The sequence below is a fragment of the Panthera tigris genome, chromosome A1 (assembly GCF_018350195.1).
Source record: "Panthera tigris isolate Pti1 chromosome A1, P.tigris_Pti1_mat1.1, whole genome shotgun sequence".
Taxonomy (NCBI): domain Eukaryota; kingdom Metazoa; phylum Chordata; class Mammalia; order Carnivora; family Felidae; genus Panthera; species Panthera tigris.
Genome location: NC_056660.1, coordinates 111,682,056 through 111,753,909, shown reverse-complemented (window position 1 = coordinate 111,753,909; position 71,854 = coordinate 111,682,056). Strand labels below are relative to the sequence as shown.

The window sequence follows — 71,854 nt, the reverse complement described above, 5'->3', positions numbered from 1 at the left end:
AGGTCATCTGGCTGCTAATTACAAAAAAAGGCACTTAGCTCCATCCCAGATATACCAAATAATTTTAACAAGATTCTCTGATGATCTGCTTACACATTAAAAAGTCTAAGAAGTATTTTCTTAAAGTACTTGGTTGTTGTTCTGCAAGAAATAGGGAACTTTGGTCATTTCTCCAAAGACAAATATTTGCTTCACTTACAGCAATTGTACATACTTCTGCTCTTTTTTGTTTGTTTCAATACCAAAGCATAATGTAATCTTAAAAAAAATTCTAAATATCAGTGAAACTTGACATATGTAGCACCAAAATGCACATAACTTCATAACTCATTGAAGTGAAAACATGAACAGCTAAGACCAAGTTCGTGCATGCAGAGATGATGACATTGTCATGACTGCTCCCTGGCTGACAATAACTGCACTGTGCCATTAATTTCAGAGATGTTAAAATATGAAAAACAAAGAGAATGTACACCTTAAAATTGATGAAATAGAGTAAGTGATGAAAAATACATTCATTCTTCATGCTGATTTAGGCTTTTCTGGAACTAGAAATCAAGGTTCCAGCAACAAACAAATATCCTTTGCAGTCCCTGTCATTGTGGCCTACCTGTTCAGCAGAGAGTTTGTGAATGGTTTCTCTGAACTTGACAAGAGGTTGATGCTGCTTTAACTAAGAACAGGGACTTGCGACTTCTAACCTACTCATGAACCACCATTTCTGTTGCTTATGAAAGGAACTTTCTTTGCTCTGCTGCATACCAGACTTTTCAGCACTCACATTTCTCTCCTGATGGAGAAACACGTGATGAAAAAACACTTTTGCCAGAAGAGACTCCTCCCGGATTAAATAAAATTGCTGTACTCCTTACCCTGATCTTTAGCATGAAAAAACTAATGAGTTAAGGACCATGAGTAAAGGAACTCCTCAACAATTTTGCACCCAATTGTCCCTAAATGGTTTCAGAGGCTAGAGCTCCTTCAAGTTGATAACGTCCTGCTCTTCTTTGTGTCCCTGTGTGCTTGGTAAGATTTCCTTTTCAAGCTGTGGCCGGAGAGGGGACTAGGGGAAGGAAGGGGGTCGGTGGAAAGAGACAGGGAGAGAATATGAATTCATCTGGAAGTCCTGGGAATCCTGCAGCATCCACTTCCATACATAGCTTTCTTTGCTGGTTCAACTCCAGCAGGAGGATATGGTTTTGTGTGTAGACAGAACTAAGCCAAACATTTGGGCTTGTATTGGTTATTTTGCCAGTTCATAACCAGCACGTGACGGAAAGTTTACTTGTTGGTTATTTGGGTTGACCACACTGATGATAAATTATAGATTCCAAAGGTCAGAGATGGGATCAGTTCAAGTCACCCTGTATCAACTCCAAATCCAAACAGTTATTAAACAAATGCCAGTCAACACAGATACCATGAGTAACTGTGTTTGTTAAAAGGTGCTGGCTTGTCATCTTTGCTATTTTTCACTTCTAGTCCTAATGGATGCTTGCTCTCTCTCTCGCGCGCGCGCTCTCTCTCTCCCTCCCTCCCTCCCTCCCTCCACTGAGTCAGTACAGAACTTGGAAAATTCTTCCTCAATCCCATGGGAAGCAGACCACACTTCAACAGAGATGTACAACACGGTCTGGTTTGGCCAGCTACATCCCACATGTTTCCTGGTATTGCTCAACCTCAGGGGTAATGGAAGTTGAATACTGGCACCACAGCCCAACATCTAAAGACTTTTGCTACTGTGTGTGCAGTTGCTGCAGAGGATGTTTCTAATACAAGAACTATGGGTTTGTTCATTCCACATGTTGAACTATTGATCGGCTTAACAATGGCTTTGTAAAATCTCCTGTCTGTCGCTGAAACATGGGCAGATTCCGGCAGACATGGGTGTGTGTCTGAAGCTGCCCAGGGCTCCCTGTGGGAAGTGCTCTCTGCCCTAAGAAGTCAGCCATGCTAATTGGTCCTTTTCCATAGCATGGACAGCAGAAACAGCAAACCACGAGTCAGAAGTGACCTTTTCACAAATGGAAAGCCCCAGAGCAAATTCCTGCCCCTCATCATAGGACAAAGCACTTGAAAGTACTGACTGACTTATTCTCTTCCCCACTGAACACTAAGCAGCCAAAGAGGGGACTATATTTCATTCATTACTTCCCTAGAGTGCCCAGCCCAGGCTTGGCACCAAGTAGATTCTTTATTGCGTTTGTTGAATGAAATCAATTAGAAACATAATGTGCTAGATATGAGGTAACCTACAAGAGGACGATCAGGAGGTCAGGGGAAGGTCATTATCCAAGACTAGTGAGTAATCACTCTTTTTACGAGAACCGCTCACCTCTAATCCTAAAATCCAGCTTGTTTCTTAAAGATGGGTACAAATAGGAACTAGAAATCAGAGTTGGGGAAAAAAGTACTGGTTAATATGAAAGAATGACAGATTCGAGTTTGACATAATTTTCTAACATTTCCTTAGGGATGGACTTGTTTCGGCCCCAAAAGAGGATGAAATCTGAGAGGCCCAAGACAGAAGGATGAACAGAACGGGCAACACCAAGAGGTAATGAGTTGCCTGTTGCTAGTGGTATTTCATTAAAGGCAATGGTATGCGGGATCTGGCTTGCACTTCCTTGCGAGACCTGCTTGTAAGGATCTTCCCAGCTCTGTGTTCAGAAACACAGAGCTGTGTTGTATTGATAGCTTGAACTCAGCCTGGAGTGGCTGTCATTGTTGTTGGCCCCACCACCAAGGTTCCCATGCCTGGCTACCCCACCCACGCATTTAAACTTGTATGGACTTAGCTAGAGGTCTGGCTCCCTCTAGCACCACCAGACCCCAGATCAATACATGCAGATTCAGCACCTGACAGACAGTCCTGCTCAGAGTCCTGAGTTGGCATACTGCTTGGGATAATTTCCTGCTCCATAGCATAAGAGCTTTCCCCAAGCTCCACTGTAGATATGGGGCACCCCTGGACTCCACATGCTCATGAACAGAGGCCAGAGGGCAGGGTCACGGCCACTAGCATTTTCCTGCTAGTCCTTCCTTCTGAGATCTGCCCCAGGATCCCATTCCCATGATGTAGAGAATCATGTGGAGGCACCAGGAGGGAAGGATGGATGCTAGTGTCCCAGGAGATGCAGACGGAGGTAATCAGCATTTGTCACAAAACCAAACTGCAACAATGGCAGCACTCAGTGCATGGGGACACTTGGCTTCCTCCATGAAAGGAATGCACCTGGCTCCAGCTCTCTTGGTCCTCAAAGCCCCAACAGACCTAGAGAAATCTCCCATGTGGCCATGGCTACTTGCTCTCTCCTTTCCATGACCCACAGCCGAGCCCTGACATGCAACTGGTACTTAAAAAATATTCTCTAAGTGAGAAAACAAACTAGCAACCATTCTCTGCCTTGGGCCTCTCCGACTTCATCCCTGTCTGAACACCAAAACCAGCCCATCTTCTCCAGAAGGCCTTCCCAGACTCATGCCATCAACCCAGGGCTGAACCCCAAATCACTCCTTTCCCTTCTCAAAAAATCCCCCAGGGGAAGTCAGCCTGTGAAGACCCTTACTTACTTAGATTTGTCTTGGCTTCCTGGTGTGTGGGCCTTATTTCCAATTTTTTTTTAATGTTTATTTTTGAGAGGAGTGGCACAGAGAGAAAGACACAGAATCTGAAACAGGCTCCAGGCTCTGAGCCGTCGGCAGAGAGCCTGACATGGGGCTCCAACTCACGAACTGCGAGATCATGACCTGAGATGAAGACAGATGTGTAACCGACTGAGCCACCCAGGCACCCGTTTTTAAAAATTTTTTTGAGGGTGGCTTATTTCTTCAAGGAGATCATGAGCATCTTGAGGGCAGGACCCAAGCTTCCTCTTGCTCTGGTGTCTTTCTATGGTGTCTAACTCAACGTCAGGGGTCTCATGGTCCCATGATGACTGGTCACTGGCTAAGATTTCCAATCACTGGATCACAGGTCAGCTCTAGAAGACATTTTGTCCCTCCTTCTTGAATTGTTTCTCTTGTTCTTTGCCTCTGTCAGCATAGTGGGTTGCAGAATGGACCCCATGCCAGCAATGTTGCCCCAGAGGGTAACAGAAATGGTAGCCACATCGCTAATGAGGAAGCAGCAGAGACCACAGGCCAAACACACGCAGCTCTCCCTCATCTCCCAGGTAACATGGAGTTCTTAATTTGTTCTCGGACAGAAAAATTGGACTGCATGAAAGACAGGCATGGGCAAAGTACCCCCACAGAACAGCAACAAGAGTAGCATGAGGCGCTTGGCCTTCCCCAGTTCTAACTTAGTCTCAGAAAAGAGCTCAAACTCGGGGAGAAATGGGTGTACTTTCCCTGAGAAATTTCAGAAGTCACATGGGGAATATGTCAGCTGCTTGCCAACTTCAGATTTAAATTAAATCTAAAATTTTTTTAGAGCTCATAATGTGTATGCAGATTCTAAAACTGAGGAACATATTGGCTACTTCACTGTACAAAAATCTAAGTCCAGGAGAATTAGTTGTTATTGCTGATTCCAAACTTAGTACCATGACTGCTGATTTATTTAATTCAAATAAATACTGGGACTGAGCCATTCGCACATCTTCATTCCGTCCTAGTCTCCTTGGGATGCTACAGCAACAGACCATACCCTGGGGGTCTTAACAGAAATGTATTTTCTCAGAGGTGTGGAGGTGAGAAGCCAGGGATCAGGCTGCCAGCACAGTCGGTGCTGGTGAGAGCCCCCTTCCTGACGTGCAGAGGCCACCTTCTTACTGTGTCCTCACGTGGCCTTTCTTCAGTCAGCGTGCATAGACATCTCTCTCTCTCTCTCCCTCTCTCTTCCTCTTCATTTAAGGTTGCCAATCCTATCAGATTAGGACCCCTCCCTTATGACCTGATTTAACCTTAATTGCCTCCCCAAATCCCTGTCTCCAAGTACAGTCACACGGGGGGATTATGAATTTGAGGGGGGCACAACTCAGTCCATAGCAATGATGAGTTTTGCCATGTTTCAAGTCCAAACTTCTTCCAGACGACTTATCTTTCTTATGGAAGACAGGTCTGTGATTAATACAACCCACTGCCTTACAAGAAACCTAAAACAACAACAACCACAATTTCATTCCGTCTGTCATGTTCCCATTACTCGGATCAGCTGCCCCATCTCCTTGCAATCACCATTAAACTGCAGAGATAATTACCCATCTGAGGGCTGCAGTCCTCCCACATAACCTGAAGCCATTGCCATTTGTCACAACAGATCATTTCCAGAGCTCTGACAACCAGCCCTGGAAGCAGGGAGAATGCTCATTTTCCTCACCCCGCCAGAGCTTCAGAAAGAACTCTGCCCAAAATAGATGCTATTGAAGCAGGAGACACATGAGGAGGCACACAGCCTATCAATACCTCAACGCGGGCCTCTCCTTGCCCTCCATTCTATTGACCGCCTGAGAACCACTGCTGGAAGCTTTGTAATCCAAAACCATCAAGTATTCATGGGGCTGGCAACCACAAATAGAAAATGAATTGAATCACTCTCTTTCAAATTAGGATAATGACATTGTCTGGGAAATGATGATTAAAAAAATAGTTCAAAATATTGGTTTGAATTTCCTTCCCACTATTCTTTCTGCTCGGGCTCTTGTCTCTGTGTTTCACAAGGTTTCCCACCCAGTGGCTTAGAGACCCCTGTGTTCAGTCACAGGCTCCCAAGAAAGAGAGGCCAAAGTCAACCTTGACTTTGTACATCATTCTGTTTCCAGGCAAGGAACTAGACTTGTCCTCCTTTGGTACCTTACTGTCCATTGTGCTGGACTTGAAGGTTTATCTTCTAGATATTCTTGAATGGGCCTCTCTTCTACACTCTTCTACACTCCCTCCACCCCCGCTTGAGTCCAAGCCACTATGTCTTCTCTCACCTGGGTACACACCTGCCTCCCATGAAGTCTCGGTGCCTCTGGGTTCTCTTCTGTCATCCATCCACCACATGGAAGCCTGAGCCATCCTTCTACAACACTAAGCTTCCATGCCACTTTCCTGAATGGAGCCTTTTAGTGGCTCCCCATGGCCCTCATGACAAAGCCTACACATCGCAGTATGGCATACAAGGTATACAAGGCCCTCCGTGATCTCGTCGCCTCAAGGGCTAGGCCGCCAGAGAATGCTGGAAAAGACTATGCAGCCACATGAGATGTCACACTCAGGTTAGTCTTTCATCTTTACCCTCGAGGGATGAGAACCACACAGGTAGAGGGGATTTTAAGAAACACAACATGTCGGCCCTTGATTCTAGGCAGACGGCATCTAAATCATAGCAGGGAGAAGTCTGGCATCATCTCAAAGACCTCTCCCTTCACTGGGTCTGACTTCAAAGGAATTCCTCTGCCAAACACTGTTTTAGATAAAGGGCAAAAATATCCTATGAGAAGAAGTAACGCCCATTTAAAATCAGACTAATGACTGGATCGAAAAGCTCTTTAAATCACATGGCTGTTTTTCATATGGGGATAAAGCGCAAAGCAACCTCACAGCACAACATTTCAAATGACTCATCCTCTAGATTCTCCTCCACAGAGTAGACCTGTTTCATTCATTTGTGATTACGGTTGTCACTTTGCACAACATGAGAACGACTTTGATGGCTGTGCTGATCCGGGGAGAGGTGAGGAGACAAGGTGAGGAGGACGGATTAGTTCTGGAAAATCAGGCATTTGCTGGGTCACCCTGGAGTTTTCGCCTTTGAATTTGGTCCCTGGAAGCATAAGTCAGCCTGAAATCTTTCTAAAATGAGAATCATCCAAGTGCCAGTTGCACAGAGCCATTCTTGAGCTGCCAAACAGATGGGAGCCGGGTAGAGATAAAAGGTTGCAAGCTTATCAAGGGCATAAGGCATGGCTCCGTGTCCAGATCTCGGACACAAAAGTCACAGGACAACCTGAGCCCACTTCCCGGGAAATTCATCAGCCCATGAAAGGAAACCCTACCACGAGGGAGCTGACACTCTTCAGTCTATTCTCCTCCCCCATTTTCTGTTCTCTGCTCTCTGCTCCAAACCATACCCCAAATTCTACCTGGAGAATCCGACACTCAGCATGGCAGGTCTCTGATCGTCCAGCCACAAAACTCTCCATTTCTCCAGATGAAAGATGTACAAGTTTCCAACAAGAGGCTTCACGTGGAACTCCAGGGTCAGTGAGGAAGGGAAGGGCACAGGCGCTCCCACATGCCTGTCTTCTGTCCCGGGCTTCTGGGAACAGACTGCAGAAGGGCAGAGATGGTGCTGCCCCCTTCAGGCCAGGCCCAGCTCCCAGCAATGCCACATGAGGATGGTGCTCAGCTCAATGGCTATCCTCCCTTTCCCTTCCACCCTCAGCCCCAGAAGGGAAAGACGTGTTTAATGTCTAAAACTCCATCAGTTGGCTCCATTCCTGAGGCCCTTGGCCCAGGATGCTCAAATCAAGTCTCTGCCCTATCTTCCCCGGAGCCTTGGTGTCATCGCCCCCATGATGAGGAACATGGCTGCAGCAATATTCTGCAGGCTTTCCTCATGGGGCCTGGTACACAGGATATTAACAGGAAATTAACCTAGCACCTTCCCAGGAGGCCTCCTAGGGCTACAGCAGAGATTGGAGGATGCCACAAGCCTGGGTGTCTGAGAGAGCTGGCTGAACACAAGATCACCACCCGGTCCAGACGGGCTCCTCATCGGTAAGGTCACCACAGAATGGTGACAGTGGCCTGCCTGCCTCAAATTCTCAGCAGTCTGCCATGTTCTACCTAGTCATTCATTCCTGGCATGAGCACGATCCTTTCCAAGTGCTGGGTGAGAATAAAATCCCCTGCTGGAGGGCATCATCCACTGGGTTCCCAGCAGGTTCATGTGGATGAAGTGATCAGATCACAAACCTCTAAGAGGTCTCGGTACCTGCCACAGTTACCGCTAGTGCCCTGCCCCCTCCTTGGTCATCAGCATGTCAACTACATGGCTTCCGACCACGAAGTCCTGAACGTTTTTGTCCTAGGGCTCTCTCTGGCCAGTGGAGCCTGCTCAGCACATGCCCAGAGCAAGCCCGAGTGCTGGGGAGTCAACACCCCTCACTGCCGGCAGCAGCCCTCAACCCCTGATGGGATGTGAGTTGTAGGACCAGCACCCCAGCCCTCTCACCCCTTGGCTGTGATAACTCTGAGCACATCCTGCACTCTCAGAGCTCCTGAGTCTGATGCACCTCCAGTCGCTCATAGGGTAACCCACTTGACCCTCTATTGGCTTCCTTCCCTTCTTGGTCTTACTTCCTCACTTCCCACCCTGCACTGTCCAATGTCCCTTGGGATTAGAAACCAGAGTGACTCCAAAGCCCCAGATCTTTCCACAACACCAAACTGACAATCACCCCCAGCCCCTCTGTACACAGCTGTCCCCCAGAGGCAGATAGTGGAGGGGGGCCCTGGAGAGTCCTTGTCTTCAGAGACCACACTGGCCTCTGAGTCAATAGCTTATCCACAGCTGTTGCATTCCTGGCATTCCATGCCTCTTTTCTGCACTTGGATTCCAACCCAGGTGTTTGGCTGTATATCCAAAGGCCAGGAGGGTTTTTTTCTTTAAGCTGTGCTCCCGTAAAGAGGCTATAACACTCGGGATTCTGGCACTGGATGCCCCTTCGGGTTCACTCCAAGTTGAATTTCTGTGCAACAGTCTACAAGGCAAAACAGGAAACATGACATCCCCGCCCCACTTAAAAAGTCACAGTTTAACGGTTGTTATAATTGTTGGAGACTTTATGAAAAGAGACCACAGCCTAATTTTGGAAATTAACCTAGCACCAGCTGCAGCTTCCTGGCCCCAGCCTATAGACATATATCCTTGTCTTCACACATATGCTCATCTGGCCATGGGTTGGCCTCGGGGGGCTGAGGCATGCAAGATGAAATCCCACAAATCTCCATTATTAAATCTATGATATATTTCAAACCCTACCCTCGATCTCAGTAATGACACCTCTGACATCCCTCCAAAGTAGCAGAGAGGGAGGGCAGGCGGGAGTGAAAGAGGGAAAGAGGTTCTATTTTTCTCTATCCACATGCACCAGCCTCTTCTCTGCTGTATCCCTGGGAACAGTGAGGGGATGTCCATCCTCTGAGACAGGTCTCCTGCAACACCCCCCAGCCCACACAAGGGACTGTCAACAACTGATTGATGTCAATCTGCTCAACCTCACCTCCCTTTGGTCCCACTATCTTCAGGTTGCCTTAAGCTAGTCCAGACCCATTGGGATGCTCTTCCCAGGCTACCCCCGAGGCCTAAACCTCGTCTTACTCCTCTTCCACTCTCCTTCCCTCCAACAACTTACCTTGGTCTCTCCCTCCAAGAAGGTATATGGAAAGCAAACTCAATACCAGGTAGGCTTCTCCATCAGAGGGTAACCCAGCCCTAAAGTGGCACCTTCAAAAATTCTACACTTGCCTAAAACATGGTAGGGATTGTCCTCAAGCTCCTCTGTGGCTGTGGTACCTCCACGGAAAGGGCTTAGGAGTCTTCACTAAGGCACAGATGTACAGTTGAGGGATTTGCAGTTCTTCAGAGGAATTAGAAGCCCTAGACTCAACCTCTAATCTCCGGATGTCTCCTTACCATCATCTCCGCACATCCCACCCATCCTTCAAAACTCAACCAAATGCCACCTTCTCGAGAAAGTTCTCCTTGACTCCCTGTGCCAAAGGAGGCCTATCATGCTCCACACCTCCCCAGACCTCCCTCCTTGGGTGGTGCTTCATGTGACCCTCACTTGTGTGTGTGCCCCACACACACACATTCTCTGTGGGCAAGGGCTCCTGGGAGACAGGCCTACCCCTTCATTTCAGGCCCCAGCCCCCAGCCCCAATATCAGCACAGAGCCTTCTTGCTGCACAAAGGTGCTCGATAAATGTTCAAGGAAGAAGACGGGCCAAGGCATAACGTTTCAGGTCTCTGTGACAAGAGAGACAAAAGGAGGACATAGGGCATATGATGTTCCTCTTCCCCATATGACATTACTTCTTTGGATGTTGACTCCTCAGCAGAATGGAGATGGAAGGAAGAGTAAGGAATGAAAAGGAGGGACAGAGAGTCCTTGATCATTCATGGCCCAGTTAAAAAACATGAAGTATTTTCACAGAAGGGTTTTAGTACAAGGAACAAATTACAAAGGTAGTAGGAAAGCAGAGGGCCAAGGATAGGGAACAATGAGGCAACCTAGACATCGTCCATAGCTGGAATCTGCTGGAAGGTCATAAGCCAGAGACAGCAGTACCAGAGCCCAGGAGCTAAGGCCACCAGTCAGAACTGGGACCACAGAGGGCCAAGCTGTCTGTGGCAAATGGAACTGTAGAAGGGATGCAGCCACTGCCCTAGGAGAACTTAGCCACTTCCCTAAACGGACAGGGAGACTTAGCCTGCCTTCCTCCTGCTTCTTGCTGTCCAGTTTCCCACTGGTGCCACCCTTGGCCAAACACAGCCAGAAGCCAGAAGGCACAAGGGAGCCTGAAAACCATATTCTGAGCACTTGGCCGCTGCTGTGATGCCAAGTGGATCTGAGAGCAACAGTCCAAGAGTATTAGTCTTTTGCTTCTTCCATAACAAGTATCTGCCCTCCTCTGCCATGGCCCTGAGTTCTCCTTTCTGCCTGTGTTCCTCCCACCCCTTCATGCCAAACCAGAGCATGAGTGGGACTACTTCTGGGAGTCTGTTCCAAGAGGATAACCAGGCAGGCCAGGGAAGACCTTGGATGATCAGTTCATGATCAAGGAGCCCTGGCAGGCAGGTCTGGCCTGGCCACCCAGGACTGGGGGCAGTTCAGGCAAAGGGAATCACCCAAGCTTGGCAATAGCCCCAGTGGAACTCAGAACTCCCAGCTCCCTCACCCCTCCCATCCCTCCCAGCCCAGGTCCCTCACCCCACTCCCAAGGAGTGACCCCCACCCCAATGGGCCCATGGTCAACTGTCTTGGGACCATATGGTCGACCTGGCCTCTCAAGGCTTCAGGATGCCTCTAACGCTTAGATGTGAGCACCACGCTCTAATTCATTCTGATGAGAGCCACCAGAGGTTTTGATCCACAAGAGGGAGGAATTAGGAAGCCTGCACACACACACACACACACACACACACACATGCATATGCACACACATATATTCATGCATGGGCTGGAACTCTCTGGACATTTTCCCAAAGTTCTCCTTAAAACTGAACCTTGTTTTCCCCCTTCATAAGTCAAAGCTTTGGCCTGAATGCCCAATGTTCCACCACCAAAAAGCCACTGTTCACCAGAAACACATGTCAAAATCTAGAAGCCAGTGACCAGTAATGCTGAGAACAACCAACACTGATATTTAAGCTGAGCTCATGTGCCCATGAATGTTTACAGGAAGACATGGAAGAAATCCCACTTTGCAGAGAAATGGCTGGGTATTTTGAAGTTTTGTTTATACTCAAGCATCTGCCTCAGGAATCTGACACGTCAAATCAACTCATTACCACCCACCTTGTCCAAACTTTCATCAGAGAAATGCAAAAGGAGCGATGAAGGCAGGTAGACCCTGGCTGCCCAAGTTCAGTCCCATAGTTCCGAGTAGTCTTGTCCCCACCCCATCCCAACTTTTCTGCATCAAGGTTCAGCCTTGGCTTTAGGGTCTGCCATCTACCTTTAGACACCCTGAGGCTGTGTCCACACCCATAAGAGACGGGGCAGTTAGAACTCACAGGCCAGGGGTGGCTGCTCAGCTCATAAAGTCATTGTTGGGGCCTGGGAAGATCCGCCCTCTCAGCGGCCGCAGGAGTGTTACTGAACCAGGCACACGTTCAGAATTTGCCAGCCTTTGCCCCTCACCAGGATGTAAAGTCTGACCCCACACAAGTCTGAGGATCCCCAGCCAGGCAGCTCTCCCAGGCAGTTATCACAGCCAGCATGGGCAAGATGGGGAGTCTGGGGAGGTTTTTCTCCCATATTCTTGCCTCTCCTTCAATGGCCTTCTTCCCCTATTCTACCTGCGGGCACCCAAAAGTCTTTAAGATGTCTATATGCAATCAGGCATCTTAGGATCAGATGCACACTGACAACTAAACCCTGAGCCCTAAATATGGAAGGGAAGCATGGAACATGTTAGGGCCCCTATTCTGTCTAGAGGGCCTCATCATGTCCCACTGAGTCTTAGGGTGAATAGCCACTTAAGCTGGCTAAGAAGGACCCTCACTAATCAGAATGCAGGTAATGACCTAGAAACAAGTTTACTTCTCAGTAGGGAATTGTGGTCTCTTCAGCCCACATAGTGAGAGGACCTCATAAGCCTCATTTCCTGCTGTCCCTACCACATTCCCCTCATCTGGCTCTCATGGCACCCTAATCTTCTTGACACACAGCTTGGGTCTTCTCAAGGCTGGCAGCCTCTGTGCCTTTTTCCATGATTTTCCTCCTCCCATTAGGCTCTTACCAACCTGGAAAACCTTTACTTTCAAGTATAGGTCAACAACCACTTTTGGTCTCACCCTCACCTATCCAGGCTCCTCCTTTGCCCAAAAAGGGGTGACCACTCCTTCCTCTAATGCCCCATGGCTACTTTAGCCCTTGTCTTAAATAAAAGACAGTAAGGATCTTTGAGAAGATGGGTCCTCACCCCCATTGGACAGAAAACTCAACAAGGACGGTGTTCAAGAATGTGTCACCAGTCCTTGGCCAGGCACACTTAGATTCCACAACTTAGTTCATAGAAAGAGAAGCTATGTCACTTAATCACATCAGCCACGCTTCCCTACCTGTTTGAGGTGGACAATTCTGTTCCATATATCTGACCTGCTGGCCACAGACATAAAATGAACAGAAATTTCCTCCATGATCTGATCCAGCCAAGAAAATTCTAATCCAACCATAGCAGCCAAAAATGCATTCTGTGTTTTCCATGTATCAACAGACTCAAACAAGCTTTAAATAAGCACTACATTGGTAACTTCTGATAAAGCCTCCTCTAGGTTTGGTTAAATTTAAAGGATCCACTGCCTTACCACTATTAAGGTAACCCATAAAAACACATAAACCAGAAGGGCCTACTCACCTGACAAAAGATAGTGAAAAATTCTAGGTCTCCCGTAAGAGCATTTCTCAAACGCTCATCCACACCATGGCCACAACTTCTGCCATCATCCATTTACCATCTATGTTATTAACTTTTTATTTTTCTTCATCTTAACATTAAAATGACTCTCTTTGATTTAAACTTGGCTTTTCTCATTCAATGCAGGCATTTTATTGTTTTCCTAATATCCAGTAAACCAAACACAAAACGACTAACATTTCCAAAAGTCTGCGCACAACATAAAACCTTTTTGTCTCCCACTCAGGTCAAGCATGGCCCACTCGGAGGTGGGCCCTGTTTGCTGCGCCTGCCTTTTGACGCTGCGGACAGAAATGTCAACACTTCTGCTGCCCTTGATCAGGGACGGGGGACAGTGGTTTCAGTGCCTGGCTTCCGGGCTCTCGGGTGACTCAGTGACCCTGCTCAGCAGCTCTCAAGGGCCCAGTTAAGGAGGTTACTATGAACAGAGTTTGCAAAACAGTGAAAGGGGGGAAGACAGAAGGCAAAGCCAGGCTTTGCGCTCATTTCAGGGAATAACCACACCCACTCAGGCTCCCACCCACTTGCTTTCCATCCCTGAGCAGCTCAAGCAGACAAGGGAGCCAGTGAGAAGCCTGTTGTCATAAAGACCTAAGAGCTGCGGGCCCCACTGAAGGTGGGGGTTAGAGAGCCTTGTCACCTCCTCACGCGGTGCCCAGACAGAGGCCGCAGCAAGAGCAGCATCAGTAATAATAATGACAACCTGCAGCCCCTGGAGTCTGGCTGCACATGTGCCAGGTGCATTTTATCAGCTGATAAAATGCACCTGGCACCACAGACCACCTGCCGCATAGGTGGGGGAAGAGAGAAAGGCCAAACTCATTGTAACTGTGATTTACAGAGCACCTCCCTCTGTGTCGGGTTGAGATAAATGCTTTGCATACATTGCTTACTTAAGCCTCACATGGCCCCTCAGGGCACTTATTACCAATGGAGAACTCATTCATAAAGGGGGGCCTGAGGTCTACCACTGAAGTGAAGGGATAAGCCCAAGGTCAGGCAGCTACTATTTTGAGTTCCCATGGCAAGAGTCCACACCCAGTGTAAAGGGCTTCGCTGTCGTGAGCCTTCTGCTGTTTGTCCAAACCTACCTGAGACCAACCTTCCCGGCCTCTGGTGTCCTCAGGTGACACTATCATCCATTTTGGGGTAGCCAACAGACACTGCACCTTCCCAGGCCTTGAGCACCATACCAATGAGGAAATGCTGGTCTTCAGAATCCCGGTCCGCGGTTTTGGGCCAGCAAGCAGCCAAGGTCCTGGGGCTAGGCTGGGTGCTAGAGTAAGAGGAGAGAAAGCTCAGCCAGAGAACTGTATTGGCAACCTGGGGGTTCTCCAAAAGCAAACTCTTTATACCAGAGATCCTCTCCTTTCAAAGGAACAGAGGCCAAAGGGGAATTGGCCTTTGCCAAAATGCCTTTGCCCAAGTGACATGTTTAGATGCACTGATGTGCTGCAGTGAGTCCTCGGGGGTGCAGGCCTCATTGGTGCCCGCTCAGGGTAGTCTGCAGGATGGGGGTTACTCAGAGGGTGTCCAGCCTCTCTGAGCAGCTGCGCCACCTGCAAGGCCCCACACACTCTGCCCCCAGCCTGCCTGTCCACCCTCACGCCGCACGGTCCCTCCCAAACCACCGGATTCTGATGGATCCATTCTGCTTCACTGATTCATTCCTGAACGCAGGACCAGAGTCTTTGTACCATTACCTTTTTAAAATACGACTCATGTTCAAAGTCTCTCAGCCAGTCTCATCTGTTTTATGATGTTTCAACTAATATTTTTCTCATTTACAAATACATGTGCATTGCACAAAACTTTGAAAATCTGAAAAGTATAAGGAACATAAAAATTGCTCAAATCCAACCACCCAGACACAAGGACCGTTAAAATGTTGGTATATTTTTTCCTTCTCTCCATCTTTTATCTATGTTTGTGATTATCTTTTAAAAAAATTTTTTTTAATGTTCATTTATTCCTGAGACAGAGAGAGACAGAGTGTGAGTGGAGGAGGGGCAGAGACAGAGAGACACACAGAATCTAAAGCAGACTCCAGGCTCTGAGCTGTCAGCACAGGGCCTGATGTGGGGCTCGAACTCGTCAACAGTGAGATCATGACCTGAGCTGAAGTCAGACGCTCAACCGACTGAGCCACTCAGGCGTCCCTGTTAGTGATTATTTTTAATAAAAAAAAAAAAAAAAAAAGAAGAAGAAATCATGCTACATATAGCTTATATCCTGGAGTTTTCATTTGCTACATAGTAAGCATTTTCTCAGGTAATTTAATGACAGGATTCTTCAAAAACATGATTCCTAATGACCACAGAGTATTCATCTTATGGATGGGCCATAATTTAGTTAACGATTACCATATTGTTGGACGTGTCAGCTGTTTCCAATCTTTTTCTATTAAAATAATGCCACGACAAATACCTGCATATCTAAGTCTGTATATGAATCTCTGATTCTTCCCCAAGGTGAATTCATAGCAGATGAATAGCTTGGCCCCCAGGGATAGATATTTTTCAGGCTTTCCATACAAGGTATTTCAGAAAGCTGGTTTAGTATTCCCACCCTCACCTGAATGTCAAAATACCCATTTCACTGTATCCTTACCATCACTGGATCTTGTCAGTTTTAAAGTACTTTCCCTCCTGAAATATGAGAAATGCTATGTTGTGTTAATGTGCATCTTTTGAGTGTTAGCGAAGTCTGGCATTTTTCCATAGGCTTATTTGGCCTTTTCTCTTCTTCTTTTGTGGTTTGGTTATTCACGGCGTTTGCCCTTTTTACTCTTACGTATTCATATTTTTCTTACCAAACTGTAAAAGATCTTACATTGAAAATACGGAGGATACTGTAAATATTTCCTCATTCTGTCTTCTGGCTGTAGATGACAACATTGACATTTATCCCAGTAATTCATCTGGAATGTATTTTGATGTGTGGGTTATGACAGCAGTTCCCACATTTTAATATGAAGTATAGCCTAAAGCTTAAATATCTGCATTTTAAGAGTGCTCCAAGGAATTCTGATGGCTGTGGCCACACTCTGAAGAACACTGGTACAGAGTGAGAGGCTAACTTTTTTTGGTAATGGGTGAATTGCCCCAGCTTAGTTATTGAATAACCCTTCCTTACCAATTGCTGTGAAATGCTGCATGATAAATTACATTCTTATATCCACTTGGGTCTGTATCTTTTAGATTTTTGATATTCCCACAAACTAAAAACTTAATTTAGGGGAATTAGTATAAAACTAATAGTTCATATTTATTTATTTTTTTAGAGATAGAGTTATGAGTGGGGGAGGGGGAGAGAGAGAGAGAGAGAGAGAGAGAGAGAGAGAGAGAGAGAGACAGACTGAATCCGAAACAGGCTCCAGACTCTGAGCTATAAGCACAAACCTGATGTGGGGCGCCAACTCGAGAACAGTGGGATCATGACCTGAGCTGAAGTTGGATGCTCAATTGACTAAGGCACCCAGACGCCCCTAGCTCATATTTAATGAGCCATTGCTATGTAGCAGGCAGTGCCCTACTCTTGCCACATAATAACTCACAACAATGTTATGAGGTAATTGTTATTATTGATGAGAAAACTTAGGCCCAGAAGTATTTAGTAATTTGGCCAGAATTACACATTCAGTAAGTAGTAAAGCTGACACTTGGATCAGAGTAATTTAACTGTAACACTGTTCCACCTCGTTTTCAAGAAGCATTGTCTCACATACCTCAAAAGTACCAAGTTCATGAACATGGTACACTTTTCCAGTGATTCATTTTTAATTACTCTAAATTCAACATATTTCTTACTCATCTCTAGGTATTTTACATGCTTAAATAACTAAAATAAGGTCTTTTGTATTACATACTTTTCCAGCTAGCTATTGTTAATACTTGGGAAAGTTATAGCATATAAAGTATTTATGTAGCCTGGCCACCTAATTGAACTCTTACTAATGTTAATAATACTTCTATCAGTGCTCTTAAATTTTCTTAGAAGGTGCTTTTACAATTTTAAAATAATGGTCACATTGTTTCTTCTTTTCAATAGCTATACCTCTTGTTTTCTAGTTCCATGACTTCTTGCATAGAGTGATATTAAATCTCAGGAGGGAGGGATCATTCTTACTATATTGCTGATTTTAATGGGAATGTCTTTTGTTTTCCTATTTTCTTTCTTTTTTAATGTTTTTTTTTTAATTTTTGAGACAGGGAGAGACAGATCATGAATGGGGAAGGGTCAGAGAGAGAGGGAGACACAGAATCTGTGACAGGCTCCAGGCTCTGAGCTGTCAGCTCAGATACAGGGCTCGAACTCACAGAGCACGAGATCATGACCTGAGCCAAAGACAGACACTTAACCAACTGAGTCACCCAGGCGCCCCTGTTTTCCTATTTTCTACAAAGGTGGATATTGGTTTAGACAAACATTCCTTATCCTGTTAAAGAAACATTCTTTGTACTGTAGCATTTTTTTTCATGTTTATTTATTTTTGAGAGAAAGAGACAGACAGAATGTGAGCTGGGGGCAGGGAGGGGAGATAGAGAGAGGGAGACACAAAATCCTAAGCAGGCTCCAGGCTCTGAGCGGTCAGCATAAAGCCTGACATGGGGCTTGAACTCACGGACCGTGAAATCATGACCTGAGCTGAAGTCGGACACTTAGCTGACTGAGCCGCCTAGGTGCCCTCACAGAATTTTTAAATGTTAATTATTTCTGGGGCACCTGGGTGGCTCAGTCAGTTAAGTGCCAACTCTTGGTATCAGCTCAGGTCATGATCTTGCAGCCGTGAGATTGAGCCCTGAATAGTGTTCCATGCTGGGTGTGGAGACTGCTTGGGATTCTCTCTCTCCCCACCCCTCTCTCTCTCTGCCCCTCCCCCACTCATGCTTTCTCTCTCTCTCTCAAAAATAAATACATATTTGAAAAATATTTTTGATGTGAATTATTTCTGATAAAATTTTTCTGTCTTCTTTAAACAAAAGATTCAGAACATAACCTTCCTTGAAGATTCAGAATCATTGCCTGCATATCCACTACTATAATGTTTGGGGGCACATAGAACTTTCTTGTCTCTGTATGAATACATCCCTGATACTAGATTTCTTGAAATCAGGGCTCTGCTTTTTATGTTTCTTTTCTGTGCCATTAAGTTGTCATTTCCTGCTGAGGTCAAGGCATGTGTCTCTAACTATTCCCCTTTACCCTAAGGTTTTGTAGATGTCTAAATTAGAAAACTCTACTTCTTAAAGTTATATACAAAATGAGAACAAGCTCTGAGAAAGCAGTGTCTTTATGAGTAAGGGTTAGTATTATCACAAAGAAACCTTGAGCCGTTTTGACAGTGATTAAACTTCTCCCTGTATTCAGTGGTTGTCAGCTCTGTTCTGGGGGAGAGAGGACTCCAGGTAGCTGAAGCATTTATTGCCCCCACAGGTAAGGAAGTAAATATAAGCATGCTTTAAGAACTTCAATTACAAAACAGGAGGAAAGCACACAGTAAAACAGAAAATTAAATTAATTTAAACACCTCATTCTAACAATCATTCAGGGGGCTTTCTATAAAGTTACTGGAAGATTTCATCCTCATCCATGATGAGAATTGTTATCAGTGGCCTTCCCACTTTAAAAATAGCATGAAGGAGGAATGATAAATAATCTACAGGGGCAAGTGAATCTTGTTATATTTATCTTCCATGCTTCCTGAAGTAATGACGCGGCATGAGGCTCTATGTATGCTAACAACTCTGGGGGTACATAATCCTGTAAGAGAACTGAATGTGCCCATGAATGATTACAGTAAGAACGCATGTGTGAGGGTTGGGGCTGCAATTTTCAGGCTCAAAGAAACACACTCAGGAGAGTCAGAGAGGGGAAACGGGCACCCCTGTCACCTGCAGTGAGAAAAAAGACCACGGAACTAGGTCTGAGCCTGTGGGAATGGACACCCGGGGTCAGTCACGCCCCTCTCCAGGGCTCTCCAGGCTAGAGCTGGCCCAGGCCCACCCTCGGTCCCAAACCCGGTTGTTTTCCTGGCACCTGGAAGACTCCACATATCCCTACTTGTATACCAGTCTTACTTTTGTTGCCAAATGGCCTACAAACATTTCCTTTAAGTAAGCACACGTATTTTTAAACAACTGGATTTCTGCATTGAAAAAGTAATACATGCATGTGGCTAAAAAAAAAAAAAAATTAAACAGTACAAGTAGATATGCAGTTACAAATGAGTCTCCCTTTTACCCTCAGTCCTCCAGATTCCCTTCTCAGGCACAACCACCAATTTTTAGTGTACCTTTCTAGAGATTTCTGCAAATGTATAAGCACACATGAGTAAGTACATATATAATCACATATGTGTAAGCACACATCCCTTTTAAACAGATGATACTCAGATACCTTGTTCTGCACCTTGCTTTTTCTAATAATCTATCTTGGAAATGGGGTTAAGCCTTAACCCAATGGGCTCAGACTCCCTCCCATGATCCTTATAAGGAAAGATCATCTGTAAACCATGTGCAGGAATGGACAGGGGACTCACCACGTGTCCCTCTGCCAGGAACACATTTCTGCGAATCTGCAGAGCAGATTCCTCATGCTCAGGTCTCAGCTTGAAGGTCACCCTCAGCCATGTGTCCTCTTAGGTCACCTTATCTATGAAATACCTGCTTCCCCCACCCAGGTATGTTCTTCTCTCAGAATCCTGTATGTTTTCTTCATACATTTTACAGGGTATCCAGCTACTTTCTCTGCCATTTACTGGTTCACTATGGGTCTCTTCCCATGAAACAGCACGTCCATGAGTGCCAAGGCCATGACTGTCTCGATCACTGTTATTTTCCTGTGCCCACCACACACTGCCCATGACAGGTGCTCTGTGCATACTGGATAAGAAAATAGGTGTCCTGACTCTACAAAGCCCCTTTATTTCCTGAGTGAGGGATAGATGAGGCAGTATGAGATCGTGGGGATAAGAATGAACCCCAATTTACTGATGGAAAAACAGGTTTGGGGAGAAAGCACAACTTGTCTGAAGCCACATAGTGAGTGGGTCAGTGGTGAATGGAGCCAAAATTACAACCCACACATTGTGGTTCAAGACCCATGCCTCTTCCACCTCTAGAAAATGCCAAGTTGTACTGATTGAATCTCAGCTTCCAAAATGCCAGTCCTCGTTTTCAAGTTGGACCCTAACTCTACAGATGTCCACAGATAAGGGCCCGAAACCCCTCACACTCCTTCCTCCAATTAGGATCTAAGGATGTGTCCCAGGCCACCCTAGGAAGCAGCTAGTCCCTCAAGGGACACAAACTGTCCTCTTCACATTTGACAGCTGTCAGAGATTTGGGGCACCAGAAAGAACCCAGTAATTTCTGCTCACACTTCCTGGCCAGCCTGGGGGAAGGAGGACAGGACACCGTCCACCTCCCACCCAGCCCACACATTTCCATCGCTCAGTTTTCTGCCTACCATGGAGCGACCCCCTCATGTACTGCACCTCTGGTCATCACAAGCCTGCATGTTTCGGCCCATGCCCTGTAGCTGCACAGCCAAGGCCAGAGCGGGGAGAAGGGGCATGTGGCCCCACGTGGAAATCTGCTCTTCCTCAAATGGGCTGGGCTCTCTGGGAACCACCTCACGAGCTGGCCCATTTGCAGACATTCCAGGCCAATTGCAGAATTCTCCTGCGTGGTGAGAAAAGGGCCCTAGACACCAGCCGGCTCCCCTGTGACTTGAATCAAGCATTTGATCTTCATGTTCGGTCCTGGTCAGGCTCTGACCACCACCATTAGATGAACAACAGAACTTCACTACTGAGGCAGACGTTAGTGTTCTGCTGACTTACATCTTCTATAAAGAGACCATAAGAGCTTCCAAACTAAAACAGTCCTAAAAATAAAAAGAGTACCCTTAATACTTATGCCAGGATTTCAGACAAGAACCAGGAATGTCCCAGGCAAACCTGGCGTATTTCACCCTAACTATGGCAACAAGTCTGCTATTCCTAACGGCCCTGAACACATCTCTGAGCTTGGCCCATCTTCCAAAAGACTCCCTCAGCTGCACATCCTCCACTGCCTGGCATTTATAAAACTATTCCCAAGCATTTTCACATCCATATAACACTCTTGTGAACTATAAAAACAAGTATAATCTCCCTATTAAAAACAAAGAGATTTTTAAAAAGGGAGGGCGTGCCTGGGTGGCTCAGTTTGTGGGCATCTGACTTTGGTTCAGGTCATGATCTCAAGGTCCATGGTTTCAAACCCCGCATTGGACTCTGTACTGACTGCTCAGAGCCTGGAGCCTGCATCAGATTCTGTGTCTCCCCTCTCTGTTTGCCCCTCCCCCACTCATGCTCTGTCTCTCTGTCTCTCAAAAATAAATAAATGTTAAAAAAATAAAAATTAATAAAGTTAAAAAAAATAAACACAAAGATAAAGGCATGGTAAGGTAAGGAAATGGCCCAGGTCCCACAGAAGTTAGTGGCAGAAATGGGATGAGAACTCGACTCCCCCGACTGCAATCCAGTGAATAAACCAATTCCATGTACCTTCTCCACTGTCAGCCCGCTCTGATTTACACAATGACTAATGTAGAAAAGGGCCCTTTTTGAAGTCAGAAGATGAGCTTCCTCTAGGAACTAACAAGTCACTACTCAGTAAGAAACCCTGAGTTAAAGAAACTACTAATACAATTACCTAATACAATTTCCAGTGGGTTTAACTTAATTCATATAGAAACAGGAAAACATATACCCTCAAAGATGCTTGTATACTCCTCTCCCAAAGGTAATAACCAACATAATGTGTAACCTACACTTGTGTGGTCATAACATGTTTCATTCTGTAGTGTGATGGGGGCGAGTCTTCCTCCTAAAGGTGAGAATCAGGCTATCTTCATCACTCTTCTGCTCTATCTCCTAACACACGGCTTGGCATGAGCAGGTGCTCCAAATCCATGAATGGGTGGATGATGGATGGAAGGACAGCTAGGTGCATGGATGAAGGAGGGCCTATACAGACAGGTACATGCATAGACACAAGTTGGTGCCCCTTTGATGGGGGATCAGCTATATTTATAGATCTATTTAGAACATGATTAAGTAGGCCACAATTAAGTTTAGACATCCATTTTTTCCCCAATGATAAGTCAAGCGCTATAGTACAAGAAAACAAGGGAAGGAAAGGCATTAGGGAATATCCTAACCCAAACCAGTGAATATGGCGAATGTTAAGAGCCTGAGCTTCTGAGAAGTAGCACCTGTGAAGGCAGCCAGAGGGCAGGAAAAGGAGAAGCAGACTAGCCGACTCGGTGGACACTTAGAGGTCCTGGGGTCTAGGCCAAGTGTGGAAGTGTCAAGGCAGGACACATGGGAGATCCCACTTCGGGGTGGGAAGCAGGAAACACTGGAGAACAGAAAAGAATTATGGGCTTCACCAGCAAGGAATTCTAATTCACTCTCTCACAAGCCACAGTGGTAATTTCATCCATTTTATTGTTCCTCTGAACTATAAAAGAAAAACCAAATACACATTAAAGGCAGCTTCTCCAGGCCTGGAAAATCTCTCCTTTATGGTTGGGGAAGTTTGTTCAGAGATCACAGAAACAAAGGCACTTCGGGGGTGATGCTATTTTTCCAAGGAACTCCCTTATCCATCTAGTGCTGAACATGCACTTCAGTTGAGTTTCACTCATCCTGGGAGAGAGCATGACCTGTGTACCAGGGAAGACAGGGGAACTCCGGGTGTTTGGGAGTCAAAAAGAGCTGGCTTCCAGCTCAGTGTCTGCCACTCATTAGATAGGGGACTCAGCCAAGCCACTTACCTTCTCTCTCCGAGCCTCAGCTTCTTACCTGTTAAACCACCCTGATACTCAAAGAACCTGCCATGGAGCACAGGTGGCCACTGGTGACCTTGCAGTGCTCTGCACATGGACAGTGGTGTCATCTGTCTATTTAGAGGATTAAAAATCATATATGGGGGTTGCCTGTGTGGCTCAGTCAGTTAAGCATCCAACTCTCAATTTCGGCTCAGGTCATGATCTCCTGGTTCATGAGTTCGAGCCCCACACTGGGCTCTGTGCTGACAGCATGGAGCCTGCTTGGGATTCTGTCTCCCTCTCTCTCTCTGCCCCTCCCCTGCTTGAACGCCCTCTGCCTGCCTCTCTCTCTCTCTCTCTCTCTCTCTCTCTCTCTCTCTGTCTCTGTCTCAAAATAAATAAAAATAAACTTTAAAAAAAATCACATATGGTTTGTCTACAGATAAATGCTTCTCGAATATTTTAAATGAAAAATTGAAAAACAAAGTCAGATCCTAGCAAATTATTATCATTTCTAAAAGTCTCACATTAACTTTGAATTTAACTCAAATTAACACATTCCCCTGTTTTGTCAAGACAGACCTAGAGCACAGACCACCACCCTTCTGAAAATGTGGACATTTTATGTGGAAGAAAAAGTAAGGCTGGTGGAGTGTGAACCAGTGTAAACAACCAGGTCTCTGTCCAGACACAGGCCTGGGCCTGACTTCATTGCATGTCAACACAATTCCAATCTAAAGGTTTTTGAGCCATTCTACCCTCACTCCAAGGCCAGATCTTTTTTCTCTACCCTGGGACTGAAATGTTCTCGCAGCTCCCTGCAGTGGCATTGCTTAAGAGAAAACCTAGTGCATTTTAGATACTCAATACATGTTTCTTGATAAATCTTCGATCTGAAAATCGTATGGTAATTCGTGAAATGCTGGCTTCAAACAGCCAACCTTTCTTTGACAACACCCTCCCAGACCAGGCGTCCATCTCCCAAAATTTGCATCTTCTGGGGCAACACAGATTTTTCTCTGCTCATTTCTGGCACTATGGAAAAATCAGCATTCCCAAGGAGCAGTCAAGACCATGCAGAATAAGAAAGAAAAAAAAAAGACCAGGCAGAATAGTCTCGCTCAGGCTGAGATTTCCCACTGGCACCAAACTTAGGACAATTTTCAAGTTCAAGTTCACTACCACTTTCAAAGATGTGTGTTTCAGGATGGTCAAAGCCCAAGCAAGGCAATCAGGCAATGGCAGTGAAGATGATGTTAAGTGCTCATATTTCCAGAAAGCAAGTACCCAAGGTAAACTCAACCAAGAGTATCCACTGTCTCCAGGGAAACCTGCAGCATTTCGACAGGAGATGGGCCATTCAGGAAGATGAAACACTGGAAATTCTAGGCAGGCCCTGCCTGGTGTTTCTGGCTGGACGTGCTAGGCATGAAGAAGGCCACCAACCAGGCAATTGTCAAACTCTCCTAACAAGATGCTCACACTCAGATCTGGATACAAAGCCTCTGAGTGTTTCCAATCAAGGACCTCCAACCTTTCACGGGCACACACTCCTCATCATTTAGAACCCATTTTGCAATGGGAGCAGGGGCTGTGAGGGCAGGATCCTGGCACGAGAGAGCAGTCTTTGTTTTATATTTTTTAATAGGATTTTTTTTAATTATAAAGTGATTCGTGCTCATTGCACAAGATAGAGGCAATACAGAGTAAGAAGTACATAAAAACCATCCAAATTTCCATAACATAAAGATAACATTCCTGTGAATGCATATATATAATTAAAAGCATAATGTACATAATTTGTGCATCCCACAGTTCTCACCTAAAATTACTTAAAAGCATTTTCCAATGGTGTTCACTGTTTATATTTCATGAACACCCGTGTAGCCTTTACTCTGAACCAGAAACTGTCCTAAGTGCTTTCACAAGCACTAATCCTCACAGCAGGCCTACGAAGTATTATTATTATCCCTATTCGCAGCCGGGGACACTGAGGGATCCCAGAGTACGCAGTAGCAAAGCCGGAGTTCACACCTGGCCATCTACCTGCATAGGCTGTGCCCTTGACCACCATGCTGGACAGCCTCGGCAGCCTTTGGAAATCTGACTTTTTAGGACTCCGTAATATTCCAATTTGGTCTCCTGTGATTAGAGCAGTGCCACATTTAAGACCTCAAAGTCCCTTCCAGCCAAAGTCCCTTGGCTGAGTTGTTTTTTTTTTCTTTTAATTTTTAAAAATATTTTTAATGTTTATGTTTGAGAGAGACAGATTGTGAGCTGAGGAGGGGCAGAGAGATGGATACAGAATCTGAAGCAGGCTCCAGACTCTGAGCTGTCAGCACGGAGCCCAACGCAGGGATCGAACTCATGAAGCGCGAGATCATGACCCGAGCCGAAGTCAAATGCTCAACTGACTGAGCCACCCAGGCACCCCCGAGTTTTTTGATTATTGGAAAAGGATCCTGAATATCAGTTGCCTTAACTGTTGACTACGAGGTACCCCCTGGGACAAGCTGTTTATAGCAAACTGGGGAAAACACTGCCAAAGAAACACTCATTGTAAGAGCTTTAGCTGTTTGACCCTGGCTCCCAAGCCCCAGTACCCCAGGGAATGGAGAGGTTGCTCCACTTCCTCAAGCTCCAGGAGGCTGCCTGATTTTTGCCTGGGCTTCACTTTATATCGCTAACATGGGGCACCTTCACCTGCCTGACAGGATCTTGATGAGACTTAAGGAGACAGCTAGATAAACCTGAAGTATCTGGCCCAACCTGGTCCAGGGCTGGGTGAAGTACAGGCTGTTTTTGTTTTTAGCTTCCCTGCTGATTCAGGTCGATATCCACTTGTGCCTTATCCACTGGGATGGGAAGGACAGACTCTGGAGTCAGACAAGCTAGGACTGACTCCCAGCCCTGCCATTTCCTAGCTGTGGGACTTTGGGCGAGTTTCATATCCTCTCTGAACCTTGTTTCCTCATCTGTGTAACAGACATAATAATGGAACCCACCCACACAGGTTACAGTGAAGATTAGGCGACACAGTGCGTGTCAAAGACCTTAGCATCTAGCAGGCACTCAATAGGTCATAGCTCTTCGTAGCACTTCTTTGCTCATTTTCCACACTCTCTGCTTTCCCCTGTACTCATTCCATTTGTTTCTCCATTGAGGTGGAGCCCAAGAAGGGGGCAGGGGACCCGCCAAACAGGCCTGAGTTTGTGACATAAAAACCCTCAAGCAACCAGTGTTGAGGGTAGGTTAGAAACCTGGTCACTCTCCACTTCCCTTTTCCACTGTACGGCTCAGGGGACCTGACTCCCGTGCCCAGTCATGGTCATCGGCCATCACTAGAGAGTACTACTGGGACTGTGAGAGCCTCTTCTAGCATCCCAGAACCATTCGCATGTTATTTCTAAAGAAATCACCTTCTTAAAAAGAAAGCAATGATGAGGAGCTTGGCCCTGCCCCTGGGGCTGGAATGCCTGTTTCTGAAGCCCAGGTTGTTGGTTCCTAAGTGAGGTATGCAGGAAACTGTCTGTCAACACCCAAGCCTGCCAGTTTCCAGAGATAAGGCTCCCTAGGACTCTGAGCTGGCGTGTTCCCCAAAGACAGCCCCCTAGCTCCAGGGAGGGGCAATCTGGAGGCAGGGCCAGGCGTGCTGGGAGGCAGGCCCGCTTCTTCAGTATTTCCACTGGGCCCTGGGGCCGAAAGGGAGGAATGCATGGGACACTCCTCAAAGCCAGCATGGTAATTGCAAAAGGCATTAAGTTAATTAGGCTAATCATCTGCCTGAAGTCATTCACCTTCAACCCCCAAAAAGCCTCTTCAGAAGAAAATCCCATAGCAGCTGTGGGGCTGGAGGGTGCAGGCGGAGGCTTAGGGCACTGGTATCTGGAATTCTTACGAAGACTCCAGCATGGTCTCAGTCAGGAGTCCTAGGGGATAGAACTAACCAATAAGTCTATACCCAAGAAGGGCAAAAAGGGGGACTTTTGGGCCTTAGTCCCAAGCGGGATCTGAGCCCAGACTAGATAGAGTCTGGGGGTCTTTTGCCATTTCGCTCTGAGCCTATTTGACTTGGTCAGTGGAAGTATGACCCAGGAAACCACCATGCCCATGCACATTCCCACAGGCCCTGCAGGTAGAGTATCTCTAGCTGAGTATCCCCACAGCAGTGGCCTCCTGTCTGCCAGGGTGTATTATGTGTAACCAACCGAGAGACGGAAAGACTTATCCATCTGAGTGGAATGGGTAAGTCAGAAAACTTCATGCGAGGCTCCAAAGCCCAGCTGAGAATGAGCAATCCTTTGCAACAACGAAAAAACAATCTACTTAGCAGCTAAAACTGAATCCTAAACCCCACACTCAAAAGTCTCGGGGCGTAGAGATGCCAGCGGCCAAACCCTTGTGCATAAATGCCTTCCTGGAACCGGGGCATGAGGAGAGAAATCTGGAAACTGGGTCCAACTTCAGGTCTGCAGAAGCCCACGCACCTGGTAAAAATCTCACCGAATCAAAACACACTCATCCAGAATTCAGGATCGCTGGGATACAGAGTACCTGGTTCCTTCCTGGGGCATGGTTTACGGAAGGCACACAGTGAACACAATTGTGGGGGAAATGCTTAGCCCCACCGAGTCTTCCTGATCCTCTTAGCTGCACATATCAGCACACAAGGAGCTAGACATAAATAATCCTGTTTTGCCCATCAGAGATGATTCTTGACATTAGAGGCTCACTTTGTTGGCAGTAGGCCCTAGCTTTGTATACACTCTCTATAAAAAGGAAGAGGCAGGCAGTTTATGGAGCGGTGCCTGCCATGTGCTGGAGAGGAGCACTAATCCTCTGCTGTCTGCCAAGTGGCAGGCACAGAGCAAGGTGATTGACACTGAAGTCACTCCTCACAGTAAACCCAGGGAGTAGACGCTGTTAACCCAGATTTACGAAAAGAAGAAACCAAGGCTCAAGAAACATTACATAACTGCCCAGGGTCACTGAGCAAGTGAGCACGCTGCTGGTTTCAAACTCAGGTCAAAGCCTGCGCACACAAGACGGCATTCCCAGGAATTCAATAGTAGAGCTTCCTTTGGCCCATCGGGGCATTCACTGTGGCAGCTGTGTGGGAGGTGGACAGATAGGAGAGTGCAGAAGCCAGGGCAAGTCCAGCTGGGCGGCCCAATGTCCCCCCGGTCCAGCAGGAGATGGCCAGGGCCCAAATGAGGCAGCAAAGGGGTGGGAGCCCACTGGAGGGAGCTGTGAGGAAGCAAAGAACTTGGGGGGAAAGACTGTATAACCCCTAGGTTCAGCTCAAGGAGGGAGAAGAACCACACTTTCTCCCAAGAGTGTTAAAGACAAACACTTTAAGCACACATGACCAGCTCAAGGATAAAAGAACATTTCCCTGGAAGGTTCCCAGGCATGCCTCGGAAGGTGGAAATTAAGGAAAAAGCTAGACTCCCCAGGCATGGCAGCAGGGGATCCCTGTGGCAGGAGGCAGCCCTCAGTGGTGACAGACTCTCAATGTGCACATAAAACACTATGCAGAGTTCTTATGTGGCCCCCACCAGACCCCCCACAAGGACAGTTAGCAGCCAGAGGTTGTGATGAGAGATGGAGACCTGAGCCTCCAAAGCTGTAAATGACTCATCCACTCCAGGATGGATGGCCCCGGCTGCGGCTCAGAACCTCCCCAGGTCACTCCCTCACCCTGTGTCAGCCCTCTGCTCTCCTATGTCTTCTTCGATGGTTGATTTTTGACTTCCCTCTTCTGTGACCAACTCTGTGAAGCCAGGGAAGGGGTAATTTGTTCATTCATCCAGTCAGCCAGCCAGTCAACAGAGACCTGAGTGCCCACCATGTGCCAGGCACTGTGTTTGGTGCCGGGATAGGACAGTAAACACAACAGTCCCTACCGGGGAAGACATTCCAGGCAAGGATAACAAGGAACACAGAAGTAAATGTTACAAAGGGGCAGGAGCGACTGGAAGGTTTAATCGGGGAGATAGCATATGGGCACGACTTTGTGCAAGTACCAGTCTGGGAAGAAGAGAAGAGGTGTTCCCTCCTGGCCCAGCCACTCCATCTGGGGAGGGGGTACAGCTGGGTGCCAGGTATACCTCCTCAGAGGACCCCAGCACCACTGTCCCTGAACTGAAGATCCCCAAATCCACAAACAGACAGACACCCTCAGGGCTTTGATCCCGGGCAGCAGAGAAGGCAAGAATGGTGTCCTAGGCCACATGAAGAAAGAGGCCACGTTAGTCATCTACTCCCCAAGCTGTTCCACTTGGAATGTCCTGGCCATCACCAACTAGGCACCAGAGCATAAAGGCCCTGGAAGTGCCTCATTTACCTTATTATTTTGACCTACTTTTAATCAATCAAAGACCGCACCCCAAGACACAGTTCCTAGCATGAGAAGCTCTCATGAGGCCAGCAGACGTATCCCTGACAATTGTAATACACCAGAAGTGCTGAGTGATATATTGAGCCCCGAGGGGGTTGGCCAAGGGAGGAGGGCGTAGGCAGAAATACAAACGGATTCTTTCTTAGATATGTTATGGCACGGACAGACAGGAATAGACGCCTCTTCCCAAGGTCACTGCCATGTACTGACTTCCCCAAAGTTTCCCAGAGAGGCAGCCCCGTCCAGGGCAAGCCGCTGAGTGCTGGTGGCCAGGAAGGAGGGTGTGCCTGCTGACTTCTAACTCCTTGCATAGAGTTAGCCCAAAAACCGCATCAAGGAACATCTTCCGGATAAAATTAACAAGGGAGTGAATGCCAGACGGAAGGAAAAACAAACACCTTTTCGGGCTGGTCTGTGGTCCCTACAGCTAGAGTGGGAAGGGTACCATTGCTACCAGCAATATTGGCTGTGTCCTCCCAGCCTCAGTCTCCCCAGCAGCCCATCCTGCCTCCAGCTGTTCTGGACCTTCATGGGTTGTAAATGGCAAGGGTACCTGCAGATCTGGGCACAGCACCATAGCAGCATGCCTTTGCCTGGTGAAGAAGAAAGGGGAGCCGTAAGCAGCTTGATTGCAGCAAACCTCCAAAGGGTCCCCACCAGATTCTGGTGGGAAGGGGGCACCCCCTAAGAGCCAGCAGTTCTAAGAATCCAACTCAGTCACACCGTCCAGGAGGGATGAGAGCAGCCATATAACCAGATAGTGCTCCCCAAAATGAGAAGTAAGCATGATCGTCCAGGTGGGAGCCCTCCTAGCCATCCCTATGCAGGAAGGATCCTTCCCAAGTTCACAGTCCCTTTGGAATCAGGGTTCTAGGAGCTAGATTAATAGTAATGGTTATAACAACCCTCCCACGCCTTCTCCCTCTCTCTGCCCTAGGCCTCATCTACAGCCAGCTTTCCCTTGAGGGTTCTGCTCCCCACAGCCCACTTGCATGGAGGCTACTCCTTCCTTATGCATTGGCAGGTGGCCCCAAGTCATCTTCACTGCCCAGAGCTGCTTCCAGCACACACTCTGCAGCCCACACCTGAAGCTCCTGTCCCTCTGAGGTTTCTGTGGTCTGGTCCCCCTCTCCTCGCAGTGGTCATCTACCACCCGCTTCCTTCACACCCCCTCACTCACCGCGGAGCTGTGAGCGGGCCCACTGCGCTCCCCCCAGGCCACCCCGGGATGACCTCGGCCTGTGGGGAGGCCATCAGTCCTTGACCTCCTTGTCACTGGCGGCCCTCGCCCACACTCCGGTCCAGCAACCCCCACGCAGAGCCATACCCTGCACCCTGTCATCCCGCAGACTCTCTCCATCTTCCAGATGACCAGCTTCATACCCCACCTACTGACCATAGGCCTCCAGCCCCCTAACCCTCAGGGTCCTACACCTTCCTGAAGAGCACTGACCTTGGAGCCACCCCTGCCTTGGCCTCTGCCGCAGAGCCCCATGACGAGGCCCCGTGGTCTCACGTGAGGTGCCTCTGGTCCTCCCACGGTCCTCTGTGTCAATGCTCCACACAGCAGCTTTTGTCGCTCTCCTCTCAGACCCCCTCATGCCACCACCGCCCCCTTCCTGCCAGCTGCAGACCTACCTCGGCTTCGTGGAAAAAGTATCCTACTTTTCATTTAGCAGTTACTGATTCACCATCCCAAATATGTGTGACTTACCATCCTAGGCACTGAGGATACAGACAAAAATCCCTACCCTCTTGCAGCTTACAGCCAACTGGAGGGAGCCAAACAATTAAAAAGATAAAATAAGTAGTACATGCTAAGTGCTAAGGGAAAGTGCTAGGACTGACAACAGAAACTCACAGACAGGTGCACTCTTCATGCCTCCCTGCCACCAGGGAAGGCACCTCATGGTGCCATGGCCTCCTCGGGGCCTCCAGCCCCCAAATTTCTGTGGCCCTCCCTAGCCCAAGGTTAGTTCCACTCCTGGCCTCTGGGTCCCTCTCTCCCCACTTCCTGGGGTGGGGGGAGTCTCTCCCATCAGCTCCGCCTCTGGCCAGTCTCCCAATTCTCCGCCTCCCTCTGCCTCCTTCCCCCACACATGCTTGGGTCCTGCTCAGTCATCAGGAAACCAAAGAGTTGTTTAACTCTCCTTCTACCCATTTCTCCACCTTCCCCCAATCTGGTGCCCTCTCTCCTCCCACCAAAGCGAGGTTACCTCAGAGAGTTGCTTACAATCCTCCCTGCCCTCTTCCACTCCAACCACTGCAGTCTGGTTCTGTCCCCTGCCACCGCCCTGGAACTGTTCTCGCCAAGGTCACGGTCAGCTCCCTGTGGCCACCTCGGACCTCATCCTTTTGACCTCCCAGCAGTGTTTGCCCTCGAACATCCGGCTCCACTGCAGGGGCACCATCATGAGAGAGCCAGTGCTGCACTGAGTTCACACTCTGGAACCATGCCGTGCTGAGCTGGCAGTCCTACCTCTGCCGTTTACTGTCACTTTGACATCTCTGCCTCAGGCGGGGGGGGGGGGGGGTGGACACCAGCACTGCCTCCCCGGGTTACCGTTTGGTTGAAAGCTTGTATGGGGCGTCCAGTGCTTCCTGGCACCGTAGTGACAGTGACCATCGCCGTAATCACAAGACCACCAAACTCTGGGCACACACTGGGTGCTCCACATTGAAGAAGCTGAGAAAAAACTGGAAGGGAGACTTGTCTGTGAGGTCTGCATGTCAAAGGAGCAGCTCTTTCATTAATAACTCGGGGAAACTGGAACACTGCTGACAAGAGAGCCATTGAGAAAATGCCAGGCCAGGAGCTAGAAGTGTTCAGAGAGGGTGGAAGGGTGGGGAGTGGGAGTCCCCCACTGAGAAGGACCAGCTCTGCCCAGGCTCTGCCAAGTCCCCTCCTCCACATGCCTTCCCTGCTCACCCATCTACGGTGGACCCTGTGGCACCTTCCAGTTCTTGCCTTTGGCACTGACCTTGCCTCTTTTCCTCTTATTGCCACTTGGACTTGTCCTCCCCGACTCCAGGGTTGTACGTCCCCAGAGGACAGACTTTGACGTTACCCAGAGAGGTACACCATCTGCAGCACTACCAGAGCCTGGTGCCCAGGGAGAGTGATGCCTGAGGCCACTGCCGAACTGGTGAAGGGACAACTGGAGAAGAAGGCCAGACGGAGCAAAGGTCAGGGAAGAGGTTTCTTAACTGACTGGCTGAGTCAGCGAGAGACTGGGGGCGATGAGGATGGTGAGGATGAGTAAGTTCTGGTCTTGCAACTAAGGAGCCCTCTTCTGTGGTGAGGGAGCCAACATATCTGACGTTAAAGGGGCCAAGGAGCTCTGCAGGGGGTGGGAGGGGGGAACTTGCCCAGAAGGGCAGGGAGGATGTCACCAGGAGGCAGCGTTGAGAGAGTCCTGAGAGCTGACCCAGAGATCCCAGGAGCAGAGGCAGGGAAGGCATTCCAGCAGAGGGAACAAAGAATACAGAAGCTCAGACAAGCGAGAGAACATGGTATGTCTGGGCAAAACCACAGGGGCTGGGGGGCTGAGCTCAGTGTGGCAGGGGCAGATGAGGCCAGGAGGCCATTAGACTAGACGCCCTGGGGCCAGACCTCAGCACAGCACCTGGAGGCCAGGGAGCCACTCAGGAGCTCAAAGCAGGCGAGAGAGTGGCAAGCTTTGTGTTTAAGAAAGCTGTGCAGGCTGTCAGGTAGACGATGGGTTCAGAAGGAAGCTTGGAATCCAGGAGGCCAGAGAGAAGGCAGTCACATTGTCCAGCGCAGAGACTGTGATAAAGGCTCGACGAAGGACTGTGGCAATGGAGGAAGGGACAGATATGTCAATGGAGGTGATTTACAAAGCTTGGTGGCTGGTTGGGGTAAGCAGGTCGGTTAGTGAGGGAGAAGAGTAAGTCAGTGGTCCAAGCTCCTGGCACAGACACTATGGCAGAGGGTGACATGATGACACCATTAAATAGGATGCTGCATCTCGGAAAACCACTCTGCAAGGGAGACCCCCCCAAGGAGAAAGGTGAACCTTAAGACTCTTCACTAGGGGCCCCTCAAATTAGTGAGTCCTCAAGCCAGGCTTCCTGCGAAGGCAAGGAAAATAATGATAATGATAGCAACAGTAATAACAATAATAATGCCAAATATTTTGAGCACTTGTATTAATACTAATAAGCACCTGGCTGGATTCTGTGGATTGGTTCTCCCAGCCTCCATTCCATTCTCCTTCTAGCTGGGTGGGGGGGAGGGGGGGGAAGCTAAACACATTTCCCAGACTCCTGCAGCTAGGATCGAGGATGTGAGCTAGGTTCCACCAGTTGGATCCACTCACAGGAGGTTTGGAAAGCAGAAGGAAGGCAGAAGTCATCCCCCCATCTCCTCGGGCTATTTCCAGTGGCAAGAAGTCCTGGAGATGTGGAGCTTCTGGGAGGCTGGTTCCAGGGTTCCTTCCACAGCTTCCCAGTTGTAAGACATGAGTGTGGTGGCAGGAGGTGCGGTAGTCATTCCTTCATCCTGGCCCCCTGCTTCCTGGATCCCAGCTGCAAGGATGAATCCTGAGCTCTGAACTCTGGTGTCAGAGGGGGAAGAGAGGCAGGCAACCCCACCCTGGAGGGTCAGTTCTGAACTGACCTGGGAATCCTTCCAGAGGCCCGTCAGTGATCTGCTCCCCCAGCCCTCCCAACAGTGTTGTAGGACTTCATTCCCTATATTAAATCTCCTCTTGCTCAAAGTCGGTCCGCTATGTTGCACCAGGCACTGTGCTGGGGCTTTTGTAGGCATCATCCTCTCACAACAGACTTATTCTTTTTGCAAAGAAGAACTGAGTTATAGACAAGCTAAGTAATTCACAGTAGGTCACACAGCTACTAAGAAGCAGAGCCAGACTTCAGCCCACTGTCAAGAACCCCAATCCCTACACTACCTACACTGATGGGGAGCAGACTGTTACACTACCTCCGAGAAGCAGCCCCGTGGGCATGTCTTTTCTGAGCCTCCACTAGGCGGAGGGGGGCGGGGCGGAGGACAGAAAGAGAGCGAAGGGGAAAACCACTCACTGGATGGGCACCCTTTCAAAATGAAGGTGGGATAAATAAGGGAGGACACTCTGGTGGGTCAACCTTATTAAAAGTGGGACATAAAGTTCTGCTCGCTTAGTAGGTGACACCGATGAGAAAAACTCCCCCTGTCCTTCTTAGAAAATGAGGCAGGTTGGCACATGGAGGTTATGGGCAAGTGGGAGCTGAGAACCACTCACCCCTCATCCACTTCACAACTGAGCATGTTAAATCATCTCATTCCCCACACCTGTAAAGTCTAGCCTGGGTCAAAGAAGAGACTACTTGGATGGTGAAGTGAGGGAAGGAGAGTCAAGATATGTGACTTTGAGGGCTACAGAGGCTGACTCCTTGGGCTGAAACTAAGGCTCCTCACATGTGCCCCCTCTGGATGAGGACAGAGGGACAAAGCTTTGCAGATGAGCCCTTGCTAATCCTTTTCTTCCCCCCAGAGATTTTTCCCTTGGCTGCATAGCCCATGAGTGAAGTCATGTGCCTCTGTGCATAAGGTTCAGCAACTATAATTTGCAGGGAGTTAATTACCTTCATACTTTGATCTGGTGGAATTTCATCTCTATGGTTACCGGATGACTATAAACAGTTATCACTTGTCTCTTTCACATAAAATATTCTTGGAAAACACCCCTAGGGCTCCAATCATGGAAATCAAATACACAGAATGTTCAGAGAACCTTTTAAGATTTTTCTATATAAAATGTCTCTACACACAAAAATAGATAAAACTGAGTAACCATATGGCTATAAATAATAATTGGAAGTTTGCTACAGTTTGTTTTTTCAGCCCTAACTTATAATGAGCACATCAGGTCTCCTAAGAGTGGCAGGCCTGGTGAGGGTAAGGGTCTGACTGACAGGTGGGGGGTGCCAAGAAAATAATGTCCAGCACCTGATGACGGTAAATTCTGGGAGTACCAGAGTTGGGGGTGACTGATGCTCAGAGGGACCATGCAGGTAAGTGATCATTTAGTCCTTTTGTGTACTGATTATGCCTGCCTGGGGCCTTATGCTGAAACCTGTGTAAATAGACGCAACTGTGGTGAATGAATGAATGAATGAATGATTGATTGATGAAAGCTAACATTTATGCAGAGTTTACTATGTGCCAGTCACTATGTCACGCACTTTATCAGTGATTCATGTAATCCTCACAATATCAGTATGAGGTAGATATCATGGTCATTATGCCAAATTTACAGATGAGGAAACAGAGGCTCAGAGAGGTCACCTAGCTAAAAACAGGTAGAGCCAGGATTTATACCCAAGCCTATCCCAGTCCAAAGCCCCTGCTCTCTCGACTCCCTCTTCTGCTGGCACCATACCACAGGCCCACAGGCCCCGTGGATGTCATGACTGCCCAACAAAACTCTGAAATTTTCAAGGTGAGGAACATGACAGCTTTTCTAACTTGCTGTGAAGGAGCTCCATAGATGGGTAACCCTGATGGGAAGATGCTTCTGACCACCAGAAGCATTCAACCCTTGGAATCCCTGGTCAACAGTATCTACCTATTGACATCTCTTTGTCTGTGGCCAATGGTATATGCCCACTGTTAGCACTATGTCTACGGTCAGTTGTGTTCATTCACTGGTAGCTCTATGTTTCTGGTCAGCAGTGTCTGTCCAGTGGGAGTCTTCCCATCCAGTGTAGAACCCTCAGCAGCTCTGAACTCCAGGAGGCTGAGCAAGGTTACGATGTCACACAACTCCAGGTGGCATACAATGGGAATAGTGCCCGGGAGACTTCAGCAACACCCAGCCCGGCCCATACAATCTTGTCTCCAAATGGGACAGGTGACAGGGACTACACAGGGTGGAGCTGGGTGAGGGAATGAGAGGACTTACCAGAATGGCACTGTCTAAAGATGGAGGACTCCAGGTATCTCCCCAGGGGCCATTTGGAAGTGGGGCCTGAGTCACTGCAGAGATGATCCGACTTCAGAGGCATGGAGATCCCATCTCCAAGACCCAAAATCTGGGTACAAGGTCTGACCAATATTTAAAACAGAGACAAAATATTTGGAGTGAGGACTACCTCTCAAAGCCCTGGTTGTCATGATCCCACAGAAATGGGCCACTGCAATACTTTTAGCTCATCAGTCTAAGATGCCGTCCTCCACCTGCCTCTTGGAAGAAACCCTTGGAACTTCGTCTATGGTGCCGGAAATTGCAGATGCTGCTTAATCAAGTGCAAATGCTTCCCTAGATCCATCAAATCCCCTTTAATTTTCTGCTCTGGATGGGATCTGCCAGAGATTAGAAATAGTATTATTTCTAATATGTACCTGCTGAGTGTTGACCTGAGGTTAGCACACATAGGTTGTCACAGAGGTTGACACTCAGTCACAGAATAGACAGCCAGCTGATGTTCCACTGCAGGAACAAAGCAATCAGGCCCATCGGTCAAGCAGCCTGTTGCTAAGGGCCTGCTGTGTACTTGAGCCTCTGGATCCAAGATGGAGAAGCCCTGGCTTCTGCCTGGGGCATACGGAGGACACTGAGGACTACACCAGCTGTGAGCAGAAAAGGAGGGAACTGGCGGATGAGAGAAGAGGAGGAAGAAGGAGGAAACAGCAGAGCTGATGAAACGGCTCCTTCTGGGCAACCTGGAGAGCCTAGATGGCAACACTCCGAGCCCTTGGACCTGTGCCCCTGGGCACTCCCCTGGGGTCCTGCTGGGTTCCGGCTCACCGCTGGAGCTCCAGGACCCTGGGCAATGACCAGGTGATGGGCATTTCTGTCAGGAGTAGGATGTTTACACCACGACTCTTCCTCCCTCCCTGTCCCCCACCGTGCTCTCTCAGAGAGTTCTGCTGTAGGTACTGGTGCCTCTGGTGCCTTCAGAGTGTCTAGAAGCCCCTAACATCTGCCCTCCACTCTCTAGTATCTGTATGGGAACCAGCTCTTCTCCAAACTCCCAGTGCCTTCATTCTACCTTCCCAGGGCCATGGCTAAACCATTTCAGGGCACATGTGTATTCTCTGTGTCTGTCTCTCTCTTTCTTTCTCTCTCTCACACACACACAGACACGCGCACACACACTCACAACACACCCACTCACACATAGATGCTCACACTCATACAACAACCCACATACACCTGCACACTCACTCTCACCCACTCAGAGACCTTCACACTATACACACTAACAACCCACATACACTCACGCTTGTCCATGCTCACACACTCAAAGCATGCCCACATCTACTCACACATGCTCCTTCTCACACACTCACACGCACACTAACACTCTCACTCCCTCCCTCACTCCCAGCATGCCTTCTTCCTCCTCTCGCAGCACGCCACACCCTGCAGCTTTCCTCTCCACGGCCCATCCATTTCCCATGTCTGTTTCCTCCCACATCCCGCGCCCTCTGGCCCCGCAGCTGAGCCCCTGACATGCCCCTGTCTGTGATGGTCTGCATTGAGCAGTGGACACTGTGACAGATCCATTCTGGAGCCACCATGCCTCAGCATGTGTTTGATGAGCACTTACTACCTGCCAAAGGTGTGAACAACTAACAGCGGACCTTCAGGGACAGGACAAAGTCAAACGTGTTCAGGAGTGAAAAAACATTCCTGGAACCACAGACAGTGTCTGTTCCTGGTCAGCTGGGCTTAGTCGCACATCCCTCATTGAGAACACACCACAGATCTGAACAGCTGGGCCTCAGTTTTGGCTCTAACACATGCCGGCCCTACATGGTTTCCAAGCACCCTACATATTCTAAGTGTCTGGTCCCAGGAGATTCCCCTGGCCCTGAAAAGGAGGGTTGGGTTGGCAGTGGGGGAGGGGGTCTTAGTTTAGGTTTTCCCCTCACAGAGCCTGCCATGGGGACATGGGTATGAGTGGCTTCTTTAGAAGGAATCCCAGGACGCAAGAGGAAGGGAGGAGTGAGACTGGAGGAGAAAGATGACTATAAAGTGTGCTATCAAGGTCACAGATATAGGCAGTAGGGGCTCCATTTTGCTGAGGTCTCTGAAAACGTGGACAGCGCCCCCCAGACACACACTTTTGACTGGCAGAGCCAAGCATTAGTCCACCCATTCCCACTCCCCATTGGGTGGCATTTGCCCCCAGATGGGTTAACTGGCCACCCACTCTTCCAGGTTTCCAGGATGTCCTGGCATAATGGCAACAGGAGCTCCTTATAGGCCTGGAGAAGGCTCTGGAGGAGAAAGCAACAGGACGCATGGAGCACTTGAGGTGGCCTGAGGCAGGGACAGGTGAGCTGGAACCGCCCAACACAGCTGCCACCAAAATCAGAGAAAGGCCGAGGGAGGCGGCTGTGACAGGCAAGCGTGGACCTTAGTCACCCTCCATCCCACAGAAGAACCACCCCAAGAATACTGACATGCCAGGCAGCATACTAGGCATTAGGCAAACATCTGGGCATAAGTCCTTTCTCTGCTCTGGGCCTCAGTTTCTCCATCTCCCAAAGGGGGATCAGAATGCCCACCCTGCAGGTGGCACAAAAATGGCTGCAGGGCAGGGTATGACAGCGTATGTAATGCTTTGCACTTACATCATCACCAGGGGAGGCCATGCCTTTGCCCAAAGAAGTGCAGTCTCATAGCAAAATCATAGGTACCTGACAGGCAGGGGACAACTTGGGAGACCAGGCAGTCATCACCTACACATCCCGGAGGCTCCTGCTAGAGCAGCAGGTGGTGCTGGGGGGCCAGTATAAAGCCTGTGGCAGTGCACAGGCCTCAGAGTCGAGATGTGAGCTCATAGTCCACATCTGCCCCCAAGCTGGGCGACTTCAGAAAGATCGTCTATTCTCTCTGCCAATGGAGAGTGGGCTGCCCATTGGGCTTGGCTGACAGTTCGAAGGGACAGTATCTGTGAAGAACCAGTACACGAGGCCTAGCACACAGCAGGCCTGCAGCAAATGCCCTCTGCGGCCGCCCCCACCTGAGGCCCAGAGAATGTCTGAATCTGCGGTGCTCCCACAAAGCCAGGCTATTGTCTTTCTGGCAAAGCCTCCCACCCGCCTTCACAGGATGGAACACTGTGGGCCTCAGTGCAGGTGTTGGGGTGGGGGTGGGGTGGGCCGGCAGCAGCCCTGGAAATGCTCAAGCTTTACAGTCCCCCCGCAGGGGCTGTGTTCCCCTCCACTAGCTCAGGCCCTGGGCCCTCTGAGAAGCCCTGAGCTTAAGGGAACCAGGTGCCTTCATTAAAAAAAAAAAAAAAATCTACAAATAAAGGGTGACTTTGAGAGGGGAGTGTGGTGCATTCTTGGGGGCTCCAAGCAGTTTTACAGACCCCAGACACAGAGCAAAGGCATTCATGGATCACAGAACAGTTCCCAGGCCCAAAAGGCTGGCCAGAGCCAGGCTGTAGGTAGGGATGGAGTAAGACAGGCCCCTCCTCCAGCTCTTCACCCCTCTCCAGTGGCAGAATCCCAGGCTGGCCCTACTGCAGGTGGGTGGGAGGAGGGGAAGGTGAGAGGTCCAGCCCAAGGAAAGTCAGGTTCATGAAGCTCTTCCACGTTAGGGGCCTTGTATCCCGGGGACAGCCTTTCCTTAAAAGCAGTTTGTCTTGCTATGGGTATGGAATGGGTACGTGCAAGCCCTGGGTGAGAACATCCCAAATCCCTCCTCTCCAGGCATTCCCAGAAAGGCAGTCCCTCTCAGCTCTCACTAAACAAATTTGGGAATATACAGAGTCAGGAAAACCAAGACACTGGACTGCAAATCCACCTATAAAATCTTTCTTTTTGCAACACCCAAGACATCCAAAATTCAAAATACATGAGAGCATGTCAAACCACCATATACCAAAACATAACCACCAAATGGACAGCCTTGGCAAGAACCAAATGCCCACAAATGTCATTAGGGATGAACAGAAACCAAATTTTGATAACTGATATTTCAGTATCTTGGTCCTTCAGCATATTGACTTTTGGAGGATTGATCTGCGGCAACTAATGGACTGAGTCCAGTGTCTGAAAGAGGGAAGAGGTCATCCTAGAGCCCTGCCATTAATCCCTGTCCTGCCGCATGGTCTTTATCACACCAGTGGTCTGCCAGGAACCTGAGCACGGTAACACGAGCTCATTTTTCTTGGCCCTATAAGAGCGTGTGGTTGAGTGAAATGGGAGGGCCAGCCCCAAGGGGTCTCTAACCCACAGCAGGTACGAACTAGAGAAACGTTTGGAGAACCCAAACTTAAGCCACTAAGGTGGAAACTGTTCATATTTCAGAAAGTCTGTATTTTACCCCAGGGTCCTTTTAAGTCTCCCTAGGCCATTTTTTTTAATAATGTTTGTTTATTTTTGAGAGAGAGAGAGAGACACAGAGTGTAACCAGGGGAGCGGCAGAGATAGAGGGAGACACAGAATCACAAGCAGGCTCCAGGCTCTGAGCTGTCAGCATAGAGCCCAATGCGGGGCTTGAACTCAGGAACCATGAGATCATGACCTGGGCCAAAATCAGATGCTTAACCCAAGGAGTCACCCAGGCGCCCCTCCCTAGGCCATTTAAAGTGGGGATTAATGGAGCAAAGAGGGGAAGTCATAAAGTAACGTGGACCAAAGGAAGACAAGGACACATGGATTGTACAGTACGACTGTAATTTTGTGAAAGTCTCTGCATGGGCACAGCCAGAACTGGCCCTTGGCAGGGTGGACAGTTCCACGGTACCCTTTCTTCTCTTCAGCACCACCATACTGTTTTGGGAATAGGATAGCTGTTTTGTTTGCAGGAGTTGTTAAATTTTGTTTTAAGAAATGGGAGTTGTAATGGCGTCAAACAGACCTAAGCATCAAATTCAATTTTCCAATAAGTTAAATACAAGTTCCTGACATCAGCTTCCAAGGTTCTCCCCAGCGGCCCCGTTGCCCACAATCCTCATCTATCTTTTCAGGGAACCAGCTACTCCCAGACTCACCACACACTTTCTGGCCTCCAGGCTGTTCTGGTGTTCAGTTCCTGTGACTTAGCTTTCGCTCCCCCTTCTCTACCTGGGTAAATCTCTCTCCTCCTTCCAGGTCCATTTCAAGCTCCCCTGCTCCCCTGGCTGGATGTGACTGTCCCTAGCCACCCTCTGAAGTCCCAGAACTCATGTCTGGAACCCATTTAAAGGACTCTTCCCAGCCTGCTGGCCTTTGGTCCCCTTCACTGCCCACACACTGGGTTGCTGCCCACATCTCTGCAGCCCCCGCAGCCCTGGCAACAGACAGGGTGCTCGGCAAGGGTTCACCTTGATGTTTTCAAAGGACTGTGCACAGCAGAATAAAATAAACCCTCCGTCTCAAGCCAAGAAGGGCCACTGGGGCAAGCATACTTTTCACCCCAATCCAAAGGGATTTCCACATGTGTTACTCTTCTACAAGATAAACAAAATTAGTCTTTTAGTCTTTGCGTGGTGTTTCAAATATACTGTTAAAAAACTGCTTCAAATGTTGTCTTCAAAGACAAAATTTCAGGAAAAGCTTATAAAATACTTCTGTCGGTCCAGCTGAAGAAGCAGCCAGAAGCATGGTAACCTTTCAGTCTCTGCCTCTTCCCTTTGAAGCTGGACCTCCCAGCCACCGCAAATGGGGGCAAGCCTGCCCTGCTCCATGGCCTGAACCTGGACTCCACCTCTGCCAGTGCTGTGGGAGGCACCTCCAGTCACACGGAGCCCTTTCCTCCACCTTCAGCCCAGACGGTCCCCTCCCTCTCCCTCCAGCCCATCCATCCCCTCCCCAACTCCCTGTGCCACCTCCTGCCTGCCCCCTACCTGCTTCCCTTCGACCCCCTCCCTCCTGCCTGCCCCCCCACCTGCTTCCCTTCTACCCCTTCCCCCCTGCCCCCCACCTGCTTCCCTTCTACCCCCTCCCTCCTGCCCCCCGTCTGCTTCCCTTCTACCCCTTCCCTCCTGCCCCACCGGCTTTCCTTCTACCCCCTCCCTCCTGCCTGCCCCCACCTGCACACCCACCCTCCAGCCTACCCCCTCCCTGCTGCCCCTCTCCAACATCCACATCTGGTTTCCCTTCCTCACAAGTTTCACAATGGACAGATTCTGCACTTCAAGGATTTATGGGTCCTGCTGCCCCTCCTTACTTTTGATATGATTCCATTATGTGCTTAAAATCTGGGCCGTGCTCTTGGCTCCGGGGAGCTGTTTATGACAATTCTTTTACAGTCTTAAATCGTTCACCATTAGGAACCTGGTCATGTTCAGAAGCAATGACTAGTTGCTAAGACAGAATTTTTGCAATGCATCTCAGACGGTTGGTTGAAAAGTTTTCTTCATACAAGATTAATTAAAGCTAAATGTTCACCTGGCAGGTAAATCCTCTGAGCAATGCCTTTGACCTGTCCTTTTACATCTGCCTAAGACACTGATTCAGAAATGAATTAGAAACTCACCCACCCCAAACCAAATCACTGCCTCCTTCCTCTGTGCTCCTTTCTTTCTCTGGGTGCTAGAGACCCACTCACAGAAGAGATGGTAGAAATAAAAAATACCAACACTGCAAACACGTCCCTTTCTGTAAGAAAGGGAACTGAACCATCTTTCTCTTTCCGTCTCTGTGTCAGGTTTTGCAGAAGAAGACAAAAAATTTCAGGAATAAGGAGACAAAGTGTTTATTCCTGGTCCTTTGGTCTAGGACTTCCCTGACCAAGGTTTCTCTTGCCTTCCAACTCCCTGTCTGTCACGCCTCCTTCACCAGCAGCCTCAGAGATCTTCCTAAGAGGCAAAACCTACTCACCAGACCCTCCTGCTTAAAGGGTTCAGGGGGTCCTCTTGACCTAGGTGATGAAGCCCAAGGCCCTGCACAGTATGGACCCTGTTCACATATCCAGCCCTCTGCTCTCCCCGACCAGATCCCTGCCTTACCCCACAGTGTCCTCTTGACTAGCTGCCCTTGACCTCCCCCTTCCTGGAGCAGTACCTTAAACTGTTGCCTCCACCTGAACTCCCCTCCTTGATGCCTGACTTTTCAGTTTGCGTCTTCCTCTCCTCTGCTAGGGCCTGAATGCCAACTTTGCCCCACAAGAGGGTTCATAAGTGTGCCTATCCTTCCCCTCCCAGCCCTACCCATGGCAGACCCGAGGGGGCTCCATGTCTGTGTGTCTGAGACCACCATTTGATGGAGGCTGGCCCCAAACCACGGTGCAGCCCCTGATGCTGAATGTAGGGTGGCCATTTAAAGTACAGAAAAGCTTGGGCACCTGGGTGGCTCAGCTGGTTAAGCATCTGACTCTTGATTTCAGCTCAGGTCATAATCTCACGGTTTCATGAGTTAGAGCCCCATGTCTCTCTCTCTCTCTCTCCCTGCCCCTCCCCCATTCACACTGTCTCTGTTTCTCTCAAATAAATAGAGAAACATAAAATAAAATGCAGAAAGCTCAGTTAACTTTGAATTTCACATAAAGAGTATACTTTTAGTATAAGTGTGTCTCCAAATATTGCATGGGCATCATGCGAAATCTGGCAACCCTAACTGGATGGGAACTCTGGGACACCCTTCAGGGACAGGAGCTGAAGGTCAGATGTCAGCAGCACAGGGCAAGGAAAGCAGTGGGGAGGCCTGAGCAAAAAATGGAGCATGTTCCCCTGGTCCCTCCTCCCAGGGGGCAGCATATGGCTGTCCTGAGCAGGATTCTATAGCCAGACTGCTTCCAGGTGAAGATCAGCTCTGCCACCTGCCACTTATCTTGGCAAGTTGCTTACCTTCTCTGTGTCTCTGTGCCATTTAACAGATGGGGGGTACCTACCCTAACGTGGTTATGATGATTCAATAAATTAATATTTCTATAGCACTCACAATAATCCTTGACCCAGAGTTAAGTGCTATAAAAGCATCTCACAAATATAAAGCAAGAGGAATTAGCAAGCAAACCTACAGATAAGGGAGTGAGCCTGGGAGATTTAATAATAATAGTAAAAACAAGAGCGGACATGTGTGGAGCATTTGCTATGTGACAAGACGTTGTGCTGTATCCTTGTCCTGTATCAGCTCATTTAATCCCCACCACAGTCCTATTATTTTTACTATCCTCTTTTTTTTTTCTAACCTTTTAATGTTTATTTATTTTTAAGAGAGAGAGAGAGCATGAGCAGGGGAGGGCAGAGAGAGAAGAGAGATACAGCACTCAAAGTAGGATCCAGGCTCTGGGATGTCCACACAGAAGCCCGACACGGGGCTCAAACTCACAAACCATGAGATAGATCATGACCTGAGCCAAAGTTGGACTCTTAACTGACTGAGCCCCCCAGGTGCCCCGCTACCCTCTTTTTACAGGTAAGGAAGCAAAGGCACAGGGAGGCACACTGTGGTAGACTAGGATTCTAAACCAAGAAGTCTGACTCTAATTCACCAGACTGTGGTAAACTGTGATCTACACTAATTTGTTCATCACTCATTCACTCATTCATTCATTCAGCACCTGCTGTGGGGCAGGCCCTGGATTCCTGCTAGGACAAGAAGGCCCTCTGAAGCACATGGACGGATGGGGAAAACCTTGAATGAACCTTTGTAGGTGTGTGGAGTGGTGCCAAAGAGAAATGGGTCTACAGACCATGAAGGCTGACAGCAGTAACCTCTCCCGGATTGGGACAGGGTAAGGGAGGGGCAGGTGTGCATGGTCTGGGAAGGCTTCCCTGTGAAATGACATGTTTGCAGGTTAAGAAGGCAAAGCAGCGATCAACCTGGCCAACGGCCAGGGCAGAAGCCTTCAGATGGAACAGATAGCCAGCAAAGAAGCTTGAGTTGCAGTTTTTAAGAAACTGAGGAAGAGAGGGTGTGGCTGGAGGGACGGGGGACTCTGCTACAGTGCAACCAGTGAGAAGCTGCTCCCAGGACCCATGTCAGGACACAGGGCTCCCTTCCCAGAGGCCTGGGGGAGAGGCCAGCACCCTGCTGTGAACATGAAGCAGGAATGGTTAGAGAAGGAGGACACAAAGCAGGACTAGGCCTGGTGAGGCCTGCGAGGACAGGCCGGCGAGCTGTGCTGTGAAAAGTATGGACAGCTGTGAAGACGGGGCATGAGCCCTCATCACGGGCCTCACCCACACCACCAAGAACGGTAGGTACGTGCTGCTTGTGCAGTGCCGGCCGCAGGGCAGGAGAGCCTACTGTCCTACAAAGTGGAGCTAAGACTTCCGTAGGCCACACCACCTCAACTGAATGCTCTTGAGTCCCTTTCATACTAAGAACATTCAAACAAACAGGAAAGCAAGGAGGGAACCCTTTACAAGATGCCCAAAGTCCCACCACTCAAAGAGGACGATGTTTGTATCTCTTACTTTGCCATGCTTTACATAGCGGTTGCTGCCTTACATATTTGCAATCATGGTGTTTACACGACCTTGTGTTGTCTCTCCTTACTGCATAAGCATTTACTCTGCGAAATTCCACAGATTCTATAATCAGGAGTCTTTACACCAGTATAATATTTCATTCAGAGCTTTCACTGTTTACTTAACCAACGTCCCATTGTTGGGCCTTTAGGTTAACTCCTTACTTGCATGCAGCCTTTCTCCCTTATCAGCTGTTTAAATAGAACTGAAGTGGGTTAATGGGGAAAAAGTAGTTTATTTCAAACCCTCTGGATATATACCATAAATATAATTTCTCAAAATCTTGTACCAATTTGTAGTTCCACCAGGGATGCTGAGTTCTGCTCCCTCCCTTTATCCAATTGCTTTGGATATTACTATTTAAAATAAATATTCATGGGACGCCTGGGTGGCTCAATCAGTTGAGCATCCAACTTCAACTCAGGTCATGATCTCACATCGTGAGTTCAAGCCCTATGTCAAGCTCTATGCTGACAGCTCAGAGCCTGGACCCTGCTTCAGATGCTGTGTCTCTCTCTCTCTGCCCCTCCACTGCTCATACTCTCTCTCTCTCTCTCTCTCTCTCTCTCTCTCTCTCTCTCTCTTTCTCAAAAATAAATAAAACATTTTAAAAATTTAAATATTCATTATCTGGTAGGACCCAAACCAAAACGCCATGATACTGCAGCATTAATGTGGCTTTCCTTGATTGCTAATGAAGATGCACATTCTTTCATGAGTTGGTTAATAATTGCTTTTCTTTCTTTTTCCCCTGAATTGCCCTTTGATGTCTGTCCTTTGCTCATTTATTTATTAGGGCCTCCTTTGAAAATATCTTTGTTTGTGTTCTTGATATAGTGAAGATGTTTGTCTCCAGTGAGGTGGTGCTGAATAAATAAATGGCAGGGTGAATGCTAATGGTTCGTCTGTCATATTTGCTGCAAGCATCTTGTAGCATGCTTGGGGGAAGACACAACACTCTCAGTTACCCACTGGAGTCAGGGCCCCTCTGCTCCACAAGGCTGCCTGAAGCCTAATTCAACACTGCCTGGCTACCCCCTGAACCATTTCCTGTAGGCTTAATTGCTCAGCTGCCCTAACCATTCCAAGTATAAAGAATAAAACCAAGAGTTGTCCTCAGGAAACCTCAGCCTGCATCCCCCTCTCCCTCAGAATGAGGGCCTGGGGAGGGGGGTCACTATGCAGAACTGTGCTAAAAGAGAGCCAGCAAAGAGGAGGCAACTGGCTGCCCAGGGTCCCACAGGGTGGGGGCGACACTCAGAGAAAGGCACACTGATCTCACCACAGGAAGTGCTGTCTCTCCGCTCCCTGGACAGGAAACCAGCCTTGACCACTTAGGATCCACCTGCTCAGCGAATCTATGAGGTGGTGCCCTGACACCTGCAGGGTTTCCTGGAATCCCACACTCCTGCTCAGTCACCTCCTCCTCCCTCCGGCAAACACTTTTCTGAAGCAAATGCACTGGGAAGAACTGGCTTTCCTCAGAACGTGGCCTTGCTAATGGCCACCCTTACCCACTCCCTTCGCAAACACACAAACACACACACACACACACTCTTCCCCCCCACCCCCCAACCCCGACCTTGTAGTCTACACAGCCTAGATTTACTGAGGATGAGCAAGAAAGACAGAGACTCTACCTTCATGGAACCAGCAGACCAGAAGATGACCCACAACACACTCCCAAATAAACTGAACATAGTACAGTGTGAGGTTGTTGCACATACAATGTAAAAAGTAAAATATACCAGTGGCATAGAGAGTGACTGTGAGAGTGCTAGTGTGACTGACTCTGAAGAGTGACTATTATGGCTGAGACTTCTGTACAGAGGAGCCACCTGCCAACACGTGGGGAACAGTAGTTTGGGCAAAGGGGTCAGCAAGCACAAGATCCCAAGATGGGGCCAGGCTCGGCATGTCTGACAGAGAAGACAAGGCACTGTGGTAGAGCATGGCCAAGGGGAGAAAGGTGGATGGTCACGAGGGGACGGGGCACTGGCAGGGACTGGCTTGGACTCCGGGTGAAATCAGGAGCCAGTAGGGCATTAAGCAGGGGTTTACCTACAGGAGATCACTGTGTGAGGAACACAGACTACAAGGGGGCAGGAATGGGCCCCCTGCCATTGCCACCTGGTTAACTCCTCCTTATCCTTCAGACTGCAGCCCGGTGGACATTTCCTCTGGGAAGCCATCCCCACCTCCCCACCTGGTCAGATGCCCTGGCGAGGCCCATAGCATCAGCTTCCCTTCATCACATCTAGCTCTGCAGTAATTTCATGTGCATTTCTGGTTGTCTGATTAACGTCCATCTTCCCCACTACACTCTGAACTCCTTGGCGACAGGCGCATCCCTCCTCTGTTCACCTTAACCCCAGCACCTTGCACAGAGCCTGGAACACAGTGGGTGCTCAATCACTGTGAACAGGATAAATATGGAAATCCCTAGGGTCAGCCAATTTTCCACTCCCTCAAGGAATGGTTTTCTGCTTCTATTTCCTCCCACCTCTGTGTCCCCCATACCTTGCATGTACCCCTTCCATAGAAGCCAGTCTGACCATAAATAGCTGCAGGCACCTACACACACACACACACACACACACACACACACACACACACACCAGACTATGCCCCAAAGGGCAGAATATGTGTGTGGTCCTTCATCACACCCCAGGGATCACCCCGGAATTAGGGCCACTGGGCACAGAACTACCTTGCCCTTATCCACCTCACCCTGCCTCCTCCACCTGCTCAAAGACCCCTACATGAGTTTGGGAGAGTCTGCACCCAAAAGGCAAGTCAAAAGTCAAGACCCCCCTCTCTCTCCCAGTTGAGCAGCATCATCCACAGACAGGCTGGCAGCAGAAGGCCCCCATCCTCTCCTCTACCCATGGCCCCTGAAGAACTCACACAAACAGGAGTGAGCTGTGCTTGCAAAAACACATGGCTGTATTTTGCAAACCAAAGATGAGCATACGTAGTCTTCGGAGTACAACTGGGGGCAAAACAATGGGTGGTCTGACCTCTGGTCTGGCCCTGGAAGTTGGGAAACTGGTCCGTATGTTTAGGGCCAACTAGTTTTTCCTACAAAAGCTCGGTGCCCATGATCCCTGATGCTGTCAGATCCCACTTACCTAATCAGCATTGTTAATTTAAAAATCTATGTCACATGCTCTGAGAAACCTTGGCAGGTAAGAAATTCCTTGTGAAAAATAAAATGGATTATATTTTTTGAAGGGAAATTTGTATTAAAAGCCTTAGATGAGCATGCCCCAATGGCCCAGTGATTCTGAGACACGATCAATTTTTAAAGGGCTGCCCCAAAATTGAGCTACAAGAGTATATGTCACACGCCACTGACAGAACATGGTTGAAGACAATCTAAACATTTAGCAAAGAATAATTACTGAAAGTAATTACAGTACATCTGTACAGTGGACCGGGCTGCACCCAAAATAATGACAACAATCCATAGCACTTACTGAGCACTTACTCTGTCATAGGGACCACATGAAAAGCTTTTCATGCACCATCTCATTTAATTCTCCTTCTGCCATAGGTCCCATTATCATCACAATCTCACAGGTTAGAAAATCAGTATTGAAAAGAGTGAAGTCATTTGCCCCAGGTCACATAGCTGGTAGTAGGACTCACACCCAGGCAGTCTGACATGGAGACACTGAGCTTTCAGCCACAATGCTAGGTGACCATATATGATGCCATTAAAAGAGAGACTGTAGAAGCAAAACCCGTCATATGGGAGAATGTTGACGATACAGAGACAGGTAAAACAAATGGGTTTTCAAACAGGACATGCACACTGATCACACATGTGCACATGCATGCAAGCAAACACAAAAGTGCTGGGAAAGATAACACTGTTAGCATTTTAGTGTAGACCTCTGAGTGGGTGGAAGTGTGTTCTTTTATGTTTTCCTCTGCTTGTGTTTTCTGATTTTTCTGTAACAAACATTTTGGTTTTGTACCAAAATTTTTTTTGAAAGACTAAACATTTTGAAAAGTAATGTTATTGCCCCAAATCACTCCCTTGGTCTCATCTTCTAGATAAACCCACATGTCCAGCGGTTCGCCTTGCTTCAAGTACAAATCCAACTGCATGCACAGGACTCAGGACATGGCCTGAAGCCAGCTCATAAGCTCTGCCGGCCCTTCATGGCTCAGCATCCCCTCCAGGTAGCCAAGGAGCTCAAACTGGGAAGAGACGGTACACATTTTCCACTCTGTCCCCAGCAGCCTGCCCTCCCCATCCTCCCAGGACCCCTTTGGGTTCTTGCACCCCCAGGGAGTTGCTGGGCTGACAGCACAGAGCTGTGTGAGCTGGAAGAACCTGGCAGTTTCTGCCCTGGCTTCAGCTCTGGCCTGGGAGCCAAGCCCAGGGACCCTTGGAGCCTGAGATACTCCATCCCCTGTTGCTGGGTCTAAGAAGGAAGCACTTCCCCAAGTGCCTGAGGGAGGCAGGGTAGCCCAGAGGCTGGAGCCCCAATTCTCCAGCCCCTCCTGACCTAGCCACCTGGCTCTGTGGTCTTAGACCAGTTATTTCTTCTCTCTAAACCTGTTCCCATGCCTGTCAAAAAAAGAATGAAAATACCAACTTGGAAAATGATTTATAAGAATCAAAATAACATAGGTTAAAATACATACTATAATGATATCAATAGGTAAGATTTCCTGGGCACCAACTATGGGTCAGGCATTCTGTCGGACACTTTACACGTCTGATCTTCCACACCTCTCACAGCCACCCTGTGACATGCACTGTGACACTCCTGCTTTACAGAAGGCACAATGAAGGCTCAGAGTAGTGAGGTCACTTGCACTGGTAAGTGATGAAGCAGGAATCTCTGTTGCCCTGCCTTGGCCCACAACACTACGCCACAGAGCCTGGCATATGTCTGGAACATGAACTTTGTCCAAATGGTTACCACTGCCATGTGTCCCTGCTGGGCAGAGCCTTTAGAGAATGGTATGACAGCAAGGAACCCCTGGCTGGTTCTCACCACTCCGCAGGCAGCTCGCACAGCCATGTACCAACTTTAGGAAGTCTTCCTCTCAGAGTGACCAAAAATCCCTCGGGCGCATCCTTTGAGCCAGCCGCAGTGACCACAGGCAATGACTTTGCTCCTGTACAACCTATGGCAACCTCCCTCCAGACCTGGCCTTGTGCTCTGGCCACCAAGGCTGCTGGCCCAACAGGGACAACTCACACCCTAGGAGTCAGGCCTGCTGGCACTCACACCTGGCACCTGTTCCAAAACCCTTTCAGTTCTCAGAAGATCTGGGCCGCGGGCCTGGGTCTCTCAGCAGCTCAGGACAGCATGCTTGTCTGGCCAGAGGGAACCATGCGATTCAGAAAAGCAGCGCCCTTAAGCAGCCTCTAAAGTGTCCGGAACAGCCGGTACCACCGGGGCACTGGCGGTGTGCGCGGGCTGGAGTCTGGGTATGCGCGGGCTGGAGTCTGGGTATGCAAGTGTGTATAGAAGCAAGAGGGCAGCGGGTATGAATGGGTGTGTGCGCGCGTGGCTCCCAGTGTGCGCCGCGGAGATCGCGGTCCCGGGGCGGGGAAGGTCTCCTCCCCCCACCTCGTTGAGAAATCTCAGTGAGTCACCGAGTGGTTCTGCATATTAATGAGCTCGCTGCCGCGAGGGCAGGAGCGGATTTAAAAGAGGCCTCGGCGGGCGGAGGGAGGCTGCGGAGACAGCGCGGAGCCGAGAGCGGAACGCAGCCGGCACCAGGCACCCACCGACGGGCGCAGCGGGAGCGAGCGGAGCAGAGCCGGAGGCGCGCTCCGAGCAGAGAGAGCTGAGCCGGCCGGCCGGGCGCCCTCCCCAGTCCCTGCTCCCGCGCCGCGCCCCTCCGGCCAGCATGAGGCTCCTGTCCGCCGCGCTACTCCTGCTGCTCCTGGCGTTGTGCGCCGCACGCGTGGACGGTGAGTGCCCGGGAGGTCTCTTGTCGCCGTCCCGTCCCGTCCTGGGGCACCTGGGCGCCAACTGCTGGGCTTCCAGGGACCCCCGAGGTCCTGGGTGGGCACCTAGGGCGGTGGGGGGGGGGGGGCAGGAGACCGCACACGCAGCTGAATGATACCCGGCGCTCTCTCTCCCAGGGTCCAAATGTAAATGCTCCCGAAAGGGGCCCAAGATTCGATACAGCGACGTGAAGAAGCTGGAAATGAAGCCAAAGTACCCGCACTGCGAGGAGAAGATGGTTATGTGAGTTCTGGCTCCTCACCTTGAGCGTGTGTGCGGGCTGCTCTTAACCCGGTGCTGGGGCACAGCATGGGGCTGGGTCGGTGGGGCTAACAGACATTCCTCTGTGCCTTTGGCAAGGCCTTGGAGGAGGCTTTGTAATTGCCCAGCAAGTCCCTAGGACGCTGGCGTGACAGTCTGAAAGAGTTTGGAAAGAGGGACAACTGCCCTGTTCTCTGGAAACAGCCTCTGGGTGTTCACCCTTGCTAAGATTCAAATGGGTAGCCTAGGTGCTTGCACTGCCCACCATTCTGGGGTGATCAAGGGTTAAATGGCTCTGGTCGTGCCAACTTTAGAGCATCGGGATTGAAAGCGCTCCAAACTCACCCAGAACTATTGAACTTGCACCCAAACTGGGATGCATGTTGCCTTCCTGTTGCTGGAGAGAGAATTAAAACAAATGCTGACTTTAAGTCCTCAGACCCAACCCTCCTTTCAGAGCCTTTTCCCTACCAGGGGACCACAGCCAGCTTTTTTGGCTGCTAGCGATTTCATGTTGAGACTGATCCTTGATCCTCCACCACCCGCTGGACTCTTGTGGGTCCCTGAGCCTGAGCAGTGCTGGGCAAAGTGATCTGCTGGGGTTAACGTGCCATGCGGCTGGAGCCCTGCTTGGTGGGGATGCAAAGAATATTTTTAAAACTGGGACAGAGTGAGAGAACACGGAGTTTCCTTGCTCCTCTGCCTTCCCAATTAACCACTTGAGTCCAGCACCACTGTTTCCCCATCAGTATGCACTTGGCCAGGAAGGAAGCCCTTGGCAAAGCAGCTACCGTGGTCTGCCACGGACCATTGGCCCCTCTTCCCCTCCCCCAGAAACAGGACACACTTTATTCTCAGTCTGGGCAAGTGCCTTCTATCCGCTGGCCCCGATGGTCCCAAGGCCTCCGCACAGTGTATGCAAAGGCAGCCCACCTCCCCCCCCACACTGCCACCTGGGGGCTGCACAGTCAGGCTGAAGTTAGGGGAATTTGCAAAGCCACCAGGCTTAAGCCAAACCCCACTGCCTTCCTGCCCAGGCACATAAATCAACCCCTGTCCCTTGCCTAGTAGACCCAAGTCCAGAAGAACTGCCGGAAAATCTTTTTTTGGTGGGGGCTAGTGTTCCCACAAGCTGAAGGAGGAGCTACAGGTCCTTCATGGTTTCCAGCTTGGGGGCTGAAGATGACAGGGACGTAGCAAATTAAGTTTGCACTCCTCTAAGTACTGAGAACCACCCCACACCCCATGGCCAGGTGCCAAGACCTTGCAGAGAAAGAGAAGCAGGGTATGGGGTGCAGAGACTTCTCTAAAGGACCCTCAATAAACAGGTTTACTCTTTCTCCCGACTAAATTTTTTCAGAATAGAGAGGAAACTGACAGCAGGCAGGTGCGAGAAGGCTTTACGCAACCTTGTGAAAACTGGCAGGGGCCTCAGGAGGTCCAAACACAGTCACCAGTCTCCTTCCTAAACCTTCACCCACACCCAGCCCCGCCCACAGCACTGAAGGGCTGAACATCCTCTCCTGTCTCAAGCTCCTAAGAGTCTCTAGATCAGATGCAGGGCCAGCACTTTTTGCCAAAGCAGGTTTTCAGCCACAAACGCTGAACAAAAGCAAGTTTTCCAGTTCACCCTGAGTCACCCAGAAATCTCTGATGAGGCTGGGGGTGGGGTGGGGAGGCCAGTGTGCTTTGCAAGTGGGAGTAGACTCCAGATTTTATAAAGGGCCATTTGTGCCCTATGAACTCTTGCCCAAACCCTCAGCACCCCAGAACCACTGAGGAGAGGGGACACAGGACCCAGAATTTCTGAGCAACTGCAGGGAATATAAATCGTCATGTCTTCACCCCACAACCAATTTTCATTGTCCCAGTGTTGTGACAAGCATTCAAGGACTGTGGTGGGAGGGCTGAGTGTCTTCCCTGCTGCCCCGACCTTCAGAATTGGGAATCCCCAGCCTGCACAGTGACCTAACTGAGGAGGGCATCTTCATCAGGCTTGCCCACATCCCTTCACTTCAAGTGCAAAAGCAGCACTGTAGGCAGAGAGAGCAGTGGGTTAAATTCCCGCAGAGTGACCGAGTACTATGGAGAGGAGAACAAGCAGACTGTTCTGGGAAGTCTGGGACTTCCCTGGGAAGCCTGGGCCCATGCTTGAAGACCTAGCAGGAGGGACAGGACCCGGGGAGCGACTGGTCTCAGAGGGCCAGTGAAGGCAGAGCCCAGTCCACAGCAGTTAGCAGAAGAGCCACCCCTGCTCTAGGAAGCTTGGGCTGCAATGGGGGGCCTTGGAAACTCTGAGCACAGAGAAGGGAAGAGAACAAGTTGCCCAGAAATATTCTGCCCCCATTCTGGTGGCAAGATTCGGTTTTTCTCTCCCTGTCAACAGGGAGACTCAGTTTGTGGTGGCCCTGCTCCCATCTAGAACTTGGCCCGTGTGCCCTGACACTTTACCTTTGGGAACCTGCAGGGCCCTAACTGCCCTCTCTCCCTCCCTTCTTTCTCTTCCCAATCCAGCCTCCAACTGCCCCTCTTTGCCCCCTCAGCTCATTCCCCAGCCCACCATCATCTGCTCGTGCCATGACCACTCAGGGAGTGGCACCTCTCACCTTCCACTTTTCCACATCCCCTAGGTGGTCCTTTGTTCTGGAACACCATCCTTCCTCCCCTACCCAGAAGCTTCCTCCTAAAATCCTGCCACCCTGGCCAGCCCAGGGTGAGCGGGGCATGGCAATCCTGGGCAGCAGTCCTGCTTTCCCCGTCCAGGCTGGAGCTCACACACTAAGGCTTCTCTTTCTCCTTGGCCATCTCATCTTCCAAGACAATTACTAATGACAGGAATTCTCCACGTTGCGTCTACCAGGTGCTAGGCACTCTGCATACATTATACCCTTTCATTACCCGATAACCCTAAGAGGTAGGTCCTATTATTAAACCCATTTTACAGATGGGCAAACTGGTTAAGAGAAATTACCCAAGGTCCTACAGAAAGAGCTGGGATTCACACCCAGGCCCTACACTCTGTACAGCGCCACCTGCTTTTCTGCCGCACGACTAGGGCCTCCACTCGGTTTGGCACATGGGCTGACAGAGGCCTGAGGGGAGGTCTTATTTTCTTGCTGGGGGCTGAGACAACTGGGACTTCAGGCTCAGGAATCAAAATGGGCTGCAAGGCCAGCAAGACTTAACTTCAGGATCTGTCATGTCCCAGCCCTGGGACAGACTTCAGAGGATCAAGGGGCTCTGGGGTTTGAAGGGTCAGACAGAGACCACCCATGTGCAGGGCATGTCTGAGCCCTGCCGCGAGCAATTTCCTTGTACCCAAGGAAAGGGGTCTCGGCGTGTGCACCTTGCTGATATTAGCTCTCTCCACCTCTCCAATCCTAGGTTTAGAGGAGCTGGAAGAGTCCCCAGAGCTTTGTTCTCCAAGGGAGGCATGAGCCCTATAGGCAACAGCCTTGTGAGGGAGGGGATAGGGGGAGGGGGGCTATCCCAGACCCTAAGAACTCCAGGGGAGAAGTGAGAGCCAATCACTCCATACAGGGTTAAACTGTATGTGAAATCGGAGATTAAGGGGACACCCAGAACCTTCCAAAGAGGCAGCCAGGCAGTGAGCACCAGGGCGCGTTCCCCTGACAGGAGGGAGGCGGCCACATTTTCAGGGCTCTCCCTGACTGGGACAGACCAGGGCGGCCCACAGGCCACACTGAGGGGCTGCCATTCAGGCTCCTCAATCCTGCACCCCACGCTGCTCCGTTTCAGCATCACCACCAAGAGCGTGTCCAGGTACCGGGGTCAGGAGCACTGCCTGCACCCCAAGCTGCAGAGCACCAAGCGGTTCATCAAGTGGTACAACGCCTGGAACGAGAAACGCAGGTATGCATGCCCCCACCTCCTCACACCTACCTTCCCACCAGCTCCAGGTCTCAGACCCCGGCTAGCTCCTCTAGCGTCGCCGAAGGGGTGAACACCCACCACAGTAGCCACGGCGAGCAGAGAGCCAAGCCTGTTCACATAACCCCGTGGGGTAAGGAACTCGCCGCTTCACAAAGCAGGCCCTTGTTCCCTTGGACAACTGTAAGCATCGAAAAGTTATCCTTTTGTGAACTAAAGTTTGCACCATGCTAACGTGTTAAGCTGTAGTCTCAATTCCTCTTCTTTTTAAAGCAACCTAAGTTCTCTGACCCTCAGTTTCCCTCTGTCAAGTGAACGGGCAAGAGGCTGGCATGGCTCTCTGGGATTCTTGTGTGGTGAAACACGACCACTTAAGTAACTGTGTTTATTAACTGTAACACAGGGTACCCCCACCACACGATGAGGACAATACCTTACCAACAAACACTTCCTTCCCTCAAGGGGCCCCCGTGTCCCCTGCTGCCCAGAAAGCTGACAGACTCCTTCCCTTGCAGGTGCAGGGAGGGACCTTGGACTTGACCCTTTAAAATCAGAGCCACTGTTAATCTCAGGGGACAGCAGTGGCCAGATGACCAGAGCTGTGAACCAGACCTCTGTCCTCTCTGGGTTCTGTTTCCACAATCAGAAGTCCACTCTCCATCTCTGATCTCCTGTGGTCCCATGTCTGGCGAGTTCCCTGTTTCCCCATACCACATAAAAGTGAGCGTGTCCCAGGGCACACCTACTCCTCCCACACTCAGGGCCTGTCTACACCTGTACCTATATAGCGTGTGTATATATGTGCACACACACACAGAGGGGACTTCCTCGGGAGCTGGGTCCAGCACCCCATTCTGCAGAGAGGGAAACCAGGGCGAAGTGGAAATGGGGAGTGACTTCCCTGGGAGCACATGGCAGAAAGCCAGGCCTCCCAAGGTCACCTTCTCCCTGCCTGGAGAGGCTGCCTGAGCCACCCCTCCCGTTGCTCCCCCCTCCCCAGCCCTTCCTCTCAAGGTTCAGCCCATGACTGGCTCCCCCACAGCCCACACTCAGGCCCAATCCCACTATCTGAGCCCTTTGCACTGCCTCTGAAACCGCCTCGTCTGCAACTGCTTGAAATAGAAACTGATGAGAGCAAGAGGTTATTTTCTGTGGATCTGATGGGAATGAAGCCCTCTTTCCGGTCAGGGCAGGCAGCTCACGTGGCCAAAGCAGGACCCGTCCTGTCCACTGCCACTCTCCAGGCCCTGCGTCATCCAAGTGGAATGGGGCTAAATGCAGGGCCAGTCTGTGAAGGGGGGCTGAGACCGTCTGCACAGGACTGAGGGCAGACACTCAGGCGATGCGCACACTTTGTCCCTCAGCCCTCCACCTGGGCCATGGCTCTGACGACGGGGAGGCAGGCATGGGACAACGCAGCCCTGCTCTTTTTAGATCTGCAAATTCCAGTGAGGAGAGCCACTCAGTGACCAAGCCTCCCGTGGCTTCATTACAAAATGAATTCATCCTCTTTCTAGGGAGGCCGAGGCATCCTGGGAGAGGAAGGGGACGATCTCTTGTCCTCCCCACCTCCCCTCGCCCTGTAAAAGGCTGGAAATGTCTCCACGAATGTAGAATGGAGAGAAAGAAACTACCGTGAAGTCCCCTTTGCAGAGACAGCAAGACAATGCTAAATGTAGGGTGCAGGAAGGAGATGCCAGCAGGCTGGCCCAGGCTAGTCGTGGGGGCTGCTGGCAGGCCCAGGAGCTGCTGGTCTGTGGAGCCAGCCTAGCAGCTCCGCATCTGAGAGCCCAGAGCTCCCGGCTGCCACGGGAAGCAGCAGCATCGGGCGGAGTACAGTCAGGTGGTCTTACTCGGAAATAAGGAATGAGGCAGAAGAATGGGTGGGCTGTCTGAGTACAAAGCATGGCCCTGAAACAGCCATGGGGCAGAACAGAAGGGATTTAAGATCTGAAATAGAGACAGTCTGGGAGGTGGGGGGGGGGGGGGGGGGGTAGGTCATGCAGGTCCTACAACCACCCAAAGGAAGTGACCTGGAGCCACAGGCCTCTGGGACAGGCCCCAGCCCCACTAACTACCCTTCAGTCTTTAGGCAGCAGCTTCTAGAACTAGCATTTTTCCGGAAGACATGCATTCTCTGGGCAAAACACAAGGGAAGATACAAGCCTGAGTTGAAGGACGGGATGCCCTGTCCTCCCCTGCCCCATCCCTGCTCATGCTGGACACAGACCTCATTCCCACCGTGGACATTCAGTGTTCGTTGGGCAAATCTTAAGTCCCTTGTGCCTCAGTTTCCTCATATATAGAGAGGACTTGCCCCATAGGGCTTTGAGGATCGCAGAGGTTGACAATGCACAAAGCCAGATTCGGGTAAGATTTTGAGGTCCATGCGATGACCTCCTCTGAGGTGTCCCCCCCCTCCTCCTACTTCTCCCAAGCTCCTGCCTTCCCGGGAGGGGCACTCCAGAAGGCAAGGATGAAGCAGCTTAGCCCCCGCCCTGTGTCATGTCCTGAGCCACTTAACGTGGGTGTTTTCTCTTCCCAGGGTCTACGAAGAGTAGGGTGAAAAATCCCTCATAGGAAAACTTCACACCAGCTGGGAGACGAGCAAAGGACTCTGCAGATAAAAAACAACCCTTCTCTTTCTCACAGGCATAAGACACAAATTATATATTGTTACAAAGCACTTTTTACCAAGGGTCAGTTTTTACATTTTATAGCTGTGTGCGAAAGGCTTCCAGATGTGAGACCCTTCTCTCTTGTGCTCCAGACTTGATCACACACTGCTTTTTACCGAAAGGGGGGAAACTCATGCCTTTCCTTTGTAAAAAAAAAAAAAAAAATGCTTTTTTGTATTTGTCCAGACATCACTACATCTGAGCTTTATAAGCGCCTGGGAGGAACACAGAGCTTGGTTGAAACATTTCATAGCAGCGTTGCTCCGTTGCTAATGCGGGGCGCTTCCGCTCAGAGGTCCTGGCGCCTCCACACAGCTGCCACGGGCTCTCCTGGGCTCACGGTTGGTCACAGCCTTGGGGGGACGCCACAGTGGCCCCTGTCACCGGGCAGGCAGAAGCCGATCTCTCTGCATCTGTTGTGTGAGGGACTCAAGTTTGTCTGCCACAGAAATGTGCTTCACCCCCTCCCCCCCCCCCCCGCCCCCAGCCCGGGCTAACGTTTACGTATTCTAGGAAACATTTCCAAGATTCTGGGATGGCAAAGCACGGGGCCCTTAAGGAAGGGGTTGGGTCTTCTCTCCTTCTTGTGAAAGGTTCACTGCTTCAGTATTTACTGCTTTGGAAGCACGCGAAGTTCCCAACACTGTTAGCGAAACCTTACAACAACACTTAAAAAGAGACCAATCCACACACAGTACACGGCTACAGACACACTATTGATGATGGAGAACCTTCAAAGCATGTTTCTTTCCCTCCTGGTGGCAGAACACGCAGTACGGAAGCATTCTACCTGTAACGGGCGTGTAATTCTTCAACGTTAAACAGCACAGTCCTCTCTTGAAAGCTACGGCAACCCCACGCCCTTTCCTTTGTACATAGACTCTTAAGAGCGCCCCCTCCGCACACTGCCCCTTTGGTATATGCCTCGTTGTACTGCTGTGTCATATGCTATGCACGTGTCAGAAACCATTAGCATTGCATGCAGGTTTCATATTCTTTCTAAGACAAAAAGAAAAGTAATAAAATATATTTGAAACGTACACAAATTCTAGACTACTGACTTTTTTTTCTATCCAGTGAGGCCAGGATGACAACCATATGTTTACCACGTTGTGAATAAACTGGGACAAGTGCACTGAGAAGGAAGGAAAACTGGCGTTTCCCAAATACCTGTCAATATTGTCACCTTTGCGGGATGCCGTCACAGTCCTAAAACCAGAAAGCTAGGTCTTAAAGTCTCAGGATGGGTTTATCGGATTCACCAGGTCCATACATATGGAATTAAAGGGTCACAGTAGGGTCTCCATTTAGGGAAGATGGCAGATGGGGGACCAGTCAAGATCCCTGTGGTCCAGGCCCCCATGATTCCACTGGGGTGCAGGGAGAGTTGGAAAGTGCCCAGCTCGAGGCTGTGGGGCTCTGGAGCCAGGCTGTCTGGAAGGCACATCCAGAGAGATGCTGAAGCTCTCTTTCTGCTTCTTCAAGCCGGGGGTGCCGAGCGCATACCTACTCAGGATACCAGGGCATGGTGAGTGCATGGTAAACGTCAGCACCCTTAATATTCACAAGATCTGGCCTCTCTGTACTTTGCACAAACCACCCACAACCCCACAGCCCACTGTATCCAAGGTGGTGGACAGGCCTCCCTGTGCCCACCTGTGTCCCCCACATTCCACAGGACTACCTAAAGGGACAGCCACCCTGTCCACACTTCTTGTTCACTACTCAAGGAACCAGCAGCCAGGCACTCAGGTGCACTTCACCTCTGAGGACAGTTTCCTGACATGCGCGGCTGGTTCTGCCAGCACTTAGGGGGACACACAGCAAGCACCCTGCCCTGGCGTGTCCTCAGCAGAGTGTGACTATCGACCCTTTCCAGCATGGCCTCACCTCCTGACAATGCCAAGTTATACCAACTGTATTCCTGAGGAAACTGAGGACCAGAGAGGTGAAGAAATTTGCCCACGGTCACTCATCACACTGCTCCAATAGCTGAGCCTGACAGCGTTTCTGCTGAGGGGAGTAGGAGAGAGTGGGCGAGGGCCACTATACCAGGGCTTAGTCCCGCCTTTCCCTGTGTTACAGAGAGAGAAGGAAGACTGGACAGGGACACCAGACACCGACAGACATAACAGAGGAGGAGAGTCCCAGTAAGAGGGCGCATACCAGGGCCGGGGAGAGCAGAGGCCAGGCCTCTCTCCCTGGGAGCCCTGAGCCCTGCTTGGCCCCAGATCAGCACGCCGTGGGGCCTCATGAGGCGGGCCCAGTGTAAGAAGTCAGCTGCAAGAGCCCCTCCACCAGCCTGGCAACGCAAAGCCACAACAGCATGGGGCCACAGGGCATGGGGTTCTCTGTGATGCAACATGAGTTTCAGGCTTCACCTTCCACTCACTCTAAACACACCACACACGCATCCTCCCCCTGCTCTCTCTGTCCCATCTGTGGTTCCAGGATGAGTACCTCCTCCCCAGCCCTGCTGGTCCAGGTGTCCCCTTGGTTCTCTGACCTCCCAAAGCACAGAATGGATTCCTAGGAACAGTAACAATGTCCCTTCATGGCATGCCAGGCACTGACCCGGGCCCTTGCCCTGCACACTCTATGTCCACCCTGCCAGCCATGCTGTGCTGCAGGGGCCCAGACAGGTCAAGAAATCTGTTTAGGAGACACAGACAATCAGTAGAGGGAGAAGTGGACTTCGAGCCCTAGTGTGTCAGGGAGCAGAAGCGGGGAGAGACTTTGTGTAAATATCTTCTCTTCTATAGAGACCGTGTGTCCCTGGAGAACAAACCCTGGGCTATGCTTCCTGGATGGCTTAGACGCTGTCCACCAACAGACGATTATTAGCTGGACCACTAAGAATAGGCTCTGGGCCCCAACACTTCACCAAACACCAAACAAGGGTCCTCCGATGCCAGACACTGGGCTCTGCCCAGGGAAGATGCTGATTACACAGCTGTTGTTCATCCTTTTTCTCCTTGGGCCTTCTCAGCAGCCCTATGAGGTATCCACCCACCACATTCCAGAAAGGAGAAGGACTCTAGTGCAGCAAAGCAAGGCCAGGCCACCTTTCCACGTGGCTCGCTTGGGCCTCCCTGGGGAGGCATGCAAGGGCACTGGGGCACACAGGCAGCCCAGGCCCTCATGCAGGCTCCACCTCCAGAACCACTGCTTCCTCACAGTGGGGCACAGCTTGAGTTCCAAATGCCACGCCCCCGACCCCTTCCTCCTCCAGTTTCCTGAGCAGTCCGCAGCACCACACCAGGCTTGACACCAGGATGGCCACATCCTCATGAGTTCTGGCCCAGCTCTCTGCCCGGCCAAACCCTCTACCGCGAGCTTTTCCTGGTCAGCTTGGACACCACATCAGGACCAGCTACATAACTGCAAGGCCCGGGCCAAAAGAAAGATGCAGGACCCTCTATTCAAAAATTAAAAATGTCAAGACAGCAAGACCAGAGCATCAAACCCCAGCACAGGGCTCTGTGTAACTCACATGTGGCAAGCCCATGGAGCCAGCCTTCTAGCAACTCTAACACCCATCCAGACAGCTCATCTTGGCCCTGAGTTATTATATGACTTGTTCTCCACAATTTACATTTTATTTTTTTTAACGTTTTATTTATTTTTGAGACAGAGACAGAGCATGAACGGGGGAGGGGCAGAGAGAGAGGGAGACACAGAATGGGAAGCAGGCTCCAGGCTCTGGGCCATCAGCCCAGAGCCCGACGCGGGGCTCGAACTCACGGACCGCGAGATCGTGACCTGAGCCGAAGTCGGACGCCCAACCGACTGAGCCACCCAGGCGCCCCTGACTTGAATATCCAACAAGATGTGCTCCTAGGAGCCAGGGACCATGTCTTACACTTCTTTGTAAAAACCTCCCAGAACCTAGGACAGCACCTGTGAGGTACTCAAACACTGTGAATTAATCTTCGTCTGGAGCACCCTCAGAGCACGCTCTCTGCACCCACTTACTGAGCTACCACTGCGTGCAGAGGCCTGCACCAAACACCGTGGGGAACGCAGGTTTGGTGAGGTGCCGTCCCGTCCTCACGGGCAGAGTCCACGGTTCATCCACCCAGCCACTGTCTCATTAGGAAGCATTTGCTACATGTCGCACCCCGTGTTGGTTGCTGGGAATGACCCCTCCAGAAACTCCCAGGCTACGAGGGAGTCACAAACCCAGCTGAAACTGCCCGCTGGTCTAAGCACACTATGCTAGAGGGCTGCGTGGCCAATGTCGGGGCTACTCCAAAGGGAGAGCCCACCTAGTCTTGGAGGAAGCAACCCCTGACCAAGACCTCTACCAGCCTGGAGAGGGCTCATGGCAAACTGCCAGTAGTTCTCAGACAAAAACAGGAAGTGTTGATTCCATCCTGGCTCTGATGTGGCCTGTGGTTTCTGTGTCCAGTGGCGATAAGGCAGGCCAGCAAAGACAGGGAATACCACAGGGACTGCTGGAGGAATTCAGAACACCAGCCATGCCCCAGTTGAATGTCCAGGGAAACCAGCCACAGCTCCAACATCTAACCCCCATTTCATGCATGTCTCTTCCTCTCCCTTGTCTTTGTCTGCTGTCTGGCCTGCCCAGTGATCCATGGCTGCGGCCAGCCTCCCCAACCTTATGGGCAAGCTAGCCGACCACAGCTTTTCTGGGCAACCTCCCACACAAGGAAGACATCATCCCGCTTTAGGTACCTCAGGGTATTCCCCTGTCCTCCTCTTTTTGAAAAGTTGAAAAGATTTTCTCAGAGGTCATCAAGAAAGCAAGAAAACCCAAATTGTCTTACTTTGAAGGTAACCTCTCCCAGCTTCCTGCTCTCCAGATCCCTCTGATATTTGCCACCAGAGGGCAGCAAAGAGCAGATGTACCTGAGCCCAGGGCTCTCCGAGGTCCCCCGGGGGGCCGTGTGAGAACAGTGACGGCAGGGAACCAGTGGAACCCTGTACTGAGGACCTGCTGTGCCTTATTGCACTGAATCATGCAAACAGCCACAGCAGGGGCTTCTATCAGTAGCTCCCTTTCACGGATGACAAAACCAAGGCTCAGTGAAATGAATGCACTGTCCACATTCATGAAGCTACCAGGCGGTAGACACAGGATTCGAACCCAGCTGTATCTGGCAGGGCTTTTGCGTCCTGAAGTGCACACTGCCTCCCGGTTCCTGCTGACCCCGGGCCCACAGAAGACTGCTCTGCCCTCACCTGGGGCTTTACTCTTGTTTAGAGAACAGAGATCAATCATGCACTTAACCTGGACCACCCAGAGAGCCGGGCTTAGCCAGGCTTGTCCTGAGTGTGCCTCATTCGTCTTTTGGAGGCTAAAGATTGCAATCACCACACACTCCTCCGGGCTTGTCCCGCTGACCCAACAAAGTGAGCCCGACAGGTGCGCAACGGCTGCTCTTGGCCCACGTCCGGCAGACGAAAATTCTGCTTGAGAACCAGCAGCCACAGCCTTTTCCCGCAGCCACCAAGAAGGCTGAGCAAGCAAGATGGCTGTGCTGTGCTAGCATCAACTTCGACTCGACCTTTAAGCTCGAAACAAGGTGAAACCATTTTTGGTTTCAAAAAATTAATTCAAAGCTGGATTTGAAAGAATCAACCCCACTTCCTAATGAGAGTTGACATTGTGGGATGAGTTGCAGGCATGTCTAATTGGATGTAAATGAAACTCTCATCTCCTATTCAACGTTATTCCCCTGGAGCAAAAGGGAAGGTGGAAGCAAGCAACAGGCTCTTTCTTTCAATCCATTGTTTCCTAAGAATGTTTCTAAATTACAAAGGCTTTTGTCCCTCGAAATAATGGCCTGCAAAGACAGACCTAATTACTTGCATTAATACAGTCAAAAAAAATATTATAAACCGAAAGAAAAATGAGAGAAAGAATACCCTCCAAGTCCTTGATAGCTGCTAAGATACCAACCCTGCTGATTCCCCGCACTTGGAAGGGCAACCAAGTTTAATAGAAACTGTAACCGCCACCACAAAGGGTATTTATCGAGTGCTTTCTCAACAAACGCTGTCCATAGCCCCGTTTTACAGATGGAGAACTTAAGGCTTAGAAAGTTGAGTAACTTGTCCATGTTCACACAGTGGCCAAGGGGGTCTTGATTTTCGTTTGGACACTTCCAGGTAGGGTGACCATATGTCCTGGTTTGTCTGGGACAAGCCTGGTCTATGATTGCTGTCCCAGGGAAATGATGAAGATCGTCCCCTTTTGCTCATTTCAAAGAGTTCTAGGGTGGTTGATACACTGTGATCACACAGTGACTACACTGGGCCCGGCAGGAGAGTACACAGGGCATGGGATTGTGCGGTATCTGAGACATGCTCCTTCAATTTCCCCCCTTGCACAACCTAGTTCGAAGCAAGCGTTGGCCCTTTGGAAGAAATGGTGCCTCTTTAACGCCAAAGAGCACCCTACAGAATCCGGGGCAATCTCCTGGTTTCTCCTGCTCCACCCTGGCCTGCCTCTCTGGCTAGATAAAGACTGGAGCTGACTGACACCCATGGACTGTTCTCTAATCCCTACCCCCTCCCCGTGTGTCGGAAATTCCCCAGACAACTGGAGTATCAGACTCTGGTTTCAAGAGAACAAAATCAGCCAAGGGGCTGTACTTCCCAGAGGACTGAGGTAAATCGTTCCTTGACAATTCGGTTGGCACGCTCTGTGAGGGGTAATGGGATATGGGTGGGCCATTGACATCCTATTGTGATTCAGGGATGGAGAGCTGAAGCATATCCGGGGACTGGGGAAACCCCCGCAGACCCACAGTGCACTCCCTCCCTCTACATCAGTTCTGAAAACTACTCCCCTCCGACTGCCTGCTGCCGGATTTGGTCAAGTCCGGAGTGCTTTCCTTAAAGGCTCCTTCTGAGCCTGGAAGGAGCTGAGGTGAGAGAGGGCACAGCCCCAACTCGCAGGCTAGGCTGGAGCCTCACCTTGCAGAGCCACCTGAGCTGGGGCAGCGCTGGGGGGCACGGGAGTCCTTCAGGCTCCCTGACTCAGCTGTCCTCTCCGTGTTTAGCCCCACAGACTGGCGTCCTGCTCCCGAGGCTTCAGGGTACATCCAGCTGCTGCTCTGCCTGACCTGACCTGTCCCAGATCCTTAAGGGGTTTTCTGGACCTCTCCCCTCCCGCAGCCATTCAAAGAGCCCCTCATGGGACAGATACACAGAAGGGACCCAGGCCCCATCCCCAAGTGTCTACAAGGCTGAAAACACAGGCTGTGAGCCAGATGGGCCCATTCAAATCCTGGCTCCTCTCTTTTTTTTTTTAAGTTTATTTATTTATTTTGAGAGAGAGAGAGAACAAGCGGGGGGGGGGGGGGGGGGAAGGCAGGGGAGGGGGAGGGACAGATGATCCGAAGCAGGCTCTGCTCTGACAGCAGAAAGCCTGATGTGGGGCTCAAATTCAAGAAATGTGAAGTCACGACTTGAGCTGAAGTCAGACGCTTAATGAACTGAGCCATCCAAGGCACCCCCTGGGTCCTCTCCTTAAAAGCTAAATGACCATGGGCAAGTGACTTAATTTCTCCCAGCCCAACTTTATAGGGCTGTAGTGGGCATTAAACGAAATAAACGTCTCAACACAGAAAGTAAAAAGTCAATACGTGGTTGCTTATTGTTATTATTATCATCCTGCCTTTAAAGTTTCCAACGTGAGGCACCTGGGTGGCTCCGTCGAGTGAGCATCTGACTCTTGATTTCAGCTCCGGTCATGATCCCAGGGTTGGGGGATTGAGCCCCTCGATGAGCATGGAGCCTGCTTAAGATTCTCTCTCTCCCTCTACCCCTCTTTCCTGCTCATGCTCTCTCTCTAAAATTAACAACAAAAATAAATAAAATTTCCAACATAACATCTGCTAGGCATAAAAGGGCCAGTGGCACCTGGGTGGCTCATCAGTTAGGCGTCTGACTCTTGATTTGGGCTCAGGTCACAATCTCGTAGTTTGTGGGATTGAGCCCAGCCATCCAGCTCTGTGCTGACAGCACGGGGCATCCTCGGGATTCTCTCTCCTTCCCTCTCTCTCTCCTCTCAAAATAAATAAATAAACATTTTTTAAAAAGCTACATGTGGGGACACATATCTATCAAGAAAAGAATTTGGAACCTTCTGAGAACTTTCCTACCTCAGTTTCATCACATACAATGGGAAAAAAATAATAATACTTAACCTCAAAGATTTTTTTAAAACACTAAATGAGACAATGCAAGTTGAATATGTAAAACTTTGTGTGGCACATAATAGGCACACATAAATTGGCAGCTAATAATAACAACAATTTCACGTTACTCACAAGAATATATTTAACAGTTTAACAAAGACTCTTACGTCTGGGAGAAAAACCACCTTAAAGTAGAGTCATACCTTACACCCAATAGCTAAATTTCTTCAAAATTATGTGTTTTTAAACTGCTTTGGGATGCTAGCGCCCCTCCCCCAAAATTTGCTGATGAATGCTGTTTCCTTCTCCCCAAAAAACATGCACAGGCTATCTTACAAACAATTTCAGGAGATTCTGGGATTACCCCAAAGTCATCTTTACGGTTCCTTAGACTCTGTGTGAGCAAGTCCTATCTTAGACCACCCCAGATGGGGCATTCAGAGGCTGCCTGAATGCTTCTTCTACTACCGGGAGCCTCACAAGGCATAAAGCAGCCCACTCCGTGGTTGGAAAAGTGCTAGAAAGTTGTACGACTCTTCCTTGAATCAGGAAACTGAAAGATGCTTCCCGAGGTCTATCTTTGGAGCAACACAGAGGCAGTATGATACCTTCTTCAGGGGCCAAACCTTGACATTTGTGGAAAGCAGGACCCATGCTCTGACAGGTCTGATCTCTCCAGGCTAACCTGTGCGTCCTCCCAGCCGTTCCAGGTGATGGCTTCCAGGCCCTCTGCCATCCAGGTCGCCATGCCCAAACTACCTCCTGCATGGCCGTGGGTCCTTTCCTTTATCTAGGACACTGTGCTTGTAGGGACCCTCCTAAGTCTGAGCTACTGTTCTTAGCCACCTCATCACATCCATTAGGCAAGCATTGAACTGATCCCCAAGGCCTCATCGTACAAGAGCAGAGTTTCATGCCACACATACTCCCACTCCAACCTTTCATCCGGCCACCTGATCTTTTGAACCTAAGCCCACCACTATACATCTGTCCCAATCAAATTTAGTCTCACCGATTTCTTCCCTGACATTCTAAACCCCTCGGGAGTGTTTGAAATTCACATTCTATCACCCGGTATATTAACTCTTGTCTCTCAGCTTTGAGACATTTGCAAATCGCATCCAAGATAAGCCAATCAATAAGACTTACACATCTCCCTGTGTTAAGCTCGGGGCAAAGTGCCTTACACACGTTCTCGTTAAATTTTCACGTCAACTCTATGAACTAGGCATCGACGACTGTACTGTCAGCCCTGTTTTATGGAACAAAATGGAGTCTGACGGAGAGTCCGTCACTCGCATAACAGCCGAGGTACTAAACAGCCGAGCCGCAATTTCAACTCAGCCCTGTCCAAGCCGTACTATTTCACCACACCTTCGGCATTTCTACACTGAATGGCATTTTTATTTCTAGAAACGTCTGTCACTGCACCCAGGCTGTGGGATCTCTGGTAATAGTGAATGGGTTTTGTCTCTGAATTCCCAGCCCCTGGCAAGTGCCTGGGGCAGAGGAGTTGTTTCAAGACCAGTAGAGAAAGGAAAGCAAGGAGAGGGGTCACCGGGGGCCGGTGTGTGAGAAAATGCTTCTAGAGCTGACCCATGAAATTCAGGTTCTTCCTTAAGAGCATTTAATCTACCCTGTGGAAACTTAAGATACGTTGCGGTCCACACATGACCAGAAGGTTCCAGGTCCCCCAGGGTCATGCTGGCCCTAACACTGCGACATTCATTCACCCAAGTCATCAGAAAGCTGACCAGAGGGTGGCCTTGCACTCACAGCCCGGTCCACCTGAGCCCAGGGGTGGCTCTCCCAGTGTGTCCCCAACCCCACTGCTGGCCTCCTCAGCACAGGGGGCTGCGTGGTGCGAGAGAGAAGGTTCAGGAAGCCTGAGGCCTGAGATTTCTCAAATATTCCTGAGAGGACACCCACATCCCTGACTAACTCAAACGCTCTTTTTCATGAACTGGACTCTGGGAACGAACTCACAGAACTTATATACTGAGGAATCAGGCTGAGGGGAGCTGAGGGAAAGGGGCTTAATACACTGTCGGAACATCACCACTGGGGTGATGTCCACACAGCACCACGTTTCCTGGCACACCGCCCCTCGGGGCATACGACCCCTCCCGTGGCCTGCTCCTTTCACTACAGGCGGCAAGGTCTGAATTCTTCTGGGAGCCACCAGGGAGGAGTCCCACTCAAGATCTGCGGGGTAACGGACGCAGAGGAAGACCCGGGCAAAAGGCAGTGTTCACGTGAAGGAGAAAGAGCGAGGGCGCCACCTTGTGGTGACTTGACAACTTGCATGCTGCCTAACTTCCCGCTTCGGCAGTAACACCCTGCCAGCCTCTGGCACTTTCCTCTGCAAACCCCTGCCCCTGCCCCTGCCCCAACCCGGAAAGCCTGAGGGGGCTGTGAATCACGACGTCCACGCCCACCTGACCCCAGCAGTAGGCGTGGTCCCTGAACTAGGATGGCCAGGCGGGGCCCAGCATCCTCCACCAAGCATGCCGATTGGCTGAGACATGGACACATGATGCAAGAAAGCCAATCAGGAACGTCACAAGATTTACTAGGTGGAAGCGGGAGAAAGAGGCTTCTCTTTTCTCTGGTCACAAGTCATAAGAACGTGGACTCAGAGCACCAGAGGTCACGTGTGAGATCGTTGAAAGAAAACCTGCCTGAGCACAAAGCCAACACAGAAGGAATCGGAGCAGAGAAACGGAGGGCCGGGACTACAAAAACGACATGGGTTAGCCCCTGGATCAAACTCTGCCTGAACTTGCACCCGCTCTCTCTTCTCAATTACAGGAGCCAACTCATTCTGGTTTTGCTTAGAGTCAGGTCTCTGTCACTTTTAATCAAGAGACATAACATATGAATAAAAGAGAAAACATATTAAGCCCAGTTGTAGGGAATAAATGATGCTCGCAATAACTTTATAATAAGGCTTGTAAGAATAACTATTCATAGGGGCACCTGGGTGGCTCAGACGGTTAAGCGCTGGACTTTCGCTCAGGTCACGATCTCATGGTTTGTGGGTTCGAGACCCACGTCAGGCTCTGTATTGACAGCTCAGAGCCTGGAGCCTGCTTCAGATTCTGTGTCTCCCTCTCTCTCCGCCCCTCCCCCACTCGCACTCTGTCTCTCTCCTCAAAAATAAATAAACATTTTAAAAACTTTTTTAAAAAAGAGTATTCATAGCAGCTCAAATCTCTCTTTGCAGCCTTGTGGAAATATGGAAATATCCTCAGGGACTGCAGGATATATCCTTTCAGCCAATATGATTTCTAAGGAGTCCATCCTAAGAAAAGAATCCCACTCAGGAAAAAATAATACTTGCATGGAGATGTTCACTGCAGCATTATTTATGATAGGTATAAATAAACAAATAACTAAGCAAATTCAAGAGGTTATGATACAATTGAATATGTTATGGTACATAGTTCAATTTCATTATATATACATAGTCAGACAACCTATTCTATGCCAACTACAGAAATATTTATTCAGACAGTCGCTGAACACCAGCAATAATTTACTGAGTTCTTATTGTGGGCCACATATTTTACATCCTTCGTGACGTTTCACCCTGAAACAATTTAAATGTTATGGACATCTTTATCAACCCTTTTAGAAATGAGTAATCTAAGGTTTGAAGGAATTTACACCTTTTTGGTGAAAGCGACAAAGAATTGGAATCCAGTAGTCCTAATACAAAGTCCACACACGTGCTCCCTTTGCTATTCTCCACGAACCAGGTGAGGCAACAAGGTCACCTGAGTTACATGTAGAGGCAGCACCTGGCCTTTGTGGGAGGTATTCTGTATGTTTAGCTGTCCTTTCCAGCTCAAGGTCCAAGCAGAAGCAAAGAGCCCTTCTCGTCATCTCCCAGGGGTCAGGCACTGAGCCAGATGCTTTGTTTCCACTGTCTCCATTAACTCTTGCAATGATCCCCAGAGAGGAGAGCTCACAAAACCTTTATTTCTATGGGAGGTGACTTCAGAGAGAACCAGAGCTTTGTTCCTGATCAGGAGCTTGGCCTCTTATCCACATGTATAATGGGAAGATGAACGGGAAAATCACAGAGACCTGCCCAGTCACAGGAGAGGATGCAGAGCTGGAAATGGTCTGAAGGGCTCTGAAAGTCCGGCAGAAGGATATCTGTACCATAAAGCCTGGAACAGTAAGAACACTAATACTACAGAAAGGATTACTACTATAGGGCGCTTACTCCAAGCCAACGCTGTCCACGATTTCTCACCTCATCCAAAGAGCAGGACTTCAATCCGGGCATTATTATCCCATTTTACAGATTAGGACATCCAGCAGGTGGCACAACCAGGCTTACAGATAAAGACCCCACAGCACCTGGCCTCTCTGGAGTCCAGCAACCTCCACACCTGCACAGTTGAGTCTGTGGCACATTTCCAAGCACCGGAGATAGAGAGGGGCCGGGTGGTGTACCCCACGTGGCTCCTGGAGGGGTTCTGAGCAGCAGCGGCATAGCTGGTGAGAGACAGCAGCCCAGCTCCCCACTAATTGTCTCCCTTTGTGGTGTTTCGTTAAGGACTCAGAAGAAACCAATCTTTGTGTCTTTTCACGGTTAAAATTCTACATAGAACAGCAACCTCAAAGCAGCCACCAAGCCAGTCTTTGTTGGGTTTCTAGGCAGTAAGGACGCTGCATCTCAACACTTAGTGCTCAGAGAGAAAGGGGCTCGGTTATTCAAAGCGGAGCTTAACAAGAGCCTTTTTCTCCCGAGTCCTTGCAATTTTGGACTCACTTTTAATCCCCGGAAGAAATCTTGGATCGCTTTTCTCCTCCACATCTCAACGTCGTTCCTGCAAGTTCACAAACTGTCAGTGGAAGATTTTCAGGAGGTGGGCAGTTCCCACTTTCTACCCCATTCTGGTAGGACCAGTTTGGTTTTCAGAACCTTGAAACCTCCATTTTTGAAAAACATCAATACACTCAGAAACACATATTTTTTTTTAACTCAGGTTTCTAAATACAAAGAAATTTATGCATTGTAGTTTCACAAACAAGCCTCAACTGTATTCCTTCCAAATAAGATGCCAGGCAGGTTTCTGAAGAAGCCACCGAATGCACTTGTATTAAAAG

The 71,854-nt window shown here is 49.6% G+C and overlaps 1 protein-coding gene across 1 annotated transcript; it reads left to right on the top strand.

Moving 5' to 3' along the window:
- Positions 1-51,413: 51,413 nt before the first annotated feature.
- CXCL14 (C-X-C motif chemokine ligand 14) lies at positions 51,414-58,567 on the top strand. Its single transcript, XM_042958976.1, has 4 exons — positions 51,414-51,692; positions 51,867-51,972; positions 55,750-55,863; positions 58,427-58,567. The coding sequence occupies exons 1-4, from the start codon at positions 51,629-51,631 to the stop codon at positions 58,440-58,442; spliced, it is 300 nt and encodes a 99-aa protein (XP_042814910.1). The 5' UTR covers positions 51,414-51,628; the 3' UTR covers positions 58,443-58,567.
- Positions 58,568-71,854: the final 13,287 nt, after the last annotated feature.

Bases quoted from the DNA above. Each gene is read 5' to 3' on its own strand.
- CXCL14 (XM_042958976.1), top strand. From the start codon at position 51,629: ATGAGGCTCCTGTCCGCCGCGCTACTCCTGCTGCTCCTGGCGTTGTGC. The intron at 51,693-51,866 runs GTGAGTGCCCGG...TCTCTCTCCCAG, and splicing joins GTGCGCCGCACGCGTGGACG to GGTCCAAATGTAAATGCTCC. The intron at 51,973-55,749 runs GTGAGTTCTGGC...GCTCCGTTTCAG, and splicing joins TGCGAGGAGAAGATGGTTAT to CATCACCACCAAGAGCGTGT.